The sequence below is a fragment of the Chanodichthys erythropterus genome, chromosome 11, assembly GCF_024489055.1.
Source record: "Chanodichthys erythropterus isolate Z2021 chromosome 11, ASM2448905v1, whole genome shotgun sequence".
NCBI lineage: Eukaryota > Metazoa > Chordata > Actinopteri > Cypriniformes > Xenocyprididae > Chanodichthys > Chanodichthys erythropterus.
The window spans coordinates 12472163-12543709 of NC_090231.1; the positions used below are offsets into that span (position 1 = coordinate 12472163).

General features: G+C 37.6%; 4 protein-coding genes across 6 annotated transcripts; 2 read left to right on the forward strand and 2 right to left on the reverse strand.

Annotated features, from left to right (window-relative positions):
* Nucleotides 1–4628: 4628 nt before the first annotated feature.
* dvl2 (dishevelled segment polarity protein 2) lies at nucleotides 4629–26088 on the forward strand. Of its 2 annotated transcripts, XM_067401729.1 has the most exons (16): nucleotides 4629–5168; nucleotides 13497–13566; nucleotides 14430–14575; nucleotides 16385–16494; nucleotides 16617–16746; nucleotides 19093–19180; nucleotides 19258–19327; nucleotides 19471–19610; nucleotides 20250–20326; nucleotides 21429–21464; nucleotides 21722–21789; nucleotides 22407–22529; nucleotides 22635–22766; nucleotides 23194–23370; nucleotides 23474–23692; nucleotides 24490–26088. In XM_067401729.1, exons 1-16 carry the CDS (start codon nucleotides 5008–5010, stop codon nucleotides 25008–25010), a joined length of 2268 nt encoding a protein of 755 aa, XP_067257830.1. In that variant the 5' UTR covers nucleotides 4629–5007; the 3' UTR covers nucleotides 25011–26088. The 2 variants fall into 2 exon arrangements, with proteins under 2 accessions (XP_067257830.1, XP_067257831.1); XM_067401730.1 differs by lacking the exon at nucleotides 21429–21464.
* Nucleotides 26089–27727: 1639 nt separating this feature from the next.
* Nucleotides 27728–51237, forward strand: acadvl (acyl-CoA dehydrogenase very long chain). 2 transcript variants are annotated; one of them, XM_067401732.1, is made up of 21 exons: nucleotides 27728–27910; nucleotides 27999–28150; nucleotides 28642–28711; nucleotides 29459–29536; nucleotides 30529–30601; nucleotides 30828–30892; nucleotides 31540–31674; nucleotides 31774–31918; nucleotides 34504–34633; nucleotides 36117–36242; nucleotides 38854–39052; nucleotides 40140–40244; nucleotides 41298–41384; nucleotides 41513–41575; nucleotides 46522–46623; nucleotides 46823–46920; nucleotides 47033–47105; nucleotides 47211–47283; nucleotides 47486–47558; nucleotides 49768–49843; nucleotides 49933–51237. In XM_067401732.1, exons 2-21 carry the CDS (start codon nucleotides 28077–28079, stop codon nucleotides 50068–50070), a joined length of 1983 nt encoding a protein of 660 aa, XP_067257833.1. In that variant the 5' UTR covers nucleotides 27728–27910; nucleotides 27999–28076; the 3' UTR covers nucleotides 50071–51237. The 2 variants fall into 2 exon arrangements, with proteins under 2 accessions (XP_067257833.1, XP_067257832.1); XM_067401731.1 differs by having other exon boundaries at nucleotides 27728–28150.
* Nucleotides 51238–51451: 214 nt separating this feature from the next.
* On the reverse strand, nucleotides 51452–54879 carry zgc:194312 (uncharacterized protein LOC794943 homolog). The gene is made up of 2 exons (XM_067401733.1): nucleotides 53332–54879; nucleotides 51452–51728 (listed from the first exon to the last, which is right to left on the reverse strand). Exons 1-2 carry the CDS (start codon nucleotides 54267–54269, stop codon nucleotides 51668–51670), a joined length of 999 nt encoding a protein of 332 aa, XP_067257834.1. The 5' UTR covers nucleotides 54270–54879; the 3' UTR covers nucleotides 51452–51667.
* Nucleotides 54880–62365: 7486 nt separating this feature from the next.
* Nucleotides 62366–71443, reverse strand: LOC137030705 (serine/threonine-protein kinase pim-2-like). The gene is made up of 6 exons (XM_067401143.1): nucleotides 71037–71443; nucleotides 70875–70925; nucleotides 70391–70769; nucleotides 70021–70197; nucleotides 69700–69788; nucleotides 62366–62512 (listed from the first exon to the last, which is right to left on the reverse strand). The coding sequence occupies exons 1-6, from the start codon at nucleotides 71148–71150 to the stop codon at nucleotides 62366–62368; spliced, it is 957 nt and encodes a 318-aa protein (XP_067257244.1). The 5' UTR covers nucleotides 71151–71443.
* Nucleotides 71444–71547: the final 104 nt, after the last annotated feature.

Consider the following 71547-nt stretch of genomic DNA (forward strand, 5'->3'; position numbering starts at 1 on the left):
TCCCTGCATGTAACAAAAATGAGAACTTTTAGATCATTATAAATAGATCATTTTGATTAATTGTTTTTGTCAATTCTGTCAACCGACAGGATAAGCAATTAAATCTACAGTTGACACATAATTGTTTGAATGCCATTGGATTAAATAATAAAATATTAAGCATTTATTAGCATTTTTAGATAGCATGAGCAGAGTTTAAGCAAAACATTTTAGAGTATATAAAGTTTAAGTATGTAACTGTATGTTACTTTTGGCCCTCTAGCGGTTAAAAAACAAAACTGCATGCATTCTGCGGAAGGACATCACAATAGATAATGCTTTACAATGAACTCTGTTAGAGAGCTACATATGGCAGTTTATCTGTTCAATAAAATACCTCACTCACCTACTGAGTAAAAACACCATCTCCTTGTCACTTTTACAACATTTCAAATCCCTCAGTTCTTGCCATCTCCAAAAAGCCAAGCCAGTGTTTATTCTCATTTTATTACACGCTCTGTCACATTCTCCTTTTGCCAGCAGAATCTTCTCTGTTCAACTTTTTTTTTTTTTAGAAAAATGTGAGATTCCCCGGAGTTTGGAGATTTAGCTGCTCCATGTCAACCTTTCTCACTCGTTGTGATAACTAACATGTATGCACTCCCACACCATACATGAGTCAGTAGTGGCCAGAGCAACTTTTCTCAATTTATGGATATGACAAGACACGCAGGGGCAAGTGGCGTATGTATGCAGTTTTCTGCGAAAACCATCATGACAGGTCTAAATTATAAATAAGACAAAAGTAAGACAAAAACATGTTTTGGAAGAAGGATTATGTATTGACTCATTATTCAAATTTTGTTAATTTTGAACAAAACAGTTACATATTGTACCTTTAAAAGAAATGCAAACAATTGTGAGGTTAGATCTGAAAATAACTCTGTATTATTGTGTTTAATTCGATTTATTTTATATATCAGGTTTACATTTTTTAATGTTCAAATACGTTATGGGCCCATTCTATATTAATTAATTTTGTTCATATTACAATGTGTGTATAGTCTTACAATAATCTCTGTCCTTGACTGTTATGTGAATATTTATCTACATATTTTGTGAATAAAGGGTAATATTCTCTCTTTTCTCTAACTTTATATACAGAATGTTGTTTTATGCAAACATGAAGAATATAGAAAAGAAAATTGTTTTTTTGTTTGTTTGTTTAGAACAACAAGAACAATGAATGGCATTTGAATGAAAGAATTTTTTAACTAGAAGTGACTGAATCGTGGAGACTGTCCAGAATGGGCTTTTTTTCAGAAATGATCATGAGTCCCTCTTGTGGATGATATACAAGGATACATCTGTAAACGTTTTTTTTTTTTTTTTTTTGCATGGCAAAGTGTACTTTATCAATGCAGATGACTGAAAATATTTGCATATAAAATCAGAGATGAATACTGTTATCCTTTTTAGTCAAAAAGGATAAAAGTCACAAACCTTTTTTTGTGTACATTGCCACCAAAATTGCCCAGGAAAAGAAAATATCCCTGATAGCAAGGTTTGTTGTCACACTACACATGGCAAGTTGTAAAAATTAGAAACTGAAGTTTATTGACAATGATTTGAGAATAATTTGTTAGAAAAATAACGCCTATCTGCAGTAAAACTCGACATATGTGTATTTACAATGTATTATAGGCTAGTGAATGGCTTTAATAAAATAACAAAAAAATAGTGATAGAATTATTATGTGGAAAAGATGCAACGTGATGCATCTAGAATCATTTTATAATTGAAATGTTACTCTCTGAAACATAATCAAATCGAATCGTAAGGCAAGTGAAGATTCACAATTCTAGCCTCAACGCCTTCGGCGATTGGTCTAAACAAACCGTGCGGGGCATTATGGAATATTTTTCCCATATATGGTTTTAGATTTGGTGTGTGCCAAATTTGGTGGTATTATTACCACTAGGGATTTTAATGTATGGTTCCTAGGTGATTTTGTTTTGGAAACTTCAGAAAACTAACAAGACTAACAAGATCGAATTTAAACAGGTCAGTCATTTTTTGTCTGATTCCAACAAATCATACACCATTTTGAAGTGTTTTTGTTTTTCAGACACTAACTCTTTTTTGAGAATTTGCTCATTGTGACTCATTTTGCCAGCACGGGTCTGAGTGAGGCTCGGAGCAGCAGTAATATGTACAATAAAATGCTTTTTTGGACATGAACGGCTCTGTGTTTTTAACATATTGGTTGAGTGAATTATTCAATGACTCTTTCATAACATCAGCTGTTGCATCTGAAATCGCATACTTCCCTATACTATAGGCGAAAAACAGTGTGTGACAAAAGAATACTGTACTGTCCGAATTCACAGTACTCATAAAAGAGTAGGCCAAAAGTAACTACCCAGATGACTTTCTTTTGACAAGATTCTAAAATGTACATAAGATGGACTCTTTACTAGCTATCACATGAGGCCACGGGAAAGGATTTCAAAAACATAAGGAGTTGTCTGCTCTCTGTCACGTGATTAAGGAACGACTCAAAAACCCGAAAGACTCCTGAAAAGGACTAATCAATTCTCTTTCCGGCTCAGAATGCATTGGTTTAGCGTATGGGTCTGTCACGTGATTAAGGAACGACTCAAAACCTGAAAGACTCATGAAATGAACTAATCAATTGAATCAACAGGTGAACTATTACTAGCAGTACAGAACCTATAGAATATTGTGCATGCGCAACTAAACTAATCACCCCCCGAGACGACTCGTTCTTCCCGAGTCACATTAAAGATTCGTTCAAAATGAACGAATCATTCAAGAACGACACATCACTAGCGCGTATACTTCAGTGACTGCTAGGCCCTTTCTCAATATGCGTACTTGTCTGTACTTGTGTTCTTGTGAACTTGTGAAACGTCATCAGTCGCTGTCCAAGTACTGTTCCAATTCAAAGTTCGCATCTAGCCAAGTTCAGTTCACATTCCCGGATGTGTACTTGATCCGCCCCTTTTATCGAGGATGCATCGAGAGGTGACTTGTGCAGACTTGAGACAGCCAGGTATCCCAGAATGCATCTCGCACTAACCAGCAAGCGTCAATAGTAAAGAAGAAACCCCGCATAATTTAAACATATTACTGTTTTTATGTCATGATATGTAGTTTTAAGAGTTTTTCAGGTGAGAATGTGCTCAAATTTGTGGTTTATTGATAAAGATTGCACCTTTCTTACAATTTGATCTGAGTTGTGAGATCCAGGCGATCACCGGACGCTCAGCGCTCATGTGCCCAGCCGAGGGCAGCCTTACCTCGGCTAGTCCTTCTGACGTTTTCCGCTGGCTCCGTTTGGGCTGAAGGGAACGTGACGTTTCATAACTTTATATATGGCTATTTAACTTTTGTATCCTACTAAAGCACTGATTTTGTATGCTTGACTGAAATGTTTGCTTTATTTCTTATTGTATATTCTTACCTTTTATAATGGCTATTATTGATCATTAAAACTGACATAAAACAAATAGAGACATGGTTTTGTTTTATGTTATAGCCTATTTCATTTTATTACAGTGAAGTTAATCAGAGTATGCACAAATAGTATTACATTTAATATTTTTGAAATATATACGAAAAGAGGCAGGGTTGTTTAATATTTTGTTTTGTTATAAATATATGCACATTGCAGATAATCAATCACTCGTTGCCTGAGACTATTAATATGTTTTTGTTTGTTTTTTAAATAAAACGAAAAGAGTCAGAGTGGTGTTTTATAACACATTTCATTTTATTGTTGGCTAAAACATACATAAAGAGATTCCAGAGCGAGCTGAGTGACGTTATCAAGAACGCTGCTGTTCCATTTGCAGAATCACCGGACTTGTGTTCTCCCGTCCACGGGAGTTCGTTCTCCTGAGCCGAACTTGCCAAGTCCTAACTATAAAGGACGCGAGTCCGAAGTTTGCGAACTTGGTTTTGAGAAACTGCCCTAGACATCACTGCCGTTGTCAGTGTGTTTAATTTGGATTTGTCTGTGCATGTTTTTTCGACTCTTATTGTTCGAGTTCCCATTCACTCCCATTATTTGACTGACAGACGGCAACGGTTGGAGTTAAAAATCATCATTTGTGTTCTACTGAAGAAACAAAGTCACCTTCATCTTGGATGCGCTGGGGGTAAGCAGATAAACATAAAATTTTCATTTTTGGGTGGACTATCCCTTTAATGTCATACGCCGATCGGTCTGCACAGTGCAGCACGAACAAGCCTTTTGTGAATGGCAGTGAAGCGACTCAACTGAAGCTGGTTGGTCACGTGATAAGGGCAACATGGCGAATGCAGTGCGTCCAGATTACATTCATACCACACACATTAATACTATATAAGCCTACTAGAACGTACTTTTTAGCGAATGTGAACTAATTCAAAATAGCAACCTACTCAGGAGATGTTATTTCGGACGCAGCCAGCATGTTGCCGCCTACTGGCTTCTGCAGAAAGGGTAGGTAAATGAATCTTTTTAGTGAACTGATTCAAAAGATTCGAGTCGAAAGGGTGAATCAAAATTCCCACCACTAGAAGCTAGTACCACAAAACACCCGTATGGACGTGCCCCTGTACAAACAAGCGGACCAGTGGGAAGTCCTGGCCGCCTCTCTTTCGTCACACGCCGCCGCGCTGGCCCGAGCCGGAGAGAACTATTTCAAATCTCCCGTGTGTTTTTGTAAGGGGAATGTCGTTAAAGTGTGGTTGGTTGTAGCTGCTAGTTTTTAACAAACTAAATCATGAGACTTTCGAGTGCACAAGAGGCCAAAAGTTGGGCACAATAGCGCAGTTTTTCTTTGTTTATGCTGGATGCCCTGGCCAGGGCAGTGTTATTGGATAGTAGTATTGTGGTCTAGAGTAGACGACTTTCCTCAACCCCCTTTTCTCCGGAGCGCTGGCTAACATTAGCAGGATAGCCGCCGCCTCTTCCATACTTTCGTAGAACAACGGGAAAGTCGATTTAAGTGAGGAGACATGGCGGAGACTAAAATAATTTATCACATTGACGAAGAGGAGACGCCGTACTTGGTGAAGATTCCCATAGCGGCTGAGAAAATCACTCTGCTGGATTTTAAACAGGTCTTGAACAAACCGAACTACAAATTTTTCTTCAAGTCTATGGACCAGGACTTCGGGTAAGTGAAGCACACAAAGATTTTCGCGAAAATCCAGAACAAAAGCAGTTTTCTTTCTGTGTAGGAAACGAATATGTTCGAAAGTTGTGTGAGATGTTGTTGTAATAGCTTGTTAAGGGTTTTCCCCGAGAAGGACAGTTGTCTGGGTGGTCTAATCGTATCAAGCCATCACTGCAAAGTAACTGCATTTCACAATGTCTCGAGAGAGTTTAAAAGTTTCTGCAGTCTCACTTGGTGTAAGTTAGTCTATATAAGAAATACTTTGTCTATATTAGTTATGTTGTATACAGCTATATCACTACTAGGCTATTATTTGATATCTGTAATTATAATTACCCTGAATGCTATTATTTCAATTTAATGTAGTCATATTCTCTTCTGGTTGATATGAGAAACAGAATTTCTCTAAATTCTTCAGTTTTTAATGTACACCACCGTGCTTTTCTTTTTTTTTTTCTTTTTTTCCTTTTTTTTTTTTTTTCTTTTTTTTTTTAAGGAGATGAATAGTTTTATTCAGCAAACTAACATTAAATTGGTCAAAAGTGACAGTAAGTTTCCAGTAAGTTTCCATTTGTATTACGGTTTCCACAAAAATATTATGCTATTTTTAAAATTGATAATAATCAGAAATGTATCTTGAGGAGCAAATCAGCATATTAGCTTTCTGTGGATCTGATTTCTGAAGGATCATGTGACACTGAAGACTGGAGTGATGATGCTGAAAATTCACCTTTGCCAACACAATAATAAATTACGTTTTATAATGTATTAAAATATAAAACAGTTATTTAAGTTGTAAAAATATTTAACATTATTACCGTTTTATTGTATTTTTGATTTCTTCAATAACACAAAATCTTACCGACCCCAAACTTTTGAACGGTAGTGAATAATTTATATATTCTGTCTTCTACCTAAACATTATGTAGATCATATTCATCATGTAGTAAAATCCTCATCCTTTCCCTCACTTCTTTGCATACATGCCAAGTTTTTAGTGTCCCACTGCTGTCTTGCCGGTGCTTTTTTAAAAATGTTTTATAAAGAGTGGAGTTCTTTGTCTCAGACCACATATTTGGCCTGAATCGTCTTGCCATGGACAGAATACCAGCCAATAAATCTTATCCACGTTCTTGTCTGTTATGCATTCTCCAGATGCTCCAGGAATGTCTGCAGTAATCTTAGCAAATTAGGATGTTATCATCTGACTGTAAATAGTCCATCAGTTTGACAGCTTACACTTATGTTCACATGCATATGAATCAAAGACGTTTACCTGAAGCACTATAAACGCAGAGTCACTGACGCAAATGCACGTTAATCGGTTGCATTTATTTTATACTGCCTGTCAATAATTTCAGGTGCTATGTGGAGCCATGATGATATTAAAGCAGAACTAAGTAACTTTTTTTACCTTCATAAATAGTTTTCTAAGTCCTTACGATGGTTAAAGGGATAGTTCACCCAAAAATGAAAATTTGATGTTTATCTGCATACCCCCAGTGCATCCAAGATGTAGGTGACTTTTTTTCTTCAGTTGAACGCAAATTATGATTTTTAATTGCAACCGCTGCCGTCTGTCAGTCAAATAATAGCAGTAGATGGGAACTTCAACTATAACAGTAAATAAAAGTTGCTTAGACAAATCAAAATTAAAACCTGCGGCTCGTGACGACACATTAATGTTCTAAGAGACGAAACGATCGGTTTGTGCGAGAAACCGAACATTATTTATATAATTTTTACCTCTAATACACCACTATGTCCAACTTCGTTCAGCTTCCTGTTAGTGAGGTCAAAAAACGCGTTCTGAAGACGGAAGTGATGTCTCGCCCATATACTTAAATGAGCGCGAGACATCACTTCCGTTGTCAGAGCGCGATCAGACCTCACTAGCCGGAAGCTGAAAGAAGTTAGACATAGTCATTGGACATAGTCTCCATAGCCATTTACATATATTATATATATCTTCCAAGGGGTTTTTTCCCTCCTAGGACTTTTTTCCCAGTGCTAGCACACTGGGTTTTTCTCCTAGGGGTTTTTTTCCACCCCTGGGAGTCAGCCGACATTGGCTTAATGTAGCACCATCTTGTATATATTACATATTACCACGCTTGGTTGTACAGCTTATTTTTAACCACTTCCCTTTTTCTGTGCTTCTAATATGTAAAGCTGCTTTGAACAATTACCAATTGTAAAAGCGCTATATAAATAAATCTGACTTGACTTGACTTGACTTGATAGTGGTGTATTAGAGGTAAAAAATTATATAAATACTGTTCGGTTTCTCGCACAAACCGATCGTTTCGTGTCTTAGGACATCAATGTGCCGTCACGAGCCGCAGGGTTTAATTTGGATTTGTCTATGGAAGTTTTTTCGACTCTTATTGTTCAAGTTCCCAATCACTGCTATTATTTGACTGACAGACGGCAGCGGTTGCAGTTAAAAATCATAATTTGCGTTCGACCGAAGAAAAAAAGTCACCTACATCTTGGATGCCCTGGGGGTAAGCAGATAAACATCAAATTTTCATTTTTGGGTGAACTATCCCTTTAATTGACTTGTAGTTGAGCTGCGCCGACCCGACACAATCTCGCCTCATGTTCACGTTCACGCGAGAGTGACAAAATGCTTTACGGTAATTCAAAAACAATGTATATATTATGACTTTATAAGACAATTTCGAAAAATCCATCGAGTGTACTGTATTTGCAAATTACCCATCTCCTCTTTCTTGTACTGTATTTGCAAAACTACTGCGCTGGTGAGTGTTGTAGTCATTGTAGTTCAGAGCTGCACTTGGAGTATTTACGACAGTGTGATTCACTGAAGGAACCTGTAGGGGGAGCTTCGCAAATCTTACTGAGTTCCGCTTTAATTTATTATAATGTTTCATTTGATTGCTATAATAAATAGCCTACACTACCATTCAGAAGTCACCTAAGATTTTTTGTTTTAAAAGAAATTAATACTTTTATTCAGCAAGGACACATCAAGTTGATCAAAAGTGACAGTAAATACATTTATAATGTGACAACATTATAATGTTTCTATTTCAAATAAATGTTGTTCTTTTGAACATTGCATTCATCAAAGAATCCAGAAAAAGAGTATCACCGTTTCGTCAGAAATATTGAGCAGCACAACTGTTTTCAACATTGATAACTAGGGCTGGGCGATATATCGCATGCGATTGTCACGTGCATTTCGTCAGTAAAGGCGGTTTCCTGATTACCGCGAAATCGCCATCACCTGCTTTCAAATGGAACGCCATTTAATAGACAGAACCGTAGTTCACTGACAAGCTACGCAATATCGCGTTCATTATCGAAGGCGATTCATCTGCGATAATGAACGCGATATTGTGTAGCTTGTCAGTGATCTATAGTTCTGTCTATTAAATGCCGCTCAATTTGAAAGCCGGTGATGGTGATTTAGCGGTAATCAGGGAACCGGCTTTACTGACGAAATGCACGTGACAATCGCATGCGATGTATCGCTCAGCCCTATTGATAACAATTATAAATGTTTCTTGAGCATCAAATCAGAATATTAGAATGATTTCTAAATAATAATCATATTCGAATGGAAAACGGTTATTTGAAATGGAAATAATATTTCTCAATATTGCTATTTTTATTGTATTTTTGATCAAGCAGCCTTGGTGAGTATAAGAGACTTCTTTCAAAACATTTGAAAAAATCTTACCAACCTCAAACTTTTGAATTGTAGTGTATAGCAATATATGTGTAGAGAAAATATACACATACCGACTATAGTATAAACCAAGAAAACAACTGAGGGTCTGTTCTGTCTTTCATTAACACTGACAAATTTACATCAGAAGAGTGGAACTAGCATTGTTTTACAGGGATTTGCAAATTAGCATTTTTAATCCAGCAGCCAAAATGTCAATGGGATATATGCAGTATCATGTTCTAGTAAAATAGTGCTAGATTGGTGTAACTGCATTAATGAGATCTGGTTGGTTTTTTTGTTTTGTTTTGTTTTTTTGATGAATTTTACTGGGAAAGTGAAATCTGAAGACTTGATCTTTTCTTCTTTCCTACCTTGTAAGAAGGGCCGTCAATGTCTCGCCCGTTTTTTATATTATGGAAAAGGGTGGACGTGTGTGTATTATTGTTGAACGGCATTGGATGTGGATGTAAGCTGATACGGTAGTGGAGTGGGGCAGAGCGCTGTGATGCTGCCGTGCTGATTTACAGTGTGAAGAGCCAGCTGTCAGTCTGACTGTGTGTGGCTGGGATTGCTGGGCCTTGTTTGGGAGGGATATGGTTGGAGGTTGGAGGTTGGAGACGGGCCATTTGCTTAGTGTCTGGTATAGAATCAACAGAATGAGAGTGAATGAGAGGGAGAGAGAGAAAGGAGCAGGGGACCCCTCGGTCTCTCCAGGGCCCCTCTACATTCTCTCTGCATTTTACATCCCCTTAAAAGTACAGACCAAATTCCAGGCAGTTTTTATTCCTCCTACCTTGTTTCTTAGACTTTGTACAAATCTTCTGAATTAAAATAAATACACAAATGTTTGCCAAATTGTAATATGGTCTGCAGTCTTAACACGTCCAGAACTCATTCTCTTGTAAGAGCTTTTGTTGAAAGCAGGTTTTCATGCGAGGCTGTGGTTTGAATGCGTGAGTGTGTTATTGTGGGCCATGTTAGAGGTCAAGGGTTGTTTTTCAAGTACAGATGTTGGGCTTAATTAGCGTCATTAGAGAGTTTGGGGGTGGGATTGTTTCGCAAGCGTTAAAATGCAGGAGAGCTTTGTTTTCAGGAAGTGATTTGTGAAATTGTTGTAGAGTTGCATCATCAAGTTAAATGTTTGTTTGGTGCTGAGAAGAATTGGCAATGGTTTGTGCACATTCAGGCAAGGAAAAAGACTTAGAAAAACCTACTAAAAAAGTCATTTAATATTTATGTAATATTATTATATCTATTAGTGGTGTTTCCTAAGGCAAGCATCACTATTACTGATACATTTAAATTACTTTTGCACCCTTTGAGGGCTCAGTAGGATTCTGGCTGGTTGCCCTCTTTAGTCAGTACTGAATCTTGTTAAAAACATTCATTGATCTTCGTACATCCATTTCTATGCCTTGAGAACTTAAACATTTGTTGTGCTGTATTGTTAGGGCAGTGTCAGCTCTGCTGTATTTTAAACAAGATGATGTTAATAGCTGGCTAACATAGCTGAAATTTTGTCGGATTAGCAAAAATGACTTGTGATGAGTCTTGGAAGTATAAGTAATATGAATGGTACTCTGCCGTTCAGAAGTTTGTTGTCTGTAAGATTTTTAAAATGTTTTTTTTTTTATTGAAGTCTCTTCTGCTCACCAATTAAGGCTACATTTTTTTGATAAAAATACAGTAAAAACCCTTATATTGTGAAAGATTATTACAACTTGAAATAACTATTTTTTATTTTAATATATTTGCAATATTACAATTTAATATATTGTAATTTATTCCTGTGAAGGTAAAGCTGAATTTTCAGCATCATTACTCCAGTCTTCAGTGTCACATGATCCTTCAGAAATCATTCTACTATATTGATTTGCTGCTCAAGTAACTTATTGTTATCAATGTTGAAAACAGTTGTGCTGCTTAATATTTTCATGGAAACCATTTTAGGATTCTTTGATAAATAGAAAGTTCAAATGAACAGCATTTATTTGAAATGGAAATCATAAATGGACTAGAGATGCACCGATACTAAATTTCCCTACTGATGGCTGATAGCTGATTATTCAGAGTGATATCTGCCGATACTGATACCGATAGTTTGGGGGTTGTGACTTTTATAGGCCTATTTACTGTTTGTAAACATTCGGGATGCGCGCGCATCATGGTTGCAGAAAACCCGGGAGTGATAACCAGTACGACTAGAGAGTTAAGACGAAGCGGTTCAAAGTAGTTAAGATTTAGAAACATTATAGAATATTTTGATTTGTTATTTTTTTTTAAATGTTGTCGGCATATCACAGCAGCTTCACCCAGCGATAAGCACTGTTATTTCAAAAAAATTAACATTACCGAGTGGTATACAGCTTACGGATCCGTTTGCCTCAGTGGTTAAAAGATGAAACGAAATGGCCAAGCATCCAGTGGCCAGAGATATATATTTACCTGATTGACATAGCCTATACTCAGGAGAAGCTAAAAGCGTATAAGTCTCTTGATGCGTACAACTTTGTTTTGTTTTTGTTTGTCATGAATTAAAAGAATAAAAAGTTAATTTCGAGTTTATATCTCACAATTCTGACTTTTATTTCTCGCAAATCTGAGTTTATATCTCACATTTCTTACAAAGAAAAACAATTGTGAGATATACTCGTTATTCTGTCTTTTCTGAATTGCAATTTATCCCGCAATTCTGACTTTTTCCCCTCAAAATTGTGAAATAAACTCACAATTGCGAGTAATAAAGTCCGAACTGGGAGTAATAAACACGCAAATGCAAGAAAAAAGTCAGAATTGTGAAATTAAAATTGTATAGACTGTTTAAAAGTTATCTATGTGAAATGTTACAGGTTTAAATATTATTTCAATGCTGTAACTGCTATGTATGTATGTCCTCTGAACTGCATATGTGAATATTATGTAGGCTTACTGTTTACATCAAATTCCTGCTTTAATAGTAGACTAATCCTTGCAGGTGTCATCAGTCCAGTCTGTGAAACATCTCCGTTTAGCTTCAAAGGACGTTTTCAACGATGGTTTTCTTTAAAAATGAAGACTATATTTTTTGCATTCCGATTCCAACATCCAGAGGCACAACAAAACATTTTTCTCTTATTCTCTTATTTTCCTCCAATTGCTACCGCTATTTTTCTGCAACCACTATGCGCGTGCAGCTGCAAGTGACGTCATTGTGACGTCTGCTCCAAAGTGGTCTATACCTTCTTTTAAATGAATGATAATTTCATTATAATTAATAATTAAGCATTATATTTTGAAAGAAATGCAAATAAATCAACTTGTTTCAGAGTGACTGGTACCAGTTATAAACAAACACATTGCTCAAATTGATATTAACACACAATAACTACATTTTGAAGATTAAATTAATATTTCTTAACTTTCTGAATGTTATTGATTCATATATTTACTATTAATATTGAACATCAAACTGGTTTCTTAGCATTTTCTTTACCCAGCATTTTAGCATTCTTAGCATTTTTCTTTATTTGATTGACAGGATATAGCAGCCCTGATTATCGACTATTTTTAAACTATCAGCCGATAGTGTGAAAATTTGATTTTATCGGCCGATACCAATTATTGGCGGATATATATCGGTGCATCTCCTAATCATAAATGTTTTACTGCCAAGTTTACTGAAAAAAAGTATTAATTTCTTTAAAAAAAACAACAACTTTTGAGTGGTAGGGCATGTTGTGCATATGCAAAATGGAAAACACAAGTTAATGAAAAATAAATATTTCATTTGTCTGTAATAGATATTTGTGATTGTAAAAGGTCTGCAAAGTTTTAAAGTGCATGACAATGACAAATAAAGTTATTGTCTCCTAAAAGAAAGAATCGATTCTAAACTGCTGAAACAAGTATTCATTAATTCCAGTCTCACTCCCATATAGCTACAGAATAATGTAGCAGATTTGTATAATGCCAGCCTATGGTCTTCATTGGCTTCATTGGCTGCAACATCATCTTCGACCCTCCCTCAAATACTGTAGTTGTAGCTGAGGCCTGGAAGAGTTTGGTTCGTGTTGTCATCATGTCGAGAAGATGCTGTTTTCAGTGCTGTCAGAAAGATGAGGACTCACGCTGGAATTGATTTGGAAATCTGACGTCATCATTCTTATCGCTGTGTATCAAGCGCTGTGGAAACCTCCAGAGCTGAAATTTAGATATGGTAATAGTCATTTGGTTTCTGACACACGCTCTGTCACAACAGACTGGGCCATCTGACCAATCAGAGCAGAGTAGACTTTCGGAAATGAGGAGTTTAGAGAGACTGAATCTTCGAACAAACCGTTTTCATACTCAATGTATATTATGAGAAAAGTGTTATCATGTTAAATCTATTGTAGGTGACCTCCAAAAAAAATGGGGAACCTTTAAAATAGCATAACAGGCACGTTTAACATAAAAATAATATATGAAAAAGCATTGTAAGCCTGTTTTCATCATAAATTGTAAAAATCTAGTATATACGACATTGTCCATGGCTTAAGTAAAGTCAAAATAGTCTAGATGTACACATTCATCCATGGATAAAATAATCTGTCGAAATGTGTGTTCCTTCTTTTTAATTCTGTCTCACTTTGATAATTGTGTTTACTTAGGGTGGTGAAGGAGGAGATCTCAGACGACAGTGCCAAGCTGCCATGCTTCAACGGAAGAGTTGTCTCCTGGGTAAGAACTGCTCCTGTTCCAGTTTTCTCTGTCAGTCAGCAGTAGTTTTTTCCCCTCCAAACGACATTTGTTTTAATGAGCTTTCATATGGTGTCAAAGCAGTTCTCTGGTTTATGAGTGGAAACTGCACCATTTGACTAAACTTCGCTGAAGCACCTCATCCCTGTAGTGACGCGTATCAGGCCTGTTTAGATTTATGTCACAGCGAATCTTTAAAGAGCACAAAGTGTATGTGTCAGACCCTTCACACGGAGACTGTAATCCAGTCTCGTCTAAAAGCCCTCAAAGAAAAGCAGGTGCTTAAGTCAAAAGGCTTGAACGAAACCATACCCACTGGGATGGAAATAGTAGACCACCGTCAGGATGGCTCAAGGTCCCTTGAGAGGGAGTGTACAATAACCTAGCATCCATTAGCATGAAGAAAGGAGAAGGACATACAATGATACTGTATGTGCCCTTTTATTACACATCTGAAGTTTCTTTATCTTCTCAAGTATGACTTTGACTCTAACACTTCAGCATACTGTGTTTTGTTGCAGATTGTTGATTGTTTTTTCCCTTCCTTGTTTGTAGTTCTACCTGAGCTTTTTAAAGAGGGCTGATCTCTTCCTGTTCGCTGTCAGCCATTTACCTTTCCAACTTGGTTTTCATTTAAATTATAGTTACGTCAAACCCAGACACTGGATATGTTTGACCTGAAGCATTGTGTGATCAGTTTTGCTTTTCAGTGAGCTCAACGAGTATGTGTTGGGTAAAAAATAATTTGTGGTGGTGTTGTCATAAGATATTTTCCCATAGTCTTTTTAGTTCCTTGTTTTTCATGGATCACTTTCACTCTCTCCACAATCTTTCTCTCTTGTTAGCTGGTGTCCTCAGATACCCCTGCAGCCGAGCCCCCAGCCCCTCCAGTAGAGGTCCCATCTCAGCCCTCACCCACCCCTCCTCCCCTGCCTCCACCTCCCGCCGAGAGGACAGGGGGGATTGGAGACTCCAGACCACCTTCCTTCCAGTATGTTAATCTGCATCTCTGTTTCTCGCCATGAATGTCATTTTGTGGTTACTGTTGAATGGGAATCAGTGACTAAGTTTACAGCTTTCCTTGAAGGAATACTCACTTTTTTATTTGATTTTCCGAGCTGTGTCATTGATTATTCAAAATATGTGAACCATTTTGCTTTGTAGTATAAAATAGGTGCCATCCGATGTCTTGATTAAAGAGTTAAGTTACCCAAAAATTAAATTTCTGTCATTAATAATTACTCACCCTCATGTCGTTCCAAACCCGTAAGACCTTCGTTCATCTTCAGAACTCAAATTAAGATATTTTTTATGAAATCCAATAGATTTTTTATCCCCTATAGAAAGCAGCGAAATGACCACATTCAAGGTCCAGAAAAGTAGTAAAGACATTGTTAAAATAGTCATTGTGACGATAGTGGTTCAACCTTAATGTTATGAAGCGACAAGAATACTTTTTGTGTGCAAAAACAAAACAAAAATAATGACTTCATTCAACAATTTCCTCTCTACCCTGTCATTCTCCTATGAGAGTGTTGGTGTGTCATGCAGGTGTCTTTCATTAGCATTCACTCTACCGCCCTCAATTCTCAATTCCCTAAGTCCCATCGGATTTCTTTCCATTGGCTGTGGAGGTGAGGATGACAACTCCCATGATTCAACACTCATTCACAGCGTCATCAAGCTATGCCTTTGTTATTGTTTTGAATAAGCGACTTGCATACTGTGCCTTTAATGTTGCAGAATTAATCAATTACGAAACAAATTTAATTTCAAAGGATAGTGTCATTATTCAGCTCATTGCTGGTTCAATTTGTTCATTGTCAACATTGTCAAGGTTGCAAAATTCATGTTATGAAACAAACTCAATTGTTCTATAAAATTCTGTAGCAGAACCCTCTGTGATCACAACCTCTGTGAGCTAGTTTAAAGCTATGAGTTTTACCTGGAAGGTAAATCTGTATACAATTTAACAATTTTCTGACTTGCTTTATGCAGTCCGTATTGTGATTTAATCACTTACTAACCTTGTCTGTTTATAAATCCTGTCATGAGTATGTAACTACCTTTCAAAAGGTGCCATTGATCATTGATAATAATAAAAGAAGTCTCTTGAGGTCCAAATCGGCATATTAGAGTGATTTCTGAATGATCATGTGACACTGCAGTCTTCAGTGTCACATGATCATTCAGAAATCACTCTAATATGGCTACTTTGGTGAGCATAAAAGGCTTCTTTCAAAAACGTAAAAAAAAAAAAAAAAAAAACGCTAACCGATCCCAAACTTTTGCACAGTAGTGTAAAGCTTTTGCACGATACCCTCAAGGTAATCTAATATGTTTTTGTGTAGAAAGTGCCCAAAACCATCAAGTGTTTGTGGTGTCTTGAAAACTGTAGAATGTAAGCTGTTAAATGAAGATGGCTGTTAAAAATTAAGAAATGAAATAAATTTAGTCAGATTGTTTATTATTAAAGCAAGTAAAAAAATGAAACTAATGCTAATGAAACGAGACAAAATAGTAATATTCAAGATACATTATCTAAAAAATCTAAAAGTAGTTAGTCTTTTCAGGTAACGATGCCCAGGTATTGTTACTCAAAATCATGTTAAATATACTGATTAAGAATGTGTTTTTGTTTTAAATGTAACTCTCTTGCTCTTTGTTCCTTATTTGGTTTGCCAGAGGCAGCTGGCTGTTAAAAAATTAAGTTTCATTCAGCTTGCAAAGATGTGCAGAGGTGTCTTGAATGTAAATCATTGCATGATGTGTGTGTGTGTGTGTGTGTGTGTGTGTGTAGTCCCAACACTACAGGCAGCCTGGAGTCCTTAGATGATCAGACAGAGACAGAGTCAGTCGTGTCTTTCAGGAGAGAGAGACCTCGACCCAGAGAGAGCATAGAGCAACATGGTCTGTTCAGTCTCCTTTGTCGTCTCTTTGACATTACCTAATAATTCTTGTGCTTTACCTCAAAAGCATTTCAGTACGTTGAGAAGTACGTTGTTAATTTTGCTGTACTGTTTCTGTTTCAGGGCCACGTATAAATGGGCAGTCCCGTATGGACAGACACCTGGCTGGATACGAAAGTGCCACCACAGTGATGAGCAGTGAACTGGACACCACAAGCTTCTGTGATTCAGATGATGATGATACCATGAGCAGGTTAGAGTCACGGTGTGCTTCATTGGGGTTGGAGAAATTATTTAAAGGTGCCCAATAATGCTTTTTACAAGGTGTAATATAAGTCTAAGGTGTCTCCTGAATGTGTCTGTGAAGTTTCAGCTCAAAATACCCCATAGATGTTTTTAAATTAATTTTTTTAACTGCCTATTTTGGGGCATCATTAACTATACCCCTTTAAATGGCGTGCTCCCTGCCACACGAGCTCAGTGCATTTACAAAGTTCACACAGCTAATATAACCCTCAAATGGATCTTTACAAGATTTTGTCATGCATGCTGTATGCATGCTTCGAATTATGTGAGTAAAGTATTTATTTTGATGTTTACTTTTGATTCTGTATGAGTTTGAGGCTGTGCTCTGTGGCTAACGGCTAATGTTACACTGTTGGAGAGATTTATAAGCAAGCAAGATCTATTGTCCTTGCTTGCTTACCTAGTCTGATGATTGAGCTGTGCACAGATCCAGACGTGAATACTGCCTTGCCTTGTCTAATGCCTTGAACATGGGCTGGCATAAATGCAAATATTGGGGTCATACATATTAATGATCCCGACTGTTACGTAACAGTCAGTGTTATGTTGAGATCCGCGTTTTTTCCGGAAGTCTTTTAAACAAATGAGATTTATAGTGTTTTCACACCTATGGATCGCTTGTTTTGTTCCGAAACAGGGACTAAATTTGTTACAATGTTGCATTTTCTTCTTGGTTCGGTTCGCTTTCACATGGCAACATTTCAAAGCGTACCAAAATGCATTCAGGCAAGTCACATGCGAGTACAACTGTCCTCTTATTGGTCAGAGTTTTCGCTGCGTCATCCATCAAAATAATGATTGACAAGCTAGCTCCATGAGCTTATTGTGGCTTTATTTGTAACTGTTGAGACACACACAAACACTTTATAAATGTAGCCGTCTCTCCCGCAGTTAATTCGCTGCGGCAAATTCAAACCCGCGCTCTTTCTCTCTCTCCATCTCTGGATTTCCCAGTGCTGTCTAGTAGGCGACCTGTTGTCCGTGTGTCTGTCGAGAGAGACCATTTGAATTTTATAATGAAGCAGAGTGGGAATTGAGACTTCGTCGGGACAGCATTCTCGCACGGAGAAGTGTAATTACACACCAGAGGCGATCGTTGGCTTTCAGATATTGTAAATAATGTGCTCACTCACAGAATAAGACATTACCGATTTTTATATCATATTTTCCGTTGTGAAAATGATGTAATTTGGTTCGTTGGTCCGTTAACTGGGTCGATTGCTTTCACATCTCAAGCGAACCGCTCCAGAGTTCGTCCTCTTCAAGCAGGTCTCGGTACGCTTGTTTGGTGCGCTTTTGGTGCGCACCCGAGTGCGATTGCTGCTTTCCCACCTGCCCAAACGAACCGCACCAAAGGGGCAAACGAACTCTGGTACGATTCAACCGAACAAAATGAGGCAGGTGTGAAAGCACCCTTATATAAGAAGGAGGAAGCAATGGGGTTTGAAACTCAATGTATGTCTTTTCCATGTACTGAACTCTTGTTATTTAACTATGCCAATATAAATTCAATTTTTGATTCTAGGGCACCTTTAACACATGTGTGTATAAGCATTTGTGCTTGCTTTTTGGGTTACAATCCAAAAATGGGTTGCAGATATGTTCTGATAGGGTTGTGTGCAGCACATGAGACAATGACAAATGCAAATAATATTATGCATAAAATATTTGCACTTAGTTAGGATAGCATAATCAATAAACTTATCTTTAGTTTGTTGATGTCAAAAACTGCACTTCCAATTAAACTCTATTATATTTTAAAACAAACTCATCTGTTACTTAGTAGAGGACAAAAGGCAGTTGTCCACTCTGTTGTCTACAGTGTTTGAGGGTCAAAGCAGACATTGTTTGCGGACAGCCAGTGAAGACCGTAGCCTGGCATTATGCACATTTGTAACATTGTTACATAGGTATATGTAACAGGAAGTCAGACTGGAATCGCTAATGATTCATTTAAGCAGACCTTTTACATTCACAAATAGCTATATTGCACACTGCATGAAAGGTACAATTTAACAAAGCACTTTAAATAGACGCTCATATTTGCAATAATGATAAACATGCTTTTATACAGTGAGTTATTGGCTGTTAAAAGCATAAAACCAGAATTCAAGAGACATCTAAAAAACAAATAATAAACTAGTTGATACATTTTGATGTTTGTACTATGTTGGGTTCCAACTTAATGTCCTATATGATAAAATCTGGATCCTGAAGCAAAATTAGTTGGGAATAAATATTTTAGGTTATGCTTTGATTATGAATGTTTATTTTATTAAATGTATGTTATCAGATTCAGCAGCTCCACTGAGCAGAGCACAGCTTCTAGATTGCTCAAACGCCATCGCAGACGCAGGAAACAGCGCCCACGGCTGGAGAGGGTATGCAACAACCATTTGATATTTGACATTTGAACAATTTTTTTATTTTACTGAGTTTTATTTGTGTTGTATTATAGGCTTCCTCTTTCAGCAGTGTGACAGATTCAACCATGTCCCTAAATATTATTACAGTCACTCTTAACATGGGTCAGTGCCATTTTTATTTTACTCCTCTTCCTTTCTTTTGTCATATTTTCTGTTTGTGTTATGCATTTTTCCTGCTATTCATTACATATGAATTGTGTTTAATTCAGAATGTGTAATACTCTCTCTGTTTTTGTATCCTATAGAGAAGTATAATTTCTTGGGCATCAGTATAGTGGGTCAGAGTAACGAGAGAGGAGATGGAGGTATCTACATTGGCTCTATCATGAAGGGAGGAGCTGTTGCTGCAGACGGACGCATTGAACCCGGAGACATGCTGCTGCAGGTGTTTGTCTGTCTTAGAAGAAAAGGTTCTTTATAGAACCTTAAAGGGTTCTGCCAGGCGCTTCATATATAGAACATTTTAGGAGGGATTAATTTTATGGATTTAATTTTAATTCATTTAGTTTTAATTCATTTTTTATTTTAATTTTTATGAAGTGGAAGTGCAGTTAAGCAGCTCATAAACATACTTTATAACCCCTTAAACATGAAAGTGTTATGCAATCATGTAAGACATGATTGATCTTCTTTTTTTTTTTTTTTTTTTCCTTTTTGGCATAAAGTGTTTTTTAAAATCAAGTCAAGAATCCTAGGATTCTATGTAGAAGCCCATTGAACTTTTTTTCTTTTTGTAAGAGTGTAGAAAATAAGTGATTAATGCTGGGAAATCAGGCACAAAGTGAGACCTGCACATTATAATCTCTACTCGATGGGCGACAAGCCAGTCAGATGAGTGACGTGACTGCGGTTTTAATACCTGTCAAACGCAATGGCTTGACATTATAATCTGAAACCATGTACTCAGGTCGCACCCAGGCACAAACATTGGCACCGTTTCAATAGTAATTAACAAAAGATAAGTACTTTCACTGCTGCAGGGTTCTGTTGTAATTACTAGCTCTAAAGTTTCTTTTCTGTGCAGGTGAATGACATTAACTTTGAGAACATGAGTAATGATGATGCAGTCAGGGTACTCCGTGAGATCGTCCACAAACCAGGGTGAGTCTGTGAGAATTACCTTTAACTTAAGCTTGTCATCCTGGAATGCCACATATTAATTTATTTTTCACCTCCTGAAAAAAACAATAAATCTTAAATACAATAAAACGAAGAGCAAATGGTACACATTAGTGGTGTAAATTAATCCAACAACACAGATTTCAAGGCTCAAAAAAAAAAAAAAAAATCCCAATGGTCAATATTACATTGTGGTGCTGTTTATGTATACTTGTGCTTGAAGGGAACATTACAGTAAGAGTACAGTAGTGTCACACTCTGCTGTCTACTAACTAATGTGTAATAATTTGCATAAAGGCCTGTTCACACTAAGGATGATAATTATAATGATAAAGATATAGTTCTAAAAATCGTTCTAAATATCAAAGAATAGCAGAGTCCACACCACAACTAAAATGATAATGGCATAGAGAAACAATATAGTTGGAATAACTTTCAGAATTTGGTTTTCTAGCTGATGAATGAAAAGAGCTCGAGCGTTTAAAGTGGCAGACCACAAAACTGCAGCACACTTAAAGTAAATAACGATATCATCGTATATTTATCTTTATAGTTATCTTTCTTGGTATGAATAGGCCTTAATATATCCTGCACTGTTATAAGGAAGCAATAAGGTACGAGAGGCTGTGCTGTATCGTGAATAAGTCACGGCTGAAGGGCGTTGTTAGGCACGACGTGAAACTGAGTAAGCCGTGACTTATTTATGATACAGCACTAGCAAGGCGAGTACGTTTTTGCTTTTATGAAACAGTTATCACACAATACAAATATTAAAAATATGTATCAATGCAACTTTCATGAAGTAAACTTTTTGTAAAGGCCTTCCTTCCGCCGGAAAAAATAGTCCCTGACTGAACGGCAGCGGAAGTTACATTATCAGGCCATTAGATGGCGGCAAAGATTGTCTTTATGAGTGTGTCAGTCAGTAACGAATACCTTTTATATTGAAAAGACTGAATTGTTTTGAAAACGGAACAAGACGCAACTGACAAATGTTTTGACTAGCGCTGTCAGAACCCCTTAAATGTTAAAAGTACAAGATGACACATCAGACATTTAAACAGATTTTTTATTATGAACATAGGACTGACCTGAAGGAAAATGCTAAATCTGATTGCAGGTAATAAACTCGCGCACTCTATCTTTTTCTCACAACACTCTTCTACATAATACAGTAAGCTTCAATAAACAATATCAATTGAGAACAAACAGTTTACGTTGCTAAGAGTGGTTGCTAAGAGTGTTGTGTAGTGATACACAGAACCACTGGGTGAAGCGGTCATAGCCATGTTTTATCATGAATAAAGCGCAGCTATTGACCAATCAGAATCAAGGACAGGAACTCACCGTTTTATAATTTCACTTCAATTCTCTTAGACCCATCACTCTGACTGTGGCAAAATGTTGGGACCCTGCTCCTCAAGGTTATTTCACCCTGCCACGCAGTAAGTCTCCTTTTATTTTATATACTATACACTAAATACTGATTTTTGCTTAAAGACGCCATTTTGTTCTCTTTTTATTTATTTATTTTTATTTTTTTTACATTTTGAGTACAGATTTCCTTTATTTTGTGTATGTTTCTTAATAAAGAGACTGTAGGGCTGGGCGATATATCGCATGCGGTTCTCACGTGCATTTCGTCAGTAAAGCCGGTTCCCTGATTACCGCGAAATCGCCATCACCTGCTTTCAAATGGAACGCCATTTAATAGACAGAACCGTAGTTCACTGACAAGCTACGCAATATCGCGTTCATTATCGAAGGCGATTCATCTGCGATAAGGAACGTGATATTGCGTAGCTTGTCAGTGAACTACGGCTCTGTCTATTAAATGACACTCCATTTGAAAGCAGGTGATGGCGATTTCAATTTTATTATTTTACTATATTTTTGATCAAATAAATACAGCCTTGGTGAGCATAAGACACTTCTTTCAAGTCTTGCTGTCCCAAACTTTTGAATGGTAGTGTAAGTGTATATGTATACAGTTGTTTTTAATGATGATGAGATGTTACTTGAGATCTATTTATCTAACATCCTTCCCCATCTTCTCTGTCAGATGAGCCAATCCGGCCCATAGACCCAGCAGCATGGATCAACCATTCGGTAGCTCTCACAGGGGCATTTCCGTCCTACCCTAGCAGCACAATCACCTCCAGCTCATCTGTCACTGAAACTGAACGTAAGGACTAGGCATATTTTTTCTCCTTTACTCATCCTAGACCTTTGATTTATTAATACACGCTGTCTTAGCCCCATTATTTTAACACTCTTTCTCTGTCTTTAGGCTTTGATGAGTTTAACCTGTCTCTTCGCTCTGACATGGCATCTGTTGCGAAGGCCATGGCATCTCCAGAGTCTGGTCTGGAGGTCAGAGACCGAATGTGGCTGAAGATCACCATTCCCAATGCTTTCCTAGGTCAGAGACTTGTTCAGTTATACCTGACACTGTATTTACACACTTGCTGCATCAAGTTAGATACTGATTATTAATCATGAGTCAAACCCCTTGCTGCTTAACTGTCTGTCTTGCACATGTTTGTAGTTTTTTTTTTTTTTTTTAATTTTTATTTGTGTTTGTAGTTCTAATCTAATCTTCATCCAACACGTGATGAGTTGTGGGAAATATTAGCCAATTTGAATTTGGAAATAGTAGACCATCTGGGTATCTTTAGAATGCTAATTTCAACATACTATGATTAAGGACACACTAACTCTAATTTCAGATACTATTTAGGATGGATGGTGTGCGAATTGGAATGCAGCAGCTGTTCCAAATGAACTTTGTACTAATGGGCCTAATCTCATGTTTGTTTTTCTCTGGCTTTATGATTGTGTGTGTATAGGTTCAGATGTGGTTGAGTGGTTGTACCATCACATTGAAGGGTTTCAGGACAGACGGGAAGCTCGTAAATATGCCAGTAACCTACTAAAGGCTGGTTTCATCAGACACACTGTTAACAAGATCACCTTCTCTGAACAGTGTTATTACATATTTGGAGACTTTAGTAACTGTGAAAATTGTAAGTAGAACCAGCTTTTCTTTTATATAATATTTTAAAGAAAGAATACTCAATAAATATGTTCTTTTTCACTTACACATCCCTCACTACTTTTTCCTCTCAGACATGGCCAACCTTTCTCTTAACGATAACGATGGTTCCAGTGGTGCTTCAGACCAAGACACTCTGGCCCCTCTTCCATTGCCAGGGGCAACCCCGTGGCCCCTGCTCCACTCTTTCACGTACCAGTACCCTCACCCTTATTCCACCCAGCCACCTCCCTACCATGAGCTCTCCAACTACAGCTATGGCCCAGGCAGTGCAGGCAGCCAACACAGTGAAGGTAACAAGCTACCCTGACCTCACACCTCTCAGTGTGTTGTTTGGGATCTAAGCTGTGGATGTACATGGCACAAATATATGGAAATGTAATAGTCAATAAAGGTCATATACACTACTGTTCATAGGTTTGGGGTCAGTAAGATTTTTTTTCTTTAAAGAAATTAATACTTTTATTCAGCATGGATGCATTAAATTGATCAAAAGTGACAGTACAGAGTTTTATATTGTTATAAAAAAAATTCTAATTCAAATAAATGCTGTTTTTTTTTTTTTACTTTCTATTGGAGAATATTGATCTTTGTTACCACAAAAATATTGAGCAGCACAACTCTTTTCAACATTGATAATACATAAAAAAAAATTCTTGAGCAGCAAATCAGCATATTAGAATGATTTCTTAAGAATCGTGTGACACTGAAGACTGGAGTAATTATGCTGAAAATTCAGCTTTACCATAGGAATAAATTGCATTTATTTTAATTTGTAATAATATTTGACAATATTATTGTTTTTACTGTTGTTTCGATTAAATAAATGCAGTCTTAGTAAGCAGAAGATACTTCTTTCAACAAAATCTTACTTACCCTGTGCATTTCAACGGTAGTTTGGCCATTGATTTTCATTAAAAAACCAAGGCTGTGAAAAAAGGTTGAATATTATATATTAAAATATTTATTTTTATTTACATTTTATTGTTTTTACCTGTTTTTTCATTCATATAAGTGTATAATGTGTAAAGAGGATTTTGTGCCCAGATAACCTATTAATACCCGTTGTTTTCATCTCTCTTTCTCTCAGGGAGTCACAGCAGTGGCTCCACACGCAGTGACGGAGAGAAGAGAAGGGGAAGTAAAAGTGTTTCTGGCGGTAGCGTACGTGACGATAAATCTCTCGGTGGGGGCGGGGCTGACTCGCGTTCTGGCAGCGGCAGCGAATCAGATTACTCTGTTCGCAGCAGCCTGAGACGAGACCACGGCTCAGCCACGCCCAGCGAACACAGTCGCTCGAGTCAGCGCTCACATCATCGCGTCCCGTCCGCTCACCTTGCCCCATATCCGCCTGGAATCCCCATCCCTTACAACCCGATGATGGTGATGATGGTGCCCCAACACCCACATCTAGCACTTGGAGCCCCACACCCACAAACACCTACTTTGCCGCCCCACCCTGCCATGGTGCCCTCCGGCACCCCTGGTGGGCCTCCAGGAGCTCCTCCAACCCGAGACCTGGGCTCCGTCCCCCCTGAGCTTACTGCCTCCAGGCAGTCCTTCCACCTGGCCATGGGCAACCCTAGTGAGTTTTTTGTGGATGTGATGTAATGAAGGATGTTACCGTTGATGCACGGTGAAGGAATAAATGCTGAGAGGTTTGTAATCACGTGATAACTGTGAGTTCTGCTCTGTGACTGACAGAGATGTAGTTTACTGTATCAGTGCAGCTCTTTAGAGTTAGTGTTTGTTCTTGACGGTAGGAACAGGGTTTATGGAAGGGTAGGAAGTCTTGCATAGCAGACTTCAAAATCCATTTTGTCTTTGTGGTATTAACCACAACATGGACTGGCCTTCTGAACGACTGTTTCGGGGTGAAAAGAATTGGCTTATTCTTTTTCCGAGTGCTGATATTTCCCTCAAATTTTTACACAAATTGCTGGAAGGCCATAGATTTAAGATCTATGAAGGCTTCTGATGATTTTCCAGAATATATTTCTAAAAGGAAATTCAAGTATGCTTTACACACCTTTTTAAATGACCAACATTAGGACACGAAATCCACTGGAAGGCAGGCAATTTAAAAGTGATAAATTATTACTTTAAATTAAACTAACCAATTTTATATATATATAAAAAAAAAAAAAAAAGCCATGCCTTCAAAAACCTTGAAAAGGATTCAAATGATTAAAACAGTTGATCAGATGTATCTTGTTTTTAAGTAGTGCTTTAAAGTGTACCAAGGAATTCTGAAAGCTTTTCTCTAATGTACTTTGTACTGTATGCTTTAAAAATTGCCTCTGTAAACTGTCTTTGTACTGCTGAACGGAGCCAGGGTTTATGGAAACAAAAATTTGGTTGTCATTTTCTGAGATTTCAAGAATTGTTCTGATTCTGGGTCTTAGAAAGCAGTCCCTTTCAAAGACCCTCTCAAATAGGCAGAATATAAAATGTTTGTACTAAATGGTACACACAGAGGAAGTTTTAACCTCATAAAAGGTACTTTCTGGGTAGATTTGTTGTTTATTCTTTTTTCTACTCCAGAGCTTTTTTTTTTTTTTTTGTCTCTTTGTATGGCAGATAATCATAGCGCCTTTTTTAATGTGTTTATAGATATACAAGTCCAAGTATGCAAGTGCTACATAAAGACTGAGTCTCAAAGGAATGCCATGTTTAAGTGTTACATTTTGAATATCATCAGATACTGTCACTTTTGCATGTTTTTACTCCAAATAAATGTATGATAGAATTAACTCTTAAACTAGTCATTTATTCTGTTTGATGATAATGTCTCATCTTTGTGTTTTAGTTACAATCTTTATCTTAGGTTCTACTGTATAACACAGGAAATTGTGTTTATCACTATTAGGGCCGTCCCTAGCATGAAAATGTTTCCCTTCGAATGCAGCTCTCAAATCTCATTTTACATCCCACATAATCAAAATCTGTTTCTTTGGGATCACCAACAACACATGCCAGAATCAATGGCATTGTGGGTTCACTGACGTAGTCATGTTGTGAAATGTAATGGTGCCATTTCTAAATGAATTGCAAATGACACTTAATGAGAAATACTTTTAAGTGCTGTTATGGTGTGCCCCCACCCCTTTTTTTTGCAGTTTGGCAGGTTTTATCACAAACTGCCATTGTATACAAAAATGATTAAACCTTTAAAAAAAAAATAAAAGAATAGCTGCATGCAGTTTTGGAACAACATGAGGGTGAGTAAATAATTTTCTGAATTAGAATTTTTGGATGAAGTTATAATAATATATAAGCTTATATAGTTGTTTATAGTAGTTTAATAAAGTCACCTCTGGAGACCTATCACTCCAGTGTAACATGAATAATTATCCAGAATTCATTTTTATAATACATATAGCCGTGAAAATTTACATATTGTGGCTTTAACAGATCAAATATTCACATGTGATCTCCCAGATGAAGGTTAGTTTTAAAGTAACCAACAGTTTAATGTTTAATAGTTTGCAAATGACTCATAATTGTACCCTAATTTAGTTACTTGGTGTTTGGTAAAGAAGGGCCTACTTTGCAATATAGGGGCTGCTGCTCGGTATAATAGTTTTCAAGAACATTAAATTAATAAACTATATTTAGCTACTTAAACAAACACCAAAACTTAACATCTGTTCTGAACTCAAGTTTGGGCAAACCACTGAGCAGGCACCAATCAGAGGCTGCATTTTTATGATGTCATCATGTAGACTTCTTACAAAGTATTTTACAGTATTTTAAAACTAGAAAAAATAAAAAGCCATTTTCATCAACTCTATCAAATACAAATTACAAAATACTATTTTGTATTTGAAATACGTATTTGAAATGCATGTATCAAAAATACTGACCATCCCTGTGTGTATATGTATGTATGTATGTGTGTATGTATATATATATTATATATTATATATATATTATATATATATATATATATATATATATATATATATATATATATATATATATATATATATATATATATATATATATATATATATATATTTTTTTTTTATATATATTTTTTTTTATATATATTTTTTTTTTATATATATATATTTTTTTTATATTTATATATATATATATAAATATATATATTTATATATATATAAAAATAAATAAATAAATAGGCAGGCGAATTTAGGTTGATTGGGACGCTCCAATTTCCAATTCATCTCAATGGCAATATATATCCATATCGTTTCACTGTAATAAATAAAGGAAACTTCAGCCGCACTGTAGCGCCTCCCACGAAGCGTCTATTAAAGCTGATCTGAGATCAGGGTTACATGACTAAAGGATACGTAACGTTACTTCCGGTAGTCGGTAAGCAGTGCGGTGAATCGGGGAACATCGTCGTTTGACAGAGGTCTTATTTTGAGAGCCATTTCAAACATCTTTTGTTGCAGAAGTGTTATTGTTGTCGCGTCACTGTCCACAGGAGGAGGGTCTCTGGTCTGCGGTCAAGGACGAAATAAAACCGGTTCTGCTGCATTGTAGGACGCTCTTTTACCTCTAGCCGGACATTCTTCTCTAGTTGTTTATCGCCATTTAATGACTTTTTAATTTATCTTCGATCCGTAGGCAAGTTTGACAGTTCCGCTTCACCGGAGATAAACAACGTTCGGCAAGAAATAGAAGCATTTCGGCCTGGTTATCATCATGTTACTGCGTAAAGTTACTCAAAGTCCTGCGATCTGCAGCTCTGTCCTCCGTCTGCAGCCAGCTATTACAGGGTGAGACTCGGTGCTTTCATTCAGGTCGAACAAGGTTATTATCTTTAACTAAAACAAAAACAAAGTCTACTTTCGTTAACTGAAGATAAAAATAATCGGATAAACAGAAACTAACTTAGTTAAACAGATTAAATTGATTAAATAGAAATAGATCTTTAGCGCTTGATACTTGTTTACACAACTCACCTTATAGACAAAGCTAACACAGTTAACGTTATGTAGGAAATCGGTTAAGGTCAATTTGACTTCAAAATGACGCCACTGACTATAAAATCAAAATATAAAAGTATTTTTGGGAAGTATTTGTCATTTAGCTTAAGAAATTACTGTAACTGCAACTAAAATTGACAGTAAAATAGAAATTAAAACTAAATTTAAAAGAAAAACATTCAAAGCTATAATAACATTGCACAACATAACTGCCATTGTATCAAGTTCTGTGCTTTAAATACTGTATAATATGATTATTTATGACTTTCTCTGTTTTTCAGAGTTCAGCGCCAGACTGGGGCTCTTGTGGCAGTGCAAAATGCTCGTCTTTATTCAAGCCAAGCTGCAGAGGTGAGACCAACATGTCTATAATGTATTCATTATTATTGTTTCAAGTATATAGGTTATGTCACAGAGTCAGTTTAACTACTATGTGACCAGAAGTCCCACAACAGATCATGCTGTAGCCAATCTGGTCAGGTCCCATGGAAAAAAAGAAACAGGTGCTTGTCCTCAGACACCCATTAATATAAATCTGGAGTAAAGTTCACATGAGACGCGGAAGCTTGGCACTAGGCGTTTAGCCATGTGGTCTTACATGTTACGTAAATATTGTGTTTGACCTACACTAAATCTGATTGGCATGTGATTGAATAAATATTTAGAGATGGTAGTGAAAATGTGAAATGTTATGATTGATTCAGTATCATGCTGGTTTGATTGTTGTGTATGAATATGTTATTTGTATGTGTGAGGGAAGTTTTGTAAGGGAAGGATATGATCCTTGTCATTGCTCTTTGCTCTACTTGGCAGCCTTTTTTTTTGCCACAATGTCAAGCCATGGAAATCTTTACGTGTCATTTTGTCATATTGTCCTTGAGCCCTCTTAAATTGAAAGGGGTTTTAAGCAGAAGAGCTTAGGAAGCCCTGACCATACTAAATGCAAACTTAATTATTTTAAAATTACTTTCATTTAAACCAAAAAAGTCATAAGCATGATTAGCCTAATGGTTGTTCAGAATGAAATACTGTACATTTCTGTGCAATTTTCTTACATGCATAACAAACTGATTACTTGCTCTTGTTATTTTAACCAAGGCTGTTCTGGACAAGAATGCGGTTAGTGGCAGCGCCACCGTGACAGCTGAGAAGGTTGATAAGACGGCCCTTAATGTGGTACGTGAGCGTTATGTACACACTGCTCAATTTATGCCCTGATTTTCATTTTCTGTCAGTTTTGTGGATATTGAGAACAAATGCCTGAAATTGGAGGCAAATCGGTGCTCGTTCACATGAGTGACAATCACGTAGTGTTTATGATCTCAGAGTCAAGCAGTGTGAAATGTTTTTATTGGAAATTACATTGTCGACGGCTTACAGCCAATGAGAAAGAAAGATCGGGGTAAGCTGCCTCCGAAATCACATACTGTATAGTTGGTACTATGTTTGATTTGAAACTAACTTTGCGACTGTTAAAAAAACAACTATGTTCTATATAGTATGAATGTGTGTAGTATAAATGTAATCCAGATGTACTACATCCACCATGTTGTCATTGTCATGTGACCTACGGCGTCCTCTTCCATGGCCTCATGGGATAGTAAAGTGTCCATCGAATGCACTCTTAAGAATCTTGCCGGAAGTATTAGGTCATCCAGGTAGTTTTCGCTTACTGCTTTATGAATACTGTGAATTTGAATAGTATGGAAGTAGGCATATTCGTACGGATATTCTTTCACTGCAAATGGATACATAGACAACTTGGATCACAAGCTTCTTGCATGCATCATTTTAACAAGAAGAAATCAAGTCTCACACGAGAACTCCTGTGTAATGTGTGACCCACTGTCGCCGATCCATCATGTGTACACAACAGCAGCTAAACGGTACCCTAGGCCCAGACAGTTGTGTTGTGTGAGAAGAACGACTTGTAAATCGTACAGTCTGTACCAGGCATTATGATTCAGACAGATTGTGCATTTACTCCATGTGTTGATTTGAGAGGCAAACTTATGATAATTACAAATGCTACTTTTTATTCTCTTGAGATATTTTTAGAAGATTTATAAGACAAATGTGATGCCACATGCTTTCATGACTTTTCTTTAATATAGAGACTGTTTTGTTTTGTATATAATGAGAAGCTCACAACTGTCTTTTTCTCTCAGGAGTCAAAATCTTTTGCTGTGAACATGTTTAAAGGGCAAATCAGCACTTCTCAGGTGTTCCCCTTCCCCTCAGGTAACTCCAAAGTTTTTTAGCCTGCACCAAAAGATATTTTGGATAGGTTGCTTTGATATTGCTCAGTGTGGAAAATGTTGAATTAAACTGTTAATTAAATTGTTTTTTTTAGCATTGATGTTAGGCTTTGTTGTGTTGTTGTTGTTCTTTATACTCACACTTCCGTGTTTCTCGGTGTGTTTACTGTCATTTTTGCCCTGAATTTTTTTTTCATTCACCCTTGTAGTGCTCAATGAAGAGCAGTCACAGTTCCTTAGGGAGTTGGTTGGGCCGTGCAGTAAGTTTTTTGAAGTAAGTTTAATTCACCTACATTTCTGTTTTAGAATAGTTTTGTTTTATAGACTGATTTCCTTAAATATTTGAAAACACTTAAGAGTACATATCATTGAAAACTACGGAGCCCCGCACATGACATGTATTCCCTCGATTTAGCCTTCTATTTTTTTTCCTGCATGTCATGTCCGGGGTTCCATAGAAAACACAAAAAATGAGTGATTAAAATTAAGCACAAATTATATCTTGATGAAGTGTCCCATAACAAGAAAGGGCAATTTTGATACAGTCCACCTTTACAATAAAGGTATTTAAAGCTTCTGGATCTCATTACTAAAGCATTATTAGCATTACTAATGTTTTAATATATTATACTAAAATGTTGTCTTTACTACATATATATATAAAGCAGCACAGCTGTTTTTTTTACATTGATAAATGTTTCTTAAGAATCAAATCAGCATATTAGAATGATCTCTAAAGAATTGTGACACAGAAGATCACAGGAATTACATTTTACATAATATTGACATAGAAAGTAATTTCAATTTTACTGTTGCTATGGGAGAATACTATACCGGAAGCTTACGTTAGTGAAAATACATAGGCAGTCAGCATGTGTAGTCTTTTCACCTTCTTTGCAATGTACCAATGTGGGTTTCCAGGAGGTGAATGACCCCATGAAGAACGATGCTCTGGAGAAGGTGGAGGAACACACAATGGAAGGCCTGAAGGAGATGGGAGCTTTTGGTCTTCAGGTGCCTGCAGATCTTGGTGGCGTTGGCCTTACTAACACACAGGTAAGATCACAGATCCATTTGAGTGGGAGTCAGACACAAAAACAAACTGAAGCATAGAGCCACACAAGGCTTTGATGCTTATGCCTGCTCTGTTTGCAGTACGCCAGGCTGGTTGAGATTGTTGGGATGCATGATCTGGGTGTGGGCATCACTCTTGGAGCCCATCAGTCCATTGGCTTCAAGGGCATCCTGCTTTTTGGTAACCCCCAGCAGAAAGAGAAGTACCTTCCAAAGCTGGCCACTGGTGAGTGAGCTTCAGTATGTCTGATAATTAAAGCAGAACTAAGTAACTTTTTTTACCTTCATAAATAGTTTTCTAAGTCCTTACGATGGTTAACTGACTTGTAGTGGTGTGTTTGAGGCGTGCACTATCCCCCTCTGGCACATCTACGACAAAAAACAGCACTTGCGATTTGATCTGCACCGACCCGACACAATCTCGCCTCATGTTCACGTTCACGCGAGAGTGACAAAAATGCTTTACGGTAATTCAAAAACAATGTATATATTATAACTCTTACTGAGTTACGCTTTAAAGAGCACACACAACAACTGCTGCAATGTTTAGTAGTGACTTTAACTTAGCATATATTAGACGTGCATTATTATTTGTTAAAAGGTCGCAATCTGAATTCAAACACCCACGCAATCTTTCTTATGTGACAACGATTCGCCTGTGTGTATTAAACCTCTGACAAAATCACACCGGAACAAAAGTCTGTCGACGCTGCCTCTAAACCAAAAAAAAAGAGTTTTCAACCACACAGTATCATTATTTCTGTTACAAATATTCAAATGATCACACTCACATAAATACTGGGATAAAAGTTTATAGTTCAGATATAGACACTGATGGCTACAGAAGCGATTTAATGATTGTATTGATTACATTATGCCACCAGGAGGCGACAAGTGGCTGTTAAAAATGTATTTGTCATAGAATCATTTATTCAAGAGATTCATTCAAAAACAACATTTTGTCAGAACCCCTGGTAAATTTACATTTTATTTTTTTTAGTTGTCTGTTCATAATCATGGGAGAATCGTGATCTCTATTTGAAACGACAACAACAAAAAAATGATTCTTAATTTATTCTGAATCATGCAGCTCTAGCATATACTTTAGGAATAGTTATAACATTTGTGCATGTTTTGCATATTTGTGCATATGAATTCTTGTATTGCCAGTGTGGGCTCAATTTGATAGGTTTATACTTTTGAGCGTTTCATCCTGTATTATAAAAAAGACATTGTATGTATGTCAGTCAGAAAATAAGTCAAAGTTGTTCAAGGGGTATGACAAATAAAATTTTTATGTTAATGATTACATACATTAGTGGCCAAAAGTGATTCATTCAAATATTATAAAAAAATTGTTAAAAGATTTTGTAGTTTTTTTGCATAGTTGTGCTTGGAGTTATTTATGACACAAGTTGTATGGACATAATTTTTGGCCAGACTGTAATACAAAGAAATTATGAATGAATACATGCAAAAACAAGAGAGAACCAAAAAAATATTAAAGGGTTAGTTCAAAATAATGTCATTTATTACTCACCCTCATGCCGTTCCACACCCAAAAGACCTTTGTTGATCTTCAGAACACAAATTAAGATATTTTAGTTGAAATCCGATGGCTCAGTGAGGCCTTCATAGGGAGCAATGACACTTCCTCTCTCAAGATCCATAAAGGTACTAAAAACACATTTAAATCGGTTCATGTGAGTACAGTGGTTCAATATTAATATTATAAAGCGACGAGAATATTTTTGTTGCGCCAAAAAAAACTAAATAACGACTTATTTAGTGATGGCCGATTTCAAAACACTGCTTCAGAAAGCATTGGAGCATAAATGAATCAGTGTATCGAATCATGATTCAGATCGCGTGTCAAACTACCAACGGCTGAAATCACGTGACTTTGGCGCTCCGAACAGCAGATTCGACACACTGATTCATTTATGATCCGATGCTTCCTGAAGCAGTGTTTTGAAATCGGCCATCACTTTATAAGTCGTTATTTTGGTTTTTTTTGGCGCTCCAAAAATATTTTTGTCGCTTTATAATATTAATATTGAGCCACTGTACTCACATGAACTGATTTAAATATGTTTTTAGTACATTAATGGATCTTGAGAGAGGAAGTGTCATTGTTCCCTATGGAGGCCTCACGGAGCCATCGGATTTCAACCAAAATATCTTTGTGTTCCGGAGATGAACGAAGGTCTTACAGGTGTGGAACGGCATGAGGGAGAGTAATAAATGACAGAATTTTCATTTTTGGGTGAACTAACCCTTCAATAACTGATTATGTTGTATTCAGTGTATGCTTTTAGTGTAAGCTTTCTTTTTCTATGCAATTTTTTGCATAGTAAAATAAAACCTGTAGCTGTAATTTGCTTTTTTTGCCAAATAATTTTGTCAGATAAATACCTTAACCAAATTTAGTGTTTTGTTTCTTCCTTCATATTTAAAATATTAAAAAATATTAATGTATAAAATGTTTTCGTCATATTTTGGTGGTTTAATCAAACTTGTAGTGTCATTAAAATCAAATCCTCTCGGACATAACTTTTGGCCACTACTGCATTTACAAATATGTTTGTTTTTGGTCTTATGTTTGTATCTTTAGTCTTAATTCATTGTTGATTTTGTTGAACCTGTCTATTATATTATAGTGATATAAAAACCAGCAAAAACTAGAAACTTAACCTGAAGTGCAAAATTGCAGCTCTTTTCACAAATATTTAAATATATATAGTGGCTGACCATTGATCTTAATATTGTCTGTGGATGTTGAATCGTAACTGTGCTGTGTGTTTTTGGTAGGAGAGAACATTGCTGCCTTCTGTCTTACTGAACCAGCAAGTGGTTCTGATGCAGCCTCCATTAAAACCAATGCAGTTCGCTCCCCCTGCGGCCAGTACTACACCATGAATGGAAGCAAGATCTGGATCAGGTGTGTGTGTGATTTATGAGGATACAAATTTGTATAATGACATGGGTATTACACTGGTATTACGATGTAAACATGTAATATGAGGACATTTCATGAATCCTCATATATAAAATAGCTTTAAAAACATACTAAACTATTTTTTATTAAAAATGCAGAATGTTTCCTGTGATGGGTAGGTTTAGGGGTAGGGGTAATGTAGGGGGATACAATGTACAGGTTGTACAGTATAAAAACCATTACGCCTATGGAATGTCCTCACTTTGATTAGCAAAACAAACCTGTGTGTGTGTGTGTGTTTAACAAATACACACAAATAGCAACACACATCATGTAGACACAGATTTTCACACCTTTTGTGGCCACTAGGGGGCATCATGACTGAACATATCACAGGCTGGTCTATGTCCACTTAAAAATGGTTGGATGATGTCACCTTACTATTAATCACCTCTCTCAGCTGCACAGTCAGTGTTTCTTGTCCGTGAGCCATTTGTGTGCTTGTGGGGGGGTTTATTATCTTGGTAGGACTGTGTAATATTTGTATTACAGTTATCTGTATCTTTCATGTGTGTTCTGCATTGAAATCAAGGAATAACCCAAGAAATTTCACAGTACATTTTAGCATATGAGTAACTAAATATACTAAGTTAGGTAGTGTGAAGAACTGTTATAATTAGCAGAGCTTCGAAAGCATTACAGTTTTTATTGCTGTTACTTGGTGCTAGAGGGATTTTCTAAACGCTATAATGGACGTTTCCATGCTTGTCCTAAATTGTTATATTGTACTGCAGGGGTCTTCAATAGGGGTTATTTATTGTTTGATGCCTAAGAGGGAAAAAAAAGAAACAAAGGAAAAACGTTTGCAAAGTCAAAGCTAGAAGACATTAAAGTTCAGTAGTTGTTTTTTAAGCCTGGAATATATGTTATTATTTTTCAGGTTTAGAATGTGCATTTTTATACAAAGGATCCTTTTCACAGACTGTGATGATGTGTTTTCACAGTTATTAACATCAAAAATCAAGTGGCTTTTTTTTTTTTTTAGTTTTATATATTTTTAGTAATATAGTTTGTTATATTACTTTGGCAGTAAATTACAAAAAATGAATTAACATTTCTGCAAGGGTGTTTCTAATACAACGGCTGATGGAGTGATGGCAAATTTGACATCCTTCTCTATTCTGACCAACGCAATCAATCTCTATATTTTCCTCCTCTTTTGGAAAGCCGTGGAAACGCCATCCTAGATCTTTGTTCCTTTTGCTATTGGAGCAAATAGGGATACAAAAATTATATTTGCTGTCATCTCCCATTCACTACTACAGAAGTTTACCCAACTATGATGACTTTTGCTTCTGAGAGCTGCAGAAATATGAAAAAGGTCCATATTTAATGTGTCTTTTTGTCCACCAAGGCCTGAAAAAGGATGAAGGCCCACGTATATTAGATCGTTAATAAGCAGGTTCTGTTCCTCTTCTGTTCCCAGTAATGGAGGCATTGCTGAGATCTTCACCGTGTTTGCCAAGACTCCTGTGAAGGATGAGAAGACTGGAGAGATGAAGGACAAAATCACAGCGTTTATTGTGGAGAGGAGCTTTGGAGGAGTCACACAGTTAGTGTTTTTTTTTTCGTAACATGTACCTTTAATCACCTTTCTAATCAGTCATGTTTTGATTTGGCATTCTTGTTGACCATTTCCACTTCTTTATCTGTCTTTTCTCTTTATCTGTTGACCTTTCTTGACTCATTTCTACAGAAAACACACGCAAATAGAAAAAACACCAGCAAATTAAAGGGATAGTTCACCCAAAAATGAAAATTATCCCTTGATTTACTCACCCTCAAGCCATCCTAGGTGTATATGACTATCTTCTTTCAGACGAACACAATCAGAGATGTATTTAAAAATATCTTTAGTCCTCCAAGGTTTATAATGGTTGTGAATGGGGGCTGTGTTTTGAAGTCAAAAATAATGCATTCGTCCATAAAAAAAAATAAATTAAAAAAATCCATACGACTCCATGGGGTTAATAGAGGCCTTCTGAAGTGAAGTGATGCGTTTTTATAAGAAAAATATCTTTAAAACTTCAAATTCAAATAAGTAGCTTCCGGTAGACGACCGTACGCAGAATGCGCAAGTCAATTTGTGGCGGAAGAGTATCCTTTGACCCAGTGGTGTGCAGTGGTGTTCTGAAACGAGGAGGCACATTTTTTTTTTATTTTTATGAATCATTGTAAATTCATGTGCATTACTCTTAAAGTTGAGAAATCTTCCTTGTTAAATGAACATTACTTTACAGTACATCAAAAAAAAAGAAAAGAAACCAAATACAATTCTATTTTGTAATTTTACATTAACAATGTAATGTTCTATTTATCAAAACCAAGTAAATCTCATCAAGCATCAAGTGTTTAAGCATTTCTGTATTCATTCCAAAATAATAACTAAAGGCAATAATAATTTAAACAATATATTTTATTTGTTTATTGCGGTTTTTCTTTTGAATTGTCAACCTAGGATATTTTGGATCATCAGTCATGCTCCGCAAACACCGTCTGTCACAGACACGAATTGCATTTTTAATTTCACCAAGCTGATTGCACTAAAAACCCCCGCAGTAATCATGCTTTCAGTCCATTTCAAGTTTGATTTTGACGTGACATAAAGCGGTGATATCTAACTGGATGATCTGTTTACTTACTTTTCGATTAGTCTTCCGATTGACGCCATCATTTGTTCAGTCAATCCTACGCACGGAAAGCGCACGTCAACGAGAGGCAGGATTTATCGCACAAACCAATCATATCCAATCATAACCAATTACATCCAATCATAGCGCGATGGAGACATTGCCTCCTCTCACGTGACTTTCCCCCATTCATTCTCAATTACCCCCCACAAAACCCACCGCACGCCGGGGTTCTGATGATTTTCTATGGATTCCTATGAGAGGAAAGGGAGGCATGACTCCTCTGTGTAACTTTACCTGCGGGTGTCGCTGTTGGACAGTGTCCCTTAAGAAATACGCGTGACTTGCGCTCTTTTTAATGTCATAATTTGTAATATTTGTGTTGTTTTATATGTAATATGGATTATTTTCTCATCCTATTTTTTTGAGGAGGCACTGCCTCCCTTGCCTCCTCGGAGGAAACGCCCCTGCTTTGACCTGATGCACAACGTAATGATGAACGCAGAGGCGCAGAGGATATAGCAAAACAAATCACCAGTCATGGATTATAAGTCTTAAACTATCATTTTTAAAGAGAAATTTTTCGATACATGTGTGTGTATCGAAAGGATTGTCCATTCATACCACATGGTAGAACTCATTCTGCGCAACTTTGCCTCTAGGACCAACGCTGTCCATCAAATTTTCGTTAAATATTGGAGATTTCAAAAACCAACTTTGGCAAACTAGACCTAGGTTTTTGGCTCAACCTCAATAACTCTTAAAAAAAAGAAAAGAAAATATATTTCTTATTGTAAATTGCCTGTATTGGCTGTAAATGGTCTTTTCTATCTATGTTCATAATGGTTACAGGCTTGCTAAATAAAACATAATACCTTTTTACACACGTGTTTAAAGGCCTTAAAGCTCTCAGACCTATTATAGATACTTACATTTGTAAGAAATGGTAAACTTAATGGGATAAATGTACAGCAAACAAACTTTTTCAAACTGAACAACGTTCAGACTCATTTTATAATCGCTGGGATCATATTTACACACGCTGTCGAATAAGGCACTCCAGGCTAACCCATATGTTTCTGTTAATGGGTGAAGATCCTCCTTTATGCCCTTTGTGCCAGAATCCATTATCATTGAAGCATATTTTGATGGATTGTGTTAGTTTGAAATCTGTTAGATCCTGACTTTTTATGAAAAGATTTTTAATGAAGTAAGGCTTGATTTAGTATTAGTATTTTTATCTAAGATCAGATTTAAAAAATCAAATTGAATTTTTTTCCACTTTTATTAAAATAAAAAAAAACTCGTTCTCACCATGAATATAGCCGAGGTAGCTCGCATGGCGTTAAATCATAAACAAACAAACAAACAAACAAACAAAAAAGGTATTTGCAGCATGTGTTGTCAAACTGATGTTGTTTTTTAATTTGCTGGTGTGTTTTTTTTTTTCTATTTGCATGTTTTCTTCAGTTGCGTTGAGCTCTCTTGGCCCCCGTACATTTCACCTTTATCATCTTTTTCTTTTTTTCTCAGTGGTCCTCCTGAGAAAAAGATGGGTATCAAAGCATCCAACACGGCAGAGGTGTATTTTGACAACGTGCGTGTCCCTGCGGATTGTGTACTGGGAGAGGTTGGAGGTGGATTCAAAGTGGCCATGAACATCCTCAACAACGGCCGCTTCGGGATGGCTGCCGCCCTCTCTGGCACCATGAAGGGTGTCATTGCCAAAGCGGTGCGTATGTGTGCTAGTATGCATCTTATCAGATGCTTGTTCTGTTTGTAAGTTGGTTGTTTGTTTTCTGTCAGTAATGCTGAACAGAGTTTTTCTTGCTTTCTTTTTCGTTTCCTCTTCTCTTACCTAGTTTGTCAAGCATGCTGTTTGTGAGCACCAATGTTAGGCCACATCCTCCCGCCTGCCGACACCCCTATCATCCTCACTTCCTCTACTTAATATGCAGGGAAATTCCTCAGCAAGCACCACTTTGAATTTATACCGCTTATTTTTCTCGTGCTGAAAGTCATCACAGTTGACTCAAGCAGATTTTTGAAAGTTGTAAAAGTTCTGATCAACTGATAAAATACAGTTTAAATGCACACTATGTCGCTTTAAAAGCATTGGCCAAATTTAGAAATGCAAATGAAACTTTAGCTAAAACCAAAGCAATTCTTAAATTTGGTAATTTCTGTTTTTTGAAAATAAATCATTATATACCAAAATAGGGATGCACTTTTAACAATATGTTCTCATGAAATTTGCTGTTGCTGAGTGATTGTGGGCTACAGCAGTTTTCTCACGGAGGGGTAGATTTCTCAACAGCCTCTGTGATTTTTTTTTTTTTTTTTTATTAAACCACAGGCATTTTTGTTTGACTCTGTGTTTGTGTATCCGTCTCAGACCAGGAACCAAGTTTAGTCTTTATCCACTGCGCTACACTTACCGTGTGGACCTTCGGTTAGTTTGTTTTTTAGGTCATATTCAAAAAGCAAGTGTCAAGGACGCATATACTGAATATTGTATCCTAATGTTACTTGATATGTGCTTTCACATACTTGCATATAGTTTTAAAATTGCCAAGTTAAAAAACAGTCATGTTTTTGCCCCATCAATGCATTTCATTCCCACAATAATTCCAGCAATTATTATTATTTTTTTAAATATGAGCATTTTTTGCACATGCTGTTTAGAGAAATCATAATTTTCCATGCTACTAATTCCAAAACATCTCACTTCTTTATTTTGATCTTTTATTTTGATGAGTTCAGTTCACCAAATTAGCTAAAAACAAACTTTATATTTCCCCTTTTTTTCTTGCACACAGGTCGACCATGCTGCTAACCGGACCCAATTTGGCAACAAGATCCACAACTATGGTGCCATTCAGGAAAAAATGGCCAGAATGACCATGCTTCATTATGTGACAGAGGTGAGCTTACCTACTGTTTTGCCTTGATTTTTCCTTCTGGGAACAAGGAAGTCTTGAGTCACACTGAACACTGACTGACAACTATTTATAGACTCAAACAAACATTGCTTTTGTTTAATCAAATACATGTAAAGTGCCCCTATTATGCTTTTTTTAAATATTACCTTTCATGCAGTGTGTGCTGTTTGTGCATATAAAAGGTCTGCAATGTTTAAAAGATCAAAGAGCATGACAAATAGTTATTGTCTCCTAAAAGAAAGCCACTGGAGCTGAAATTCAGGTCTTTCGTTTCCAACACATGCTGTAAGCAGTAGACCAATCACAACAGACTGGGCCATCTGACCGATCAGAGCAGAGTAGGCTCTTGGAAAAGAGGGTTTTAGAGAGATTGAATCTTCTAAAGAACCGTTTTCAGACTCTGAGAAATGAAGTGACGTGCAATGTATGGCCGCTTTTCTACCGTCGGGCCGAACGGTTCTCATTGCATAACTGTTCCATTTCGTGCCAATCCGGGCCAGCTGGTATGCCACGTTTTTCATTTTCCACCGTGCCGTACCAGGCTCAAGTGGAAATACAACTGGAACCGTTCCATTCAAAGAACCGTTCGGCCCAACAGTGGAAAAGCGGTTCAAATTAAAGTGTTTTTTGACCTTCGATGCATGTATATCTATTGTAGGAGACCTTCGAAACAAAATTAGGAACCGTTGAAGGCACTTTAAGCAAATTTATACAATCCAAAGACAAAGCATCTCTAATGGTCAACTTGCTCTTTATGGACTTTACCGATATCAGCACTTTTGCTTTGCACTTGCAGAGTTTAGTGCATGAATGTCTTACTTCCACATGACTTAGAGGAAGTGTAAGCTTCCCCTTAATTTCTGTGTTATTTTACAGGGCCACGTGGCCAGTGTCTAAAAATACACAGGCCTTTTTCCCATCTGTTGTCTTCCCATGTTTGTTTTCCATTACATTAAGCAGTTTGTTTGTTCTGAAGATTTTTATTGGTGGTTTCTCATTTTTTCCCCTCCTTTTATCTTTTCTCCATGGATTTAGTCTATGGCTTACATGGTTAGTGGGAACATGGACAGCGGAGCCACAGAGTTCCAGATTGAGGCGGCCATTAGTAAAATCTTTGCCTCCGTAAGTGTTCAACCCACTTGTACTAGTTTTTGGCATTTATTTCAGCCCACATTCATATTCTAGGAATTACCTGATGTGATGTTTAAATAATAAGTGGAAATTTACCATATTGCTTGATTTTCCTGCAGGAAGCAGCTTGGTTGGTGACAGACGAATGCATTCAGATCATGGGTGGAATGGGATTCATGAAGGTCAGTGTGCGTGTGTAGTAATTGTATTGTAATTTCATTTTTAAAATATATTCTGGGGTGTTAAGTCAATTAAGTCAAGCTTAATTTATTTGTATAGCACTTTTCACAGTACACATCATTTCAAAGCAGCTTCAAGCCATGGGTATACTTCACTTTCCGTAGCCGGACACGTCTCGCGCGCATCTTTCAGAGTATACTAAACCACGGATGCACGCGGATGACCGAGTTTGACACGTGCGCAGTACAATTTTTTTCTGAACTTTTACCAGACATCGTGTCATCAAACGGACATTCGCTGGGCAGGATCAGAGAAGAAAAATAGTGCATCCACCATTGCAACATAGTTCAGAAGATACACCAAGAAAACAGGAATCAAAAACGACGGAGAATGCTGAGATTACTCGTCTTGTTTTTGAATTACTCTTTACACACACTTCTTCGACGACTGCACATTGTGCTCAGTACTGTGCGTATTGCCACCTAGTGGACTCTTCTGTCCTGCTTGCGCATGCGCTGTTGCACGCGCACCGTCTGCGCGGTCTCGAAATTTGGGCTGCATGCGGACAGGGTGTGCGGCCGGCCGCGAGTCCTCCGCATGAAGAAAATTACTTCATGCGGGCGGTGCAGGAACGTGGACGGCCGAAGTATACCCAGGGCTTGAGTGCTCGAATGTAATTATGAGGGAGAAATATTACTCTGTTTTGATCAAAAGTGTTTGTCAGCTTTCTCACAAACCAGACTCAGGGCGGAAGTCTAATTTTGGCGCAATAGTGTTGCAACACAATAGTGTCTGCATTGTGACTCAAAGTGTGAACATTCAGAAACGCCAACTGTGTGGGTAATCACCCTCATAGAGGCCTAAATGTTCTTTCCCGGGGGTGGTGGAAAAACTGGAGGTGTCTTGCAAAGAAAGACCTCAGCAACAACATGATTGGTTAGTGAGGGGAGGACACGGCTGTGGTAACCTTTCACGTTGCAACACAAAACCATACACAGCTAAAACTGGTCTTTGTGCAGACGTGACCTACATTCAGCATTGACTGTGGTTATGTTTTTCTCGAGTCAGTCGGGATGCTACACATGACATAAAGTACAACCCCATTTCCAGAAAAGTTGGGATATTTTGTAAAATCGAATAAAATCAAGAATCTGGGATCTGTTAATTTTCTTTAACCTTTATTTAACTGACAAAATCACAAAGATAAGATTTTCAATGTTTTTACTGACCAGGTTAATATAAGCTTTTTGATTTGATGGCTGCAACAAACTCCAAAAAGGTTGGGACAGAGGCAGGTTTACCATGGTCACATCACCTTTCCTTTTAATGACATTTTTTAATCATTTGAGAATTGAGGATACTAAATGTTGCAGTTTTGCAAGTGGAATTTTTGCCCAATCTCGCTTGATACAACACAGCTGCCCAACAGTTTGTAGGAGTTATTGTCTGATTCTCCTTTTCTTGATGGGCCAAGCATTTTCAATAAGAGACCGATCTGGACTGCAGCTGCGCAGTCAAACACATCCCTTCTACAGTGTAGTAGTGTCTAGAAACCACTCAGTTTTTGCATGTGCAGAATGAGGCCTGGCATTGTTTTGCTTCCCAGGAAAGATGTCATCTCGATGGCATATCTCTGTACAATCCCAATATTTGCGCCTCCACATCAATGGTTCCTTCACACAAATGCAAGTCACCCATGCCGTTTGCACTGATGCACCTCCATACCGTGACAGATGCTTGCTTTTGCACCTGTCGCTGATTAAAGTCTGGATGGTCCCTTTCGTCTTTGAGACTGAGAACTCGATGTCTGTTTTTTCCAAAAACATGCTGAAGTGGACTCATCTGACCACAGCATGCATTTCCACTGTCTTTTGGACCATCTGAGATGAGCTCCGCTTCAGCATCTCTGTACAGAACTGATGTATAGATTTCTCCTTGTGTAACAGAAATTCAAGTTGCATTTCTTGATGCAGCGGTTTTCCACAGTATTCCCGAGCACATTTTTTGGCTATTTTTAACACAGCAGCATGATGGTTTCTCATGCAATGCCATCTTAGGGGTCAAAGGTCACACAAATTCAACAGAGGTTTCCTGCCTTGCCTTACATGAGTCACGTTTCCACCAAACTTTTTTCCCAGGGACGTTTTCCCCCAGACCTGTTGCTGTCTGCGTTTCCATCGCGGTGTAAAGTAAATTAGCATCAGTAAATATTGTAAATCAGTAAATCAGTAAATATTGGGATTGTACAGGTCGTCATTGTAAATGAGAACTGGTTCTCAATTGACTCACCTAGTTAAATAAAGGTTAATAATAATTGCATGTGATTTTCCGGTTCCCGCTGGATTTCATCCATCGCATATAAGCTTAATAAAGCCTGAACCTCATTGGTGGTTGAAATATAATGCTGCATGGAGTTAATCAATCAGCATTTTCAGCGCCCAAGTCCCACCCCTGAAAGTTCCTGAACTTTGAAAAAGTAGTTCCTGACGAGCAGGGACTTTCTGACGGGGGGGACTTTTTTACCTTTTTAACATCATTTAGACCCCTGGTCCCTGTGATCAAAACACACCAGCTACCACCCCAAAGTCTTTTGTTCCTGGGGAAAGTTCCACTGCTATGGACTGGAATTTCTCAGGATTGCCTGAATCTTATCACAATATTTGCATGGTAGATGGGTGAAAGACCTAAATAGTTTGCAATCTTGCATTGAGAAATTAGATTTTTGGATTGTTTGACAATTCTCTCATGAAATTTGGCATAAAGTGGTGAGCCAAGACCCCAGTTTTTGGTGGATGCTCCTTTTATACCCGATAATGATACCCTCACCTAATATTGACCTGCTTGTTGTGGGCGGTTTCAAAACAGTTTATCTTGGATATTCTATAATCTTTTCACTTTTATTTTGCCTCTGTCCCACATTTTTTAGTGTGTTGCATCCATAAAAAAAATGGTTTATATTTGCCAGTGAAAACTGGTTTTCTTTGTACTTTTGTCAGGTAAATGAATAAAAAAATTGAGTTGTGGTTCTTACAGTTTGAAGATCTTACATGAGCAAAATGTGCAGAGGCAGGCAACCTCGCCTCTAGCCACTGATCAACATCAAACAGACAAGCTAATTTCTAGAGAAGTCTCATCAGTTCCACTTGATCTATCTTTTTGTGGGCTACTCTTCAGTCAGATAAGAAATGCTCTCTGCTCCAATTATTTTTGTCATACACATATGCCAGTCAAAATGTTTAATGATTTTGATATTACAATTTAAAAGAACTGCTTTATCATTTGTTATATATTTTAAAATGTCATGTATCCCTTTGCAAAGTTGAAATTTCAGCATCATTACTCCCAGTCTTCAGTGTCACATGATCCTTCATGAACCTTCAGAAATCATTCTAATATCCTGATTCTCAAGAAACATTTTCATCATGAAAGCAATTTCTTATCTTCAATGTTGAAAACAGTTGTGCTGACTAATGTTTTTGTGGAAACGAGATAAGACTACCTTTCCAAAGATGGGGTATTCACAAGGATGCATCAAATAGATCAAAAGTGACAAAAACATTTACAATGTTACAAAAGATTATCTATTAAACTTTCTAATATTTGATAATAATTGAGCACCAAATCAGCATATTAGAATGATTTCTGAAGGATCATATGACCCTGAAGTAGTGGTGTCCCAGGCTACGGATTTACATAGTCGAATTAGATTCTAATCAGATTGCCTATAGTTGACTGATCGAATCGTGTGTGTGTGTGTGTGTGGGGGGGGGCAATGTAGATAAACATTCACAGCCACGATGTACAGAACACCACACAAAGATGCTGTAAATAACTGCAGAAAGGCCACACTGCAGAGGTGTGCATTTCACAAGCAAGCTTTAACTCTGCAGCGCAACATCGATGCACCGACAAAAACAATAATAATTTACAGAATTTAATTAGAACAGAATATACCATTCTAATAAATAAAAAACATTTAAAAAAAATTGTCATAATCAAGTCACAAGTGCAAAATGCCTAAAGTGCAGGGGAACATATAGGCCTATTCAAAACACAAGCCACAAATAGTTAGTGATCAATAAATAAATTAACATTAAAGAAATTATTAAAATAACGAAAGTATAGCCTGAATTGTCAACTTTGCCTTTTTAACTGCAGAGACAATATATTGTTTATAAACGCTAAACTGGCGTGGCGGTCTTTTTAGCTAAACATTCACAGCATCCAAAAATCAAATTAGAACCGGCTGAAATGTTTTGAAATCACTTGTACCCTACCTGATCGGAAAAAAAATCCAGTCTTTCACACGATCTGTCTGTATCTGTTTGAGTCTTTTCAAATAGTGCGCTATTCAACTCTTTAACGTTGGCTGGCAGAAGCGTGCCACAAAGTTTGTTGTTTTTGAGTGGTAGGACATGAGCTGTTGGCACAACTTGCATCTTACTTTTTTGATTAATCTAATTTCAAAGCGCATCCAATTCCACACTTTAGATTTTCTTATCCCAGATATTGTTAAAGATTTAATCCCTGCCGCCAAGATGCTCCTCTGTCGGTCACGGATCATGGAAAGTGAAACTTAACTCTGTCACAGGGGTGGTTGGATTTATTCACGCACATTAAAAAATGTTTATTAAAAACTTTCACATTTTTATTATTGAGCACCCCCATATCTCGTCTCATAACACCTCTGTGAAGATTCGACTGTGAGATCGGACCTCCTATCAAAGCTTCGAATCATCGGCTATTCGGGGTCACCCCTACCCTGAAGACTCGAATAATTTTTTTTTTTTTAATAATTTCTGTTTTACTGTATTTTGGTGTCTTAATGAGCCATGTTTTTCACATGTATTTGTTAATTTCTCAAAGTGTACTAAACTAAAGGAATAAATTGATTTTTTGTGGTATTTTGACGGTGTCATTCTCACTGTACAACATGTTATTGATGCAGGACGCTGGTGTAGAAAGGATATTGAGGGACCTGCGAATTTTCCGAATCTTTGAGGGTACCAATGACATCCTGCGACTGTTTGTAGCGCTCAACGGCTTCCAGGTAAAAGGGGAATGAAAACACTGCTGAGAACATAACTGCCTGTAGTACAGCTTCCTGTACTGCAAAACCACCTAAAGCATGTGTGGTTGTTGACATCTGGCACTGCTACAAATTGGTCTTGGTTTTTTTGCTGGTGCACATTTTTTTATGCAAACACAGAATTTGAATTACATTTGCATATGTGTGTCCTGTTTGGTAGAATGCAGGCAATCAGCTGAAGAGCTTGCAGAAAGCTCTAAAAAACCCTTTTGGTAATGCTGGAATGTTGGCGGGTGAAATCACAAAGAGAGCCAAGAGGTTAGACCTTCATATCTCTTAAAAACACTCTTACAAGACATTTGTGGTGTTTTGCAGTTGCTTTGCATCAACTTGATAAAAACCCTGGTCTATATCTCTCTGTCTCTGGTAGGAAGGCAGGCATGGGGACAGGACTGACCCTGCAGGGAATGGTCCATCCAGAGCTTAACAACAGTGGAGAATTGGTGAGATTAAACTAAAGCCATAGTGATTGGACAATACTGAGATGATGGAATGCTGGAACAATATTTACAATATTACTAATATTGTTTTTTTTTTTCCTCTTAAAGACTGTTAAAGCCATTGAGCAGTTTGGAGCTGTTATTGAAGAGCTTCTTCTGAAACATGGAAAGAGAATCATTGGTGAGCGCTGCGTTTGTATTGTGCTGCTAGGTCTTTGCTAGATGATTTAATTTCAGCATGTAATAGAAAAAGACATTTGCATGTTAAATCTTCCTGATTTGTCCTTATTGCATCTAAAAAGCTTTTGTCAGGCTTCCATATGAGCTTGTGGCTTGTACTTTTCTCATAGTGATTGGGTGATTCTGTATGTGTGTGTTTTCAGATGAACAATTTGTTCTGAAGCGAGTTGCAGACTGTGCCATTGATCTGTACGCCATGGTTGTGGTCTTGTCCAGGTAAGCAATGTTGGGGTAACTCACTACAAGTAACGTGCATTAAGTAATCAGATTACTTTTTTGATGAGTAAAATGATCCATTACTTTATAAAGTTACTCATTAACATGTGAGTTACTTTTTAAAAACGTAATGCACATAACTTGTCAGGTTAATTAGTTTGCTTTTTTTAACTACTGAATTAAAATTCTCTTCTCATAAGCAAAAGCAAAAGACCAAAAGTAACAAAACGCATTACTTTGAACTTTCAATAAAAAGAGTTGTACAGCAGGTAATATAAACAATAATGTTAAGAGATCATTTGTATGGCATGCACAGCTCTAGAGGTCAGAAAATATTCTGTGTTCGGAGTATAATAAATGTGTTTTTAAAAGTAAATGAAGGTGTATGTTATATAGGCTATGTTGTTGAATGCATTACTGCAATCTCAGTAAAAAAAAAAAGAAAAAACACCTACAAGGCCTGGAGGAGTGAGCCTAATGAGAAAAAAGTAATGCAAAAATAAATGTAAATCATTACTTTCCCCAAATAGGTAACGAAGTAACATAATTACTTACTGTTTTTAGGGAGTGACACCATATTGTAACACATTACTTTTAAAATTTAATTTTAAAAACTTTCCCAACACTGCAGGTAAGTTACAAAAAAGTATTAATTTGCATCACTATTACTATTCCTCATACGGAGGATAAGGGGGTTGTTTAAACCCAAATCCACAAACAGACATAAAGGTTACATCAAATCGTGCAGCTTATAAAGGAAAGGTGTGCTGTTACTTTTTAATAAGTTACAACCGTCACCTGGAAGATGACAAAACCGCATAGTAGTGTCTGGCAACCACCCAAAAAACCCTAGCATCAAAGTGATGATTGTTTTGGATGATTCAAATCAATATATAGTGCGTGCAGAATTATTAGGTACGTTGATTTTCTCATCAATTTTTCAATACTTGAAATTAAAAAGTTGGACAGTGAAATGCTCATTGGGTCAGCAGGGTTAGACAAAAACAGGTGGAAAAGAAAAGACACCGCAAAAGAATTAAGAATTAAGGTGAAGAATTAAGTGTGAAACCATCAGGAGCCCTTTAGTCACCAGCGCCACCATTTTCCAGAACTGCAACATGGCTGGAGTCTCCAGAAGTGCAAGGTGTCAGGATCTCAGAGACTTAGGTTAGGTGAAGAATCCTAAAAAATGACCCGCACTTAATAAGAATCACAAGCTGAAGTGTAGTAAAATACATAAAGACTGTTTTTATATATATATATATATATATATATATATATATATATATATATATATATATATATATATATATATATATATATATATATATATATATATAATGCTTTATAGACAGACAGAGTGACTCTTGAAGGACCAGCACCTCATCCACATCAACACCGTTTAAACAATTTGGGTTTTGGGAGTTCATTTTTAGTCCATCGCTTACCCTGAGGTCTGTTTTGCGATTTCTAGTATTGCATCCTTCTCATGGACATTTAATATTTTTTGACTTTTCAATCTGAGTTAAATGACTTTTTTTGGCTCATTTTATCTGTAAAAAAAAAACATACCTAATAATTCTGCACACCTGAATATAAGGCGTTTTTCATTTCCAGCCTTCATGAACAATTATAGATCACTTATAAATGATTAAATACAATAGTAGTTATTAAGATTAATGTGGTTTGGAATTGGTAAGATGTGCCTGGAAAAAAATATGATCAGAAAATCAACATACACTGCACACACTTTATCAGTTCTTGCTTTTCTTGGGAATCAAACCCATGTCCTTAGCGTTGCTAGCACTGTGCTTTAATCATTGAAGGGAGATTAAAGACTATTATGCTTTTCTTTTTATTTTATTTATTTATTTTTTTACAATTTCAACTTTCTTTGGTTTGTAATGTTGCTGTTTGAGCATGAAATATGTCTGCAAAGTTACAAAGCACAGTCACTCCAAAAGGAGTTCTTCTCTATATCAGTGTGCACTGTTTCTGAACTCCATGAAACGCCTCCATCGTAGTCTCGAGTTTTCTTCCAGGAATGAACATGTCACTACATTCCTCATTTAAATAATTAAAAGCAAAACCTAAATCAAGACTTTGTAGAAGGGCACAATTGGTCCTTTTTTAAAGGGGTGATCTTTCAGCTATACTGATACAACATTTTATACTTGTTTGAGTGTGTCTCCTCTTTTTCCTTTCTCAGAGCCTCCAGGTCTCTCAGCCAAGGTCACCCTTCTGCCCAGCATGAGAAGATGCTGTGTGAAACCTGGTGTACTGAGGTCAGTGTTCGTCCATTTAAAAAAAAAAAAAAAAGTTTAATTCTCCTCATCTCATCTATAAGTATTAATCCATGATTTATTTCCTTTAGGCCCATGAGAGAGTCATGCAGGACATCAAGTTCCTCAGGTCAGGGACGTCCAAGCAGACCTTCAAGAACCTACGTGCCATTTCTGCTGCTGTGGTAGAAAACGGAGGGGTGGTATCTCCTCATCCACTGGGCTTTTAAAGCTCTGGCTCCCATCAGCCAATCATGTCCTCTCTAACCAATCTGTCACATGCACATATTTCTTTACCCAGACTGTGTGCTGCCATCCTTGACCAGTGGAATCACAGGAGTGCTTTAATATTCCATATCAAAATATGTAAATGAATGAATAGGACTGAAGATTGGATTTGTGTTAGTTTATAAGTTTAGCTTTTATATGTATATGCCTAAATAATAATAAAAACAGTACCATTGATCAGTGGTTAACAGATGCACTCTGAACGAAGCACTTTTCAACCAAACTGTCCATTTGAGTTTTATATCACATCACATCTGTTTTTTTGTTTTTAAAAAGGGACTTATGAACTAAACATGATCTTAACATAAATACAGAATGTCTTTATTACAAAGGTACAATGACATATGATCTAAGGCCATACAAATACTGAAGTGCAGACTAAATGTGCCATTACAGGTATGAAAGCGAGGCTGTGCGGGATCGACTTGCCGTGTTTTAGATGGCATCTGGTATAAATCTCCTAGATCACTTATAATTTTCCACAGCTCATGTTTTTTTTGGGTTTTTTTGTCTATTGAAATTTCTTGAAGATATTTTTTTTCTGTTTTATCATTAACTAATAGTACAACTCACTGAAGAGATGTACTGTATGTTTGTCTCTCACAGCCTCGCTTTCATTCCTGTTAAAAATCAAAGATGGCGCTGCTTTGAATAAGGTCTATTGTGCCATTTTTTGCTGACTTAAAAATTACAGATATATGATGCCTGCAAGAGTAAATGCTACATTTGGACTCCTATGTAAAACGGTTTATCTTATTCCTTTTTCTGTGGCATCTCCCAAAAGGCATGTAATTACTTCTAAAGAAAATAGACAAAGAACGTCTGTTAACAATGTAGCTGTGCTAGCTTGACATAATTATAAATATGTGCTCTTTGTTGCTTTCCTTAACATCTTAAATCTCTTTTCACAAGTGCATCAGTTTCTAAATGGTTAACCATATTTTGTAAAGAGACCGTTTACAGGAAATTGTAAATGAACGTTAGTGAACTTACTAAAACAGTGTATCTTGACATCTGAGGATGCTGTGGTTACAAACATATACATCAAATACTACAAATCTTAAACTGTAACCAGTTTAACATATAAATGACAATTTAATTAAACCTGCTTCACAGTATAATCCAAGTTTCAGTTTGTTTACTTGGGTCATTAGCTTATATGTATTTCTAAAACAGAATACAACAGATTAGTAGAAAAATAAGCTTTCAGATCAATGCCACATAATGGTCTCGTTCACATAAGTTTAAGTCTTTAATACTATTTACAGTTAATATAAAACTCACATTTGACTGTTTTCAGCTCTTTTGGCAAGACTTGATTCCTGTACACCGTATAACTGCTATATTTTGTCCCGACTTCGAGTTTTTGGCTTGAAGAGTAGAAATCATCACAGTTTTCTAAAGGTCGTTAGTTTTCTCAGTTAAAAAAGTGCTGCCTGAATTTCAGAGATGCAGTACATCCAATGGATTGCAAAAGTTTGATTCAGTATTAATCTCAGTCTCGGCAGCTAAATATTCCATTTCTTAATCCGAAGATGGTCACACAGTCGTCTGTGAGATTTCTCTTGATAATAAAGTCTCTGAAGTCATTCTCCGCTCCCTAAAATAAACACAGAATTTTGCATTAATTCAAATTCAGTCATGGACTTTATATCATGTACAATTTCGTTGTCCAAAAAAAAAACAAAAAAAAAAAACGTTAAGTATGGTCTCTTATATTGGTCTCGGCTGGTTCAAGATGGTCTATCAGTCAGTACAAGCTGGTACTCATCTGGTTTAGTTGAGGAAAACCCCTCTAAAACCAGCCTGGGAGACCAGCAAACCAGCTTAGGGAAGCCAAACATGTTTTGTATTTTGTTGTCAGTAGCAGCGCAGGTTTTAGATCATGCATCAGACGTGTCTCTGTGGTCTTAAGTGTGATGTGTGGCTTTTGCCTTTGATAAAACCACCAGATGAAAGTGAACAAGTCTTGCACCTGTTTGCTTAATTTAAAGCTTTTCAAATCTTTATCAGTTCCATTCCAATTCAAAAGTTTGGGGTCAGCAAGTTAAATGCTGATCTTCTAATCAATCAAAGAATCCTGAAACAATGTATGATGGATTTGACAAAAATATTACGGTTTAAAAATTAAAAAAAAAAAATGTTTGTTTTAACATCGATAATATGAAATGTTTCTTGAGCTCGAACTCAACATATTAGATTGATTTTCTGAAGGATCATGTGACACTGAAGACCGGAGCATTTACGTTTTAATGCATATTATAATATATTAAATAGTAGTATTCATATTACTTAATATTTTTTTATGAATAAGTGCAGCATTGGTGACACTACAAAAACATTAAAAATGTAACCGCCCCCAAACCTTTGAACTGTATAATTTACATGGACTTACTAATTGATATTTTCATTCTGATGTGGAAACATATTCATGGCTCCCACGCAGATATTTATCAAAATATTTATCTTTTAAACTACAACGTATATTCCGAATAAACAAAAATAAACAGTATTTAGAATTGCATACAAGTTTATTATATTGTCTTTTAATATCCATTTAGCAATTGATAATTATATGTCAATACTATGTTACAGTATATTAATATATCACATTTGGCCACACCCCCGAAAACATTTGAAATTGCGGAAAGCCCAGTAGGCTGTGTCCTCTTCAAGAAACATTAGGACTCAATACAGTAGTATTTTCTCGAGAGAAAATTTGTATGTTTATATTTACACCAAAAATAGTCCTATCGTAACTGTGTCATTTGTTGAGAACATAAATTACTGAATGTCACGAGGAGGATAAATTGAGATCATTAATTACTGTCCCTAAATCTCGTTTCCCGTTTTGACTTTTACTTATAGACCTAATTAAAAGACAATTGTGGGGGAATCTTTGGATGAGTCATGCAGGAATAGGGTGAACACAGGTGGCTTTCATTCTTAGTTTAGGTGTACAAACTCTTTAAAAACGGCATTTTAAAAAAAATTAATCATTATAGGGTTATTGATTTGTCTGTATGTTTTTTGTTTGTTCGTTTATAATCAACCGAAAGCGTAAAAGCTATTTGTTTTAACGCAATTTGAAATCTTAATAAAAGTTTTAACTTAATGGCTAGCAAGTGTGCGTTACCAAAGGCACCTATATTTCGATGCGTAATGCGCTGAGACAGATATGCGGAAAATGATATTCTCCTTACCTTTGCTGGCGATGCCGTTGTGGATGGGCGATGTTGACGGTCCACTCCAAAATGCGTTTCAAGCGGCCGGATAGACACGGGAACCGGTGATTAAGATGTTCGAGAAGTTCCTCTTTACGCAGTCCGTACACTATCGGCGCGATGCACTGCGCCAGACTGAAGAAGGCAAAACTTATCACAGCAAAAAGCTCTTTCGTGGAACTCTCGATTGACTTATAGATCAAAAGGATATGCAGCAAAAACAGTATGAAATTGGGGAGGATGAAGACGGCGAGCTGCGTTCCGTGGAGAGCGATAGTCCTACACGCAGCTCTGTTGCGCCGGTTCAACACACCCAGGCGGCGCCCCTCATATAAGATCCGCACATAGCTGGACACGATAAGAATGGTACAAACTGTTATTAAAATGATTTTTTGACTTTCTCCGCCTTTCAAATCTTCCCTTCCACAGGCTGCTGTGCTGCTATTATATGTGCTGCTGCTGCTATTTGTTTTGTGGGACAAGGTGAGAGGAATAATCGACGCGAGTCCCCATGTAAAGATCCCGATGAGCCACGGCCATGGTTTGAAACAAACTTTGCTGTAGTAGAGAGGGTAGCATATGGCAAAATAGCGGTCCAGGGCCATCGCCGTGATGGTGAGGATGATATTGGAACCGCTTGTCATCAGACCTCTTATTAGCACCTTGCATATGGTTTTCGTGATCGCTGCGTTCATGTAGTTTTGTAAGTAAAAGCTGAAACATACTGCGAAGTACACCAACGCGGAGAACAACAAATGGAACACGAGGACGAAGCGCGCGTGGCTCCGCAGGCGCTCCTCGCGCACTATGGTCCAGTTGATGATAAGGTTGAAAAAAGCCAAAATGAACAAAGAAACTCCCGCTGCCCAAACACGTATGTGGAGATACTCGTTGGTCGCATCTGTAGCATTTGACATCCTACCGTTTCTTCAGGCCTCGCTCGTACAGTAGAACCAAAACGTTCCGTAAAGCCAAAACGCGTTCAACAGGTCCGGACGGTTCATTTGGAGCGACTTTGGTATATGTTTCTCCAAAAGCCGAATGTTCATGTGAAATCATTCGGTGCTCCTGTTTCGTTCAATAACACCTGCTTTCCTCGCATAAAAGTCAGTCTTTTGATGGGAAGTGTCAACTTCACGTTTACTTCCCTCTCGAGATGAGCAAAGAAAGAGAGGGCGTGTAAGAGATCATGGTGTTACGCGCCTCCGTGTTCGAGCACTATTTAGGCGCCTTTTGTGAAGCACGTTTGCACGAGCAATGCGGCAGGTGTCTTACTAGCCTACATAATGGAAGCCAGAAGAATATATGGTAACACTGGGGGAAGATGTCCAACTTTAGAACAACGTGCATTTGCTTTTAAATCGTAACATATTTAGATATATGTTTAGCACGTGCAGGATGATGATGCATCAGCCAATTTGTTATTATACGTAACAAAATAGAAACATTTGCTAAAATGTAAAATTATTTAAAGAGGTCATCTTACCCCACAATCTTAACCCAAAGGCATCTTTTACTTCAAAATAAAAAAAACTTTTACTCCACGAATCTAAAAACATTATTGTGTCCAAGTCCCTGATTAACAGATAGATACAAAAAAAACTTTGATATTCAACATGATCACTATTTTCCAAAGACACAAAATTAGATCATTTAACCTCAAAACTGTTTTGGCTGATGTTGATATTCAGATGAATTGACAAAATTAAAAATAGTGTAGTCATTCATCAAAAGTGCTGAGATGAGATTTTGTGTCATCTGGTCAGGAGAAAAAAATGAAGGTGGGGGTGGGGGGTGTCATCTCACCCCAACTTACCCTGCTGGTGCTGTGTGTATTTGAAAAACTGCTGGATCATTGCTTGAAACTTGAAACTATTATATAGGCTAGTGATGTGTTATTGAGCAATTATATGTTTTTTTTCAATGGTGGACATGGAAAAGTGTTGTAACGTCCTTTGTTGCAACTTCACGTTTACTTCCATCTGGAGATGAGCAAAGAAAGAGAGGGCGTGTGCCAAAGGCTTCTGTGTAAGATATCATGATGTTAAGCCTCTCCGTGTTCGAGCAGCGCTTTAGGCGCCTTTTGTGAAGCACGTTTGCACGAGCAATGCTTACTAGCCTACATAATGGAAGCCAGAAGAACACTGGGGGAAGATGTCCAACTTTAGAACAACGTGCATTTGCTTTTAAATCGTAACATATTTAGATATACGTGCAGGATGATGATGCATCAGCCAATTTGTTATTATACGTAACAAAATAGAAACATTTGCTAAAATGTAAAATTATTTAAAGAGGCCATCTTACCCCTACAGTTATTACTGTAAAGCTGCTTTAACACAATCTGCATTGTAAAAAGCGCTATATAAATAAAGGTGACTTGACAGTAGAACAGCTTAAATTTAATGTGGTGTAACAAATTAACTAAATTATATGCAAGTTTATTTAAAACTTTTAACTCAAAACTATAATAGTAATAAAAATATAATAGGAATTATATAGAAATAATTGTAATTGAAAACAGCAAATAAACTTGAACTGTCAGAGAAAAATGTAATCATACTTTTGAATTTCACACAATAAAAAAAAAAAAAAAAAACGTTTTATAAATTTAATAACACATCAAATATAATATACAGTTGCAAGAAAAAGTAGACTATGTGAACCACTTGCAGAATCTGTGAAAATGTGAATAATTTTAACAAAATAAAGGAGATCATACAAAATGCATGTTATTTTTTATTTAGTACTCTCCTGAGTAAGATATATTACATAAAATCCACAAGACAAAAAAATAGTTGAATTTATTAAAATAACCCCATTCGTAAGTATATGAACCACTGATTCTCAATACTGTGTGTGGTTATCTGATGATCCACGACTGTTTTTTTGTTTTGTGATGGTTGTTCATGAGTCTCTTGTTTGTCCTGAGCAGTTAAACTGAGCTCTGTTCTTCAGAAAAATCCTCCAGCTCCTGTAGATTCATCAGTTTTCCATCATCTTTTGCATATTTCAACCTTTTACAGCAGTGACTGGATGATTTTGACATCCATCTTTTCACATTGAGGACAACTGAGGGACTCAAACTCAACTATTAAAAAAGGTTCAAACATTCACTGATGCTCCAGAAGAAAACACAATGCATTGAGAGTTGAGGACTGAACACTTTTGAACAGGATGAAGATGTCCAATTTTTTCTTATTTTCTTTAAATATCATTGTTTTTCATTTAGTACTGCCCTTCGGAACCAACAGAAGATACTTGCATGTTTCCCGGAAGACAAATTGAATTCAATTTACCTTGATCTTCAAATTCGAAAAGTTTTCACCCCCTGGCTCTTAGTGCAACGTGTTTCCTTCTGGAGCATCAGTGAATGTTTGAACCTTTTTTAATAGTTGTGTTTGTTGTGTTAAATTCAGCTATTTTTTGTCTTGTGGATTATATGTAAACATCTTTTATGTAAAATATCTTACTCAGGAGAGTACTAAATAAAAAATAACATGCATTTTGTATTATCCCCTTTATTTTGTTAAAATTATTCACATTTTCACAGATTCTGCAAGTGGTTCACATACTTTTTCTTGCAACTGTATATAAAAAAATGTAGATGTTCAAATTATAAATTGTAAAATTCAATTGATCATGCAATAGATCTTTCTAATTTAGATGATAGCCTACCAGTTCTGAAATTTTTATTTTTTTTTGCAGGTTCTGCTGTCAGCTCAGAAGGGTGGTGGTCATGTGATCTGTTCCCGTTGCTCATTTGCAGAGCCGTCTAAGCTTAGGATACTCCTACACAGGGGTTAAATTGGGCCGGGGCCGTCCGGGGCTGAGCCCCGGCACATAGGCTTACGAGGGCTCGACATACGCTTGTCCGGGACTGCGGGACAAGTGGATTTTTTTGAAGTGAGAGAATTTTACTTGCCTGACCAGATAAGTAGCTTGATTAAAATGTCAATAACAACCAAAACGCAAGAATGATTAATCTAGCTTAAAGGGATAGTTCACCCAAAAATGAAAATTTGATGTTTATCTGCTTACCCCCAGTGCATCCAAGATGTAGGTGACTTTTTTTCTTTAGTCGAACGCAAATTATGATTTTTAACTGCAACCGTTGCCGTCTGTCAGTCAAATAATAGCAGTAGATGGGAACTTCAACTATAACAGTAAATAAAACTTGCTTAGACAAATCCAAATTAAAACCTGCGGCTCGTGACGACACATTAATGTCCCAAGACACGAAACGATCGGTTTGTGCGAGAAACCGAACATTATTTTTATAATTTTTACCTCTAATACACCACTATGTCCAACTTCGTTCAGCTTCCTGTTAGTGAGGTCAAAAAACGCGTTGTGATGACGGAAGTGATGTCTCGCCCATATACTTCAATGAGCGCGGGACATCACTTCCACTTCCGATCAGACCTCACTAACCGGAAGTTGAACGAAGTTGGACATAGTGGTGTATTAGAGGTAAAAAATTATATAAATACTGTTCGGTTTCTCGCACAAACCGATCGTTTCGTGTCTTGGGACATTAATGTGTCGTCACGAGCCGCAGGGTTTAATTTGGATTTGTCTATTGAAGTTTTTTCGACTCTTATTGTTCAAGTTCCCAATCACTGCTATTATTTGACTGACAGACGGCAGCGGTTGCAGTTAAAAATCATAATTTGCGTTCGACTGAAGAAAAAAAGTCCTCTACATCTTGGATGCACTGGGTGTAAGCAGATAAACATCAAATTTTCATTTTTGGGTGAACTATCCCTTTAAGTGGCGACTGAAAGTGGATGTACTGGCGGTGATATTGCGCTGTTGAGGAACACGTAACCTCTTGAGGAGAATTCAAAATAAATGAGCTCTGCTCACACAAAGAAACTCAAGTTATCATGTTGCAATAAAAATTCAATGGGGTTTAGCTTGCTATTTACGACATATGATAAAGTTAAGCATCACACGACCGAAAGTGCTGACTTCCTGAATATCACCTCGATTGAAATTGACACTAATTTCATACAACAGTTCAATAAACAAGTAGTTAATATCAATCACTTACGTTTTAGATGCAATATGCCTGTTTTTTGTTCTACTGTTGCAGCGAAAATAGTTCCAAACAAAGCAGAACCAGCGCATCTCGCAGCTGTTCTCAGCCGTTTTGAATGATTCAGCGTTTTGAATCGTTTGAATAAATGACTCAGTGGCTCACTCATTAAGACGGTCATTGCCGCCATCTACTGGCGGTTTAATTTAAAAATATAAATTTCCCACCAGCATTTCTTATTTATTCAAAAATATTTAAAGAATCTCATAACATTATTGAACACAGTTGTACTTTTTCAGTGTAAATTAGGCTATTTAATTTGGTAACAGCCCTATAGTGTCTTACTATTTTAATTTATCAAATGAATATGAGTAAAAAAAATGAGTAAGAATATGAAATAAAAGATTTGAATAATAATAAATTTTTTTTTTTTTTACAGACAAGCTACTTTTTTACTCTGACAAGTAAATGACCAATTTAGTTGTCCAAAGGACAAGCACAAAACCAGGCTTAATGTTGAGCACTGTATTTTGTATTTATATTCTGTCCTTTAATGGTAGCATAGGCCTACAGATATGTTTTATTGTCATCAGATGTAGCTTTCACACTACCAGCATCTATAGAATGATTTTGATCAGCATTTTATTGTTCACAGCAGAGGGCTCTCTCAACTTGTTATATTTTCCAGTTTGTCAAATGATATGATTTTGTAGTCTTTGCATACACATGCAACCCTCGAAAGCCTGAAACCACAGAGCCCCCCCACATAACAAATCCCAATTTAACCCCTGCTCCTACATCCTGCGTCATACATCGCGTCAGAGGATTACTCATTTGGCTTAAGTCGACTAGCGCGTTCCGTGTACGGTTGTCTACCGGAAGCTAGTTATTTTAATTTATAAAGTTTTAAATATGGATATTTTTCTAACAAAAAAGCATCGCTTCACTTCAGAAGGCCTTTATTAACTCACTGACGTCATATGGATTACTTTTCTTATGGATGGATGCATTATTTTGAAAGAAGATAGTCATATACACATAGGATGGCTTGAGGGTGAGTAAATCATGGGATAATTTTCATTTTTGGGTGAACTATCCCTTTAATATGTTTTTTTTTTTTATGTACCAGTTTAACAGGTAAAAATCCTTACATTTATTTACATGATAAGCAATACTTCATAAGAATTTTAAGCATCCAACACTTTATTTTACTTTGAATGAATAATGACACACATCGATCTTCTACGATCCTGGTGAGTAATCAGATCAAACTCACTCTGATTTGACTCAAGTCGCAATGCATGCTGGGTAATCAGCAGTGCCACATTTTAAGGCCGCGTCTGAAATTGCATACTTCCCTACTATATAGTAGGCTAAAAACAGTATGTGATAATAGAAGTACTCATAAAAGAGTAGGCAAAAAGTACCGGGATGACCTACTACTTCCGATGAGATTGTGAAGTGTACATACAATGGACACTTTACTATCCCTTGAGTCCACGGGAGAGGATTTGTAAATGGCAGTGAAGCGCTGGTAGGTCACATGATAATGACAACATGGCGAATGTTGTACATCCAGATTACTTTCATACTACACACATTCATACTACATAGAACATAGTTTTTTTTAAAGTAAAGTAAGTACTTATTCAAAATAAGTACCTACTCAAGAGAGTATGTGATTTTGGATGCAGTCTAGAATTCAGTCAAGAAAGATTTTTTTAATTTAAGTAAGAAAAAAATCTGCAAGTGCAGTAAGACAAAAGAAAGATACAATCTAAATGCGTATATGTTGTATGCAGTGTTGCTTCTCAAATAAATGTAAGGATTTTTAAAAAAAGTTGTTTTTACTGCCATTTTTCAATCCTCTACCTGCCCCCATCTTTGTCTCTTTCTTTCTCTTCCAGCATGTGAATGTAATGGTCACTCTACTAAGTGTAGGTTCAGTATGGCCGTGTATCAGCAGTCTGGTTGAGTACTTGTAATTCAGTGTGCAACTTCACGAAATGTATACAAAATCTAAATTATGTCCTGGAAATACCATAAAATCTCTGAATAATATCTGAATATACCTAAATATTTGAATTAAGTGATGGAATTATCTTTAAAAATTTGGGAATTGAAAGATTTAGAACTTGTTAATGTTAAAACAGACCTGGTTGAAGGATAAAAATGTTATGCAACCGCATAGCAACACCTTAGCAACCACCCCGAGTACCCTAGCAACCGATAAGCACATCAACGCAATGGCCAGTCAGAGGTGTTTTACAAATTCGCTCAACAGCGCTCAAAGCATCACATTTTTAAAATTTCAGTACGGACTTGGTACCGAAGTCGGTACTTTTGACTCCAGTGCCGAACATTCACACCGAATTATCGTGTTGAGTGTAAAAGGCCCTTAATTCACTGCTGGTTCTTTAGAGATTTTCCAATGGGGTTTTATAATGGGGGTTAATCACTATTCCGTGGGAAAATCGTGGACTAGACAACATTGGGTATAATGGCAGCTTTGTTCATAGAAATAAATTACATTTTAAAATATACTAAAATATATATTTTTTAAAAATTAATTGTAATGTTTAACAATATTCCTATTTTTACTGTATTTTTGGTGACCATAAGAAACTTCTTTCAAAAACCCCAAATTTTTGAATGGTATAGTGTATCAATATAGACCTCAATCCTTAAGGGTAGTGACATATTTAAGTTTTGACAGGAATGAAATGAGGCCATGAATGATAGAAGTACAGTGTGTTGAATGGATTGAAAGCTAATGTTGTTTAACAACATACATTTTTCAGCTGACGAAACAGCTTTAGAAAAAAAAAGGCTACTTTCAATAGTCAAAAACTCCATAAAACAGTTTTGAAAGCTATGAGTTGTACAAATGATGTGATCTAAAACCTTTATGGAGTGCGTGCCGTTGTAAAGACTGTAGTCTATCCCTAACACCCACGTTTTCATCTGCCTTAAATTCAATATGGCCACAAACCTAAGTTTTTTTTGTTGTTGTTGTTGTTTTTTTGTTTTTTTACCTCAACTGCCCTTGGTCCAATTAACCTGCTTAATTTATTAAACTCCAAACTCAGTATCATTGTCACATTGCAAACTACTGTTTGTTTATGAAAGATTTAGTAGAAGCCAGTCTCTGAAACCCAAACACCTTCCCCTCATTCCTGTGAATAACTAGTTCCATACAAAGTGCTGAAATTTCTCAGGTTGTGTCTCTTGGCTTTCATCAACATTGCAATCATCTTTCTGGATATCTGGGTGCTTTACTTTCAGTAAGTGATAATTCAGTGTGTATTGCAACATTTTTATATCTCAAAGTATCTCAAAGAAGGTTGACGGTATGGGCGAAAAGCACCTGTCACGGTGTACAACTAGACCCGTTTCTCTTCCAGCACGGCAGACGCCTCATTTTTCACAGGTTACGGCTCAGTGATGGAAGAGTTTGTTTGTTGTTCTACATGGAACGCCTCAACATGGATATTTATAGCGTGAGTTCCCATCTTTTGCAGCTCTTCCATCACTGAGCTGTAACCCATGAAAAATGATTGAACGCGATATTGCGTGGCTTATCAGTGATTTACGGCTCTGTCTATTAAATGCCACTTCATTTGAAAGCAGGTGATGGCGATTTAGTGGCAATCAGGGAACCGGCTTTACTGACGAAATGCGCGTGACAAAAGCATTCGATATATCACCCAGCCCTAATTATTAAGTGTGTGGATCCGTGTCCTTGCTATCTGACACTAGATGACACACACAAGCTGTGCGTTCTCTGTTTGGGAGAAGAGCACTCATGGTAAGTTCTCGAGGGAGCTGCCTATGCAAACTGTGAGCGCGTTCCTTTAAGAACGCTCCGTTCTCGTCTGGGTCTCTTCCCGAGGGAAGAGAGTTCAACATTTGGGCTTGGTGGTTCGGTCCCGCTCGTGTTGAGGCAGTGCGGAGACTCAGATCATGGGGCTCTCAGATGGAGCTCACCGCACAGTTTGAGAGGGTGTGACCGCTCACGCTGTTCGGCGGCTCATGAGAGTGAGCTGCTGGGAGAGGATGCGTTGTCTTCTGCATCCTCAGGTCCAGCTGCGAGTGCACTTCCACCCGAGCAGGAGGTGTCTGAGGAGGATAGAGAGGGTGAGTTCACTGAATCCTCTCAGTCACCCTGTCCCGCATACACTGAGCTGTTAGAGATTATGGAACATGTTGCTGGTAGACTTCAGTTGCCATGGCAGCGCGTTAGGAGAGAGACCGTGCATATTCACAAAGAATGACAATCGGTTTCTCTCTGGCCATAATCCTACAGCTCAAGTGAGCTTTCCATTACTTCCTGACCTGCATATTGAGGTTGAGGCGGGATGGAAGAACCCAATTCCTAAAAAAACCCAAAAACAACAACAACAACAACAAAAACTTTTTGAAAGACCTTCATGTTTTCCATGGTGTCGAACTGTTTTATGTCTGGTTACTATTTTAAATACTAAAGTATTTCTTTTAGACCACTGTTCCCTGTGTAGGGCCACCTGATATTGTTACCTGGTTAGCATCATTCCTACATTATCTAAGATAGCTAAGGTTTTAATGGAGTTTTGAACTGCCACCTCACCGGTTTCAGCTGGTGATTGTGCCTCCTCTCCTTGGTGAGAGTTATTCTGTGAGGCTGCTGCTCTATAGAGGGCCAGGTAGATCTATGCTTTGTGCTGGCCCTCATAGCTGGCCTAGGGCTAGGAATCTTTGGGCAGTCTGCTATGCATTTCTGCCTTTGGTACATCCCTAGCGCTGGCCTCCTGTCAGTGAGAGTCGTTCGGCCATGGCCCGACCCCTCCTACCATGGGGTTCTTTAATGTAGGCTAGTGTAGAGGCAGAATAGGCGGTTTATGCCTTTTTCTTTGCAAATAGAAATAATTGCTCTTTGTTTTGGCCCTGCTTTTCAGAAGCTAGTTACTGTTAGGCCCTAGCTTGACTCTTCTAAGCCCACTGAACTGATGTTCAAGTGTTGGGTTGATCTTGTGTGGCCGTTTCTAGAAAACAGGCACCCATTCCCCTAGGGCTGAGCACAGATACTGTTTCTGTCGCGTTTGGAGTCACTATGGTACAGAGGTGTAAAGTATTTGAGTAAATGTAATTAGTTACTGTACTTAAGTATCTTTTTGGCTACTTTGTAGTTGTACTGAGTATCAAAGATATTGGCAACTTTTACTCTCTACTTGACTACATTTTTGAACAAGTAAATGTACTTTTTACTCCACTACATTTGAGTTAAGTAATGCAATTACAAATTACATTTTTCATGGCACCTAACTTTTTCTGCAGCAGTTTGTTTCTCCTATAAAGAAGTGATATTGCCATCTAAGGTCATTGAAGGTACTATATCTTGTGCATTTTGCATTTACTCACTCAAAACTTGTCAACAAGGATACTTTATGTGAATGTGAGTCCATTAGCAGGTAGTTTCTGATCGCAGGTGTTTGATTTATCAGATGAGGAAATGACTGCAGCTGGTGATGAGGCTCAAACCAGCACATACAGTAGACTTTGACTATTTAATTTTACTTAACATTATTTTATTTATCCGCTATATTGACAAGGCCGTTTTGAAAGATATTGGTTTACTTATGACATTTCTGTGCACTTGAGCTCAAATGAGACTTGAGAGTTTGTAAACGTTTAAGAGGTTGTTGTGTCGACCTTGATTTATTGTAACATTGAGGTGTTAAGATTTATTTTGATTTTAGAAAATAAACTTGAATTCTCATCTTACAAATCAATAGTGTCTTATTTTCACCGGCAGTCTCTCCGGACTAGTGCATCTCTGAGCCTACATTCAGCACGAGTAAAATACTGAAGTACTGTTAAAATCAGATACTTTAAGACTTTTACTCAAGTCATATTGGAATTGGTTACTTGTAACTTGTAGTGGAGTCATTTTCGATGTAAGGTATCAGTACTTTTACTCAAGTATGGTTTTCAGGTACTCTTTACACCTCTGCTATGGTATGCCTTCACCCTGTAGCATTCTCAGGGTCACGCAAACCATACTCCCTTGTTAAATGTAAAGTTTTATGAGTACTTCGCTTATAGCTCTGAGGCCTGTACTTCACTGAGTGCACTGCTTGTGAGCAATGTGATAGGTCCCAGGCTTAGGCACTGTTTATTCACTATCTTTGCTGCTAGACTTGCTATAGGGCAGTAGGCTTTACAGACTTCCCTTCAGTGTGAGTCCCCACCATGTTGGGCTCCTAGCACATATGCTGGCTGCTATCAGGTAGTGGCCTGAGCAAGCCTCCCTGTGTACAGCCCCCATGAAATGGGTTTCTGGTAGCTTTGGGGTATTTTATCAGATAGTAGGCCTTAGCAGGCGCCTCTGTGGTGAGCCCGCATCAGTGTGGATATGGTAGAAATAAGACATGCTCTGAATAGTTGGCCTTAGTAGGCCTCCTTGTGAGTTGTCACCAGCACTTTGGGTCTTGCGACAGCTAGTAGAGGCGTTTGGCAGGTAGTCAGGCCCTGGTAGGTCTTCCTGTTAGATAGCCCCAGTCTCTTGGGGAGTGTTTAGCAGCTAGCTAGACTTGCTGTTAGACAAGCAGGCTTTAACAGGCCTCTTGTGAGTGAGTCCCCAGTAGTGTGCTAGCAGCAAGACTTGCCGTTGGTTGTGGCCTCAGCAGGCCCCTGCAGGTGAGTCCCCTATGGGTATTTAGAGCAACGACTTGCTATCAGGTCGTTGGCCTTAGACAGGCCTCCCTGGACATGTGCTCCATCAAGGCTGCTGCATTTAGCCATGTTGAACTGGCTGCCAGGTAGCTGGCCCTAGCGGGCCACCTTGGAGGCTAGATCCCAGCAGTATGGGTTCTCTGGTGGAAGCGTGTAGGTTTGCTTTCAGATAGTAGGCCTTAGCAGGCCTCTCTATGGCGAGCCCCCAGCAACGTGGGTAACTGGCAGCAAAAAAAATTTTTTCGGCCAGTGTGTTTGAGATGGGTGACCTTAGGGTGTCCTGGAACCTAAATTCCCAGGATGCGGGTATCTTCTCTGCCAGTTAAGACCTGAAACCAGGTAGCTGGCCCCTGTAGGCTGCCCTGATGCGAGTTCCCTGCGGTTGGGTATCGGTCTGCAATTTCTTATTGTTAGTAGGTGTCACAAGCTGATGGCCGTGTTCATCTAGAGTAGTAGGCCCAAGTGAGCCACCTCAAGGTATGTTGCTTGTAAAAAGGGTGCTTTACTGAAGTACTCTGCTTGCTGGCAATGTGATGGCTGGCCTTTTAATCTGGCCTTCCTGAGACTGCACGTTATTACGTGTCACTGACTTGACATTCTGTTCACCTTTGTTTTCCTAACCTATAGCCTGGTCGACCTCATAGGTCGAGCTTGGGACTAGATTTGAGTACTTGGCTCCCTAAGCTGGTCAAAGGTCAAAGGCTTCCCTTGAGGCCTTCTGATTAGATTAGGCTGTGAGCATTCCCCTCATGGGGGTCCCCATTTGTTAGGGTGCATGGCCTCCTTAGCTCCTTGAAACATAGGTGCTTTGTAGATTTTAGGATTGAGTAGATATACTCCCCTCAATTGCAAGGGTTAGTAGCGCTTTGCTGAGTTCTGCTCTCCAGCATGCCCATCTCTAAGATCTAAGAGTTGGTTACCGCCCTTTCACAGTCCCACTTTCTGGATGTCTCTTCATGTGACTTCTGCATCGGAGACTCTGTTTCTGTAGATACAGACAGGTGGTAGGCAGATTAAGTTACTAGTACAGCTAGTTACTGGGTCAGCCTCCCTGATGGTATTGAGGGTGACCGTGTCACCTGAAAAGTGACTGGCTGGGGGTCCGTCGGGCCCCTAGCCATGCGCCCTTAAAGGAACCCCTTCTGTATGAAGTGAAATGTTGTGGAGAAGAGGGCACACGCTGAGTGCTTCGTGCCCTTTCTAAAATTCGTGTGCATGGTAAAAGGGGTGCTTTTGCACTTTTTTAATTCCATGTGTATGGTAAGAGTGTGCGCAGAGTGCTTTGTGCTCTTTTTAAAATCCATGTGTGTGGTAAGAGCACTCGCTGAATGCTTTGTGCCCTTTCTAATCTGTTGGTTCCAGGCCTTTGTGCGGCCTTAGCAGGCTTTCATATGTAAATATGAAGGCTGTTTTTAGGCCTATAGCTGAGGCTTTGACGGCTGGGAGCGCTGTCACTGACAGCCCAGATGTGACCCGTAGGGTGAGTGGGTCTGGCGTTTCATTTGAATTTGCCGGATTCTGACAGTTGTCACTGCCACTGCTTTGGCATGCACTCCCCTCAGCTCAGTGTGGGTATATCATTCCCCTAGCGTGTTTTACGCAGCGCTGAGTTCCCTTTTGAAAGGGAACGTCTCAGGTTGCGCATGTAACCATGGTTCCCTGAGAACAGGGAACGAGACGCTGCGTCTCTTTGCCATGCTTCGGGCCCGCCTGTTTACAGTCCCTTCAGATGATAAGTGGATGACATGTTATCTGGGCACCCCTTATATACTGACAGGTCAGATTGTAATGTCATGGGCTGTCGCCAGTCAATATGATATTGCCGAGATTCGATATGTGTTTCAGACACCGGTTCACGTGGAAGCGTTCCCCTAGCGTCTTTACGCAGCATCTCGTTCCCTGTTCTCAGGGAACCATGGTTACATGCGTAATCTGAGACGTAACCTGAGCAGGGTATCGCGATACCTTTCTAGTACTGGTATATCGTGCAACACTAATTGTTACTAGTAAGAATTTAATTGCAGAGCTCTCTAATTGTATTCTTACTAGTAAAAATGCAATAACGACAAATAACGATGGGCACAATTTAAGATGAAACCGCTTCCCATACACCATATTCATCAGAATATCTCTTCTCGTGTCTCTGAATATGTCTGGAATTTAAAATCATCCTGAGGACTCTTATTTTAAGAGGCGTTTAGTTAGCTTTGTGATAACAGCGCATTGAAAATGGATATAACCGGAAACAAAAGAGCCATAATGTATCAAACCAGATGTGCGTCACGAGGCTCAGTGCAAGTAGTCAAAATTGTGATTTACAACCACCCCATGTTAAAACACTACTAATTGTTAAAAAGTTAATAAACTGGGCTTTTTATTACTCCCATAGGCATGTTCCTTTGTTTCCTTATTCTGAGTGGACCTTTATCCTGTGAGTAGTATCAGAGATTAGCAGTAAAATTTGGTACAAAGCGCCACCCAGTGTTCGAAGACTCACTATTACATCAATTAATAATGATGATAAACAGAAACATTTATGTTATTGATTGCAAACGTTCCCTCACATTAGGACATCCTATTGAACACTTTTGGTCCTGAGACTTCCACAGAAGATATATGTTCATGTTTTAATATTTAGACCACTTCTATTAGCCTACTGATTGCTGTCAGAACGTGAAGAGAGTTTCAAGCAGTATTCAACCACAAAAAGTGTTTATTAAAAAAAATCTACGCTACCTTTAACGATAATACTGTCTTATCCACCTTATTTTGCAAAGTTAACAAGACGCTGACAAGACCTCTCAGAGGTGAGAATGTGCTGATTTGTCTTTTTATGTATAACTCAATATCCAATATCCATAGGCCTATGCAGAATTATCACACCAATGGTTAATGGTGTGAAAATCTTTTTTTTAAAGGGTTAGTTCACCCAAAAATGAAAATTATGTCATTTATTACTCACCCTCATGTCGTTCTACATCCGTAAGACCTTTGTTTCTCTTAGGAACACAAATTAAGATATTTTTGATGAAATCCGATGGCTCAGTGAGGCCTCTATTACCAGCAATGTCACCGAACCTCTCAAGATCCAGAAAGGTACTTAAGACATATTTAAAACCGTTCATGTGAGTTCAGTGGTTCTACCTTAATGTTATGAAGCGATGAGAATACTTTTTGTGCACCAAAAAAACTAAATAACGACTTTTCAACACTATCTGCTTCAAAGCTTTACAAATCTTTTGTTCAAAAATATCTTAATTTGTGTTCCGAAGATGAACTAAGGTCTTACAGGTGTAGAACGATATGAGGGTGAGTAATTAATGACATTATTTTCATTTTTGGGTGAACTAACCCTTTAATGTCTATTGCAATATAGATATGCCATACATGTGAAACCGCTAGGTTGCAGATGCACAGACAACATGCTCTCAATAGAAACCGATACTAATGAGGCATCTAAATTTACAGTATGTATGCACTAAATAGCTAGAAGAAGATACATTAAAATAATATGCTATGAAATACCAGTTTGCAATATCAAGAAGCATGAGCTTTTCTGTACAGCTAAACATAACTGAATGCGTCTGGCTTTTGGTGACATTCTCCTCCAATTTACAAAAGGCCTGCTCTTGAATGAAAAATAAGGTGGATAGTTTGGAAGGTGGAAGTTTTTAGGCTGTTACTTTAAAGATGTCTTTTTCTGAAGGTATTTTGCTCTTCTTTCTGGGTTGACATATCTGCATTCACACTACACTGCAGATATTATGGCCAATCACGAAAGTCGACATTGCGCAACCAAGCATACTCAGCTGTATTTATTTATATTTATTTTTTGTTGCGCTACGTTTTTGTGCTGAACTCGGATCACTTGCATAGGCTATTGAGTGAAGAAAATATAGAAATCCCTTTCATTTCCCTTAAAAAGCTAACAAATTTAGGCAATTAGTGTATTATTAGAGTATTTTTAAAGAGATGGAGAGAGAGCGAGCACATGTGATTACCTGCATCTAGCTTTCATTCTCTAGGTCAAGTCAATGTAACTTGCACTTAAGTTTCTGAAAAAATCCCACTACTAACACACACAGACCATTTCTCAATAGGTACGCCAATATTATTTATATAAAATGTTATTTATTGAACAAAAATATTTAACGAACAATAACAGTTTGTACAATAGGCCGTGGCAGGAGCAGCTTTCACATGAAGTTCTGGAGCAGCCAAGAGAGGAATTCTGTCCATGACATGCAGCTCTGCCTAAAGTCGGCTGTGACGGGGAATTTTTGTACCGTTCCTAGGCAAGTAATATCGCCAGATGCTTATATTATTACAAGCCAAGGGTCACCAGCCATGGCATGGATGGAGGGATGCCACTGTCTTGTATTAGGCCACCAGATGATACGTTGACATCTACATACATAAGAATTAGATGACTTCTCAAAAAAGATAAAATAAAACAAATGCACAAAAATACATAGGCAACATTCTTAAAGAATATAAATTGTTAGGGTGGAAAAATAGGGAAAACATTTTTAAAATCTTTAAAACAAAAAGTGAATATATCTTAAATAATTTGTAGCTGATCTTAGGCTCAATACCATAAACCATTTGTGGAAAATGATGTTCTTCAAATCAATCCGCCAGCTTGGGTTTTTCTGCAGGAGGGATCGAATCAGGTGGCAGCATTCTTTGCAGAACGATGGAAGAAAGTCAGATTATTACTTTAAACTTTACACCTTCTGTCTTTGTATTAAGCTGTAAGATTTGACTATTTTATAGTGTATGTTCAGAAAATCAGGAATCATTCCTGTTTTATCCACATTATCCACTTGGCTCGGTTGTTACTTTTTCCTTGTTTCTTTGTTTTTTATGATTTAAATAACAGTTGGTCTTCTTTGTTGTGATGAATGTCATCTTACCATTTGATAAGCCAGCCTCAAACCAGACGTCATCATCAATCCTCTGCAAATCTCTGCATTTTGGAAAGCGTCCACACACCAGCAAGAATAAGAGCACTCCCAGAGACCACACAGTAGCTGGATTACCGTGGTACTTGCCCTCTGTGAAGTACTCAGGTGGACAGTACTCTCGAGTGCCTGAAGGAAGGAGTTTTTGTTTGATGGGTAAGCTTGAAATCCCACAGCTTGTTTGCTTTGTAAAGATTTATCTGGTGTTATTTAAACTAAAAAATGCTTCTTCAAAAGTGAGATATGGTTTATATGATACCAGTTTAACTTGAGCATCTAAAACTAGAAGTCTAAAACTACAGGTTTGATGCATAATACATACCACAGAATCTTTCATATCTAGATTCCTGGAGGAGATCCCCACAGCCGAAGTCAATCAGCTTGACCTCAAGTGTTTCTGTGTTTATTAGCAAGTTCTCCAACTTAATGTCTCGGTGGAAAACTCCACGGGAAAAGCAGATGTGAGCGGCCATTGTTGCCTGCGTCATTATATACCGTGATGTGTCCTCATTGAGGGTGCCGCCGTGACTCTCCAAAAAATTACAGAGATCTTGGCAGTGTGAGGGACGCTCCAAGATCATGATGCATTGGTCAGGTTGGTCCTGCCAGTCCAGCAACTCAATGATTTCTGGAACTTTGGGACCCCTGTTAGCAAGGATCAACAGGCCGACCTCTAATGGAAGGGGTGCGGGATGACCAGGCTAGAAGAAAGATCATGAAGATCATGAAGAAGGTGCTGTCAGTGTGTTTACACATTTTAATTTGAAAACAGTGGAAGAACAGTTTAGCGAGTGTCGCATACTTACAATGTTGATGTATTTCATGTTCCGTGACTTTCTGACGATTTTCACAGCCACCTGATCAACCAAAAACAATTGTTACATTTCCAACATGTCAAGTGCACTAAGTAGTAAACACTTAAAGGACTTGAAATGGATATTGAAAATATTGAAAGGAAATGACGATACCTCAAGGTCATCTGCCAAGCGTTTCCCTTCATAAACAGATCCAAATCCTCCCTCACCAAGCTTTCTGCCGACTTCATAGCGGCTCAGAATGTCGTCTGTTAAAAGATGAATCATTTAGTTGACATGAAATGTCAAGCATGGACAGCAATGAGTGAAATGTTTGAGGTTATGGCCGTAAACTCACCCTTCACTCTGTTGTGATCTAGTTCTGGACTGAGGAGGACTGGAGCTGGAGGGGTTTGATCCTGTTGATCTGCAGGAGGAAGGACTTCAAGTCCACTGGCGAGATGGCGAGACGGCAGCTTCTCAAAACTATCCGTCCTCCTCCTCTTTCTCACTGGCATCTCAGTGTCCTCACCAACACTAACGGGCTGATGGTTTTCAGCCGCATTGGTGCTGGATGTTGTACTCTGATGGGAGTCGTACACCTGAGCGCTGTGAGAACTTCGTTTTCTCTTTCGGCCATTGTTAAAAGATGTCCGCTTGGGTTCATCTGTGTTTAAAGATATAT

What these genes read in the sequence shown, in the direction of transcription:
- acadvl (XM_067401731.1), top strand. Translation starts at nt 28,077, where the DNA reads ATGTTACTGCGTAAAGTTACTCAAAGTCCTGCGATCTGCAGCTCTGTC. An exon ending in ATAAGACGGCCCTTAATGTG is followed by an intron (nt 29,537 to 30,528) that starts GTACGTGAGCGT and finishes TTTTTCTCTCAG; the next exon opens with GAGTCAAAATCTTTTGCTGT. An exon ending in TTAACAACAGTGGAGAATTG is followed by an intron (nt 47,106 to 47,210) that starts GTGAGATTAAAC and finishes TTCCTCTTAAAG; the next exon opens with ACTGTTAAAGCCATTGAGCA.
- LOC137030705 (XM_067401143.1), bottom strand. Translation starts at nt 71,150, where the DNA reads ATGATTCATCTTTTAACAGACGACATTCTGAGCCGCTATGAAGTCGGC. An exon ending in ACATGAAATACATCAACATT is followed by an intron (nt 70,770 to 70,874) that starts GTAAGTATGCGA and finishes TCTTTCTTCTAG; the next exon opens with CCTGGTCATCCCGCACCCCT. An exon ending in TGAGGCTGGCTTATCAAATG is followed by an intron (nt 69,789 to 70,020) that starts GTAAGATGACAT and finishes CGTTCTGCAAAG; the next exon opens with AATGCTGCCACCTGATTCGA.
- dvl2 (XM_067401729.1), top strand. Translation starts at nt 5,008, where the DNA reads ATGGCGGAGACTAAAATAATTTATCACATTGACGAAGAGGAGACGCCG. An exon ending in TCCAGACCACCTTCCTTCCA is followed by an intron (nt 14,576 to 16,384) that starts GTATGTTAATCT and finishes GTGTGTGTGTAG; the next exon opens with TCCCAACACTACAGGCAGCC. An exon ending in ATCTGTCACTGAAACTGAAC is followed by an intron (nt 22,530 to 22,634) that starts GTAAGGACTAGG and finishes CTCTGTCTTTAG; the next exon opens with GCTTTGATGAGTTTAACCTG.
- zgc:194312 (XM_067401733.1), bottom strand. Translation starts at nt 54,269, where the DNA reads ATGTCAAATGCTACAGATGCGACCAACGAGTATCTCCACATACGTGTT. An exon ending in CAACGGCATCGCCAGCAAAG is followed by an intron (nt 51,729 to 53,331) that starts GTAAGGAGAATA and finishes TGTTTATTTTAG; the next exon opens with GGAGCGGAGAATGACTTCAG.